Source organism: Coenobita brevimanus, chromosome 7 (assembly GCF_032717465.1).
Source record: "Coenobita brevimanus isolate Jiangsu-jjx chromosome 7, ASM3271746v2, whole genome shotgun sequence".
Classification (NCBI taxonomy): Eukaryota; Metazoa; Arthropoda; class Malacostraca; order Decapoda; family Coenobitidae; genus Coenobita; species Coenobita brevimanus.
Window position 1 is genome coordinate 11,195,752 of NC_136960.1, and position 72,089 is coordinate 11,267,840.

At 42.3% G+C, this 72,089-nt stretch overlaps 1 protein-coding gene across 1 annotated transcript; it reads left to right on the forward strand.

Annotated features, from left to right (window-relative positions):
* The first annotated feature begins 752 nt into the window (after window positions 1-752).
* On the forward strand, window positions 753-48,953 carry LOC145404945 (uncharacterized). The gene is made up of 5 exons (XM_080276451.1): window positions 753-842; window positions 42,942-43,066; window positions 44,293-44,349; window positions 47,863-47,866; window positions 48,393-48,953. Exons 1-5 carry the CDS (start codon window positions 753-755, stop codon window positions 48,951-48,953), a joined length of 837 nt encoding a protein of 278 aa, XP_080132577.1.
* The last annotated feature ends 23,136 nt before the right edge of the window (window positions 48,954-72,089 follow it).

The window sequence follows — 72,089 nt, forward strand, 5'->3', positions numbered from 1 at the left end:
ACGATTCCTCGAGCCTCACGAATTTTTAACGCGCACGTTAAAAAAATCATGGTCGCCTCACGACTTCCCAAAAGTTGGGTCACAGTTGCATCGTAGTCGGGAGTGTTGTAGGTCAGTCCTGAAGCAGTCTTAGCTCTATTGGATGCGTTGTGATGTGTTCGTTGCATGTCAGCATGCAGTTGCCGACAAGAAAAATGTTCTGACTGTGTAACGAGTCACCGTCCACGACCAGACCACAATCAGACCGCAACCAGACCCTGAGCCGACAATGCAACGCATTTTGACAGTCCAGTCGGCGATTCGGAATCATGGCTCACGACCACGTGACAACTGCAAGCAGACCACAAGCAGACCACACGACGACTGGGCTAGGGCCAATCGCAGACCGCGCAAAGAGTGCGCCAAGAGTCTTGGTGGGAAACCGGGTGCAGTCGGCGATCTGTCAACACCAGTCACACATGGCAACTGTGTGCCGGCGAGCGAGCAGCGTATAAAGTGTGAGAGGCCCGCGTTTGCCATCGTGAGGAGGTCGGTGGGGGGTTGGGGAGGCTCAGAGGGGTCGTCATGCATTCCCCGAATGCGTCACGCAGTTGTGTTGCATTCTTGGGCGGTCGTGGCTGACAAAAATCCGTTAAAATTTCAAACTTGAAGACTCGTTGCTCTGTCGCCTCGTGGTTGCCTTGCGGTCGCCTTGCGGTCGCCTTCTGATCTGGTCACGTTCTTGAGGACGTCAGGACCAGTCGTGAGGCGGCATGAGCAGTTTAGATTCGGAGCAAGTCAGGAGGCGTGGGAGCCAACTAGGACACGACCTTGAGTTCCGCCGCAGTCGGGCCTTGAGTCGTGTATGTGTGACGGGATTAAGCGTTATCCTCCGAATTTTATTATGTGGCCATTGTATTATGCTATGATATAGGCTAATAAATATTATGTGATTGGGATATTGGGCTGTGTACTGTACTATTTATAGTCTGAGTTATATGAAATAATTCTCTTGCCTTGTAGCATGAACCACGATAAAGGATGAGTTGTGGTTCAGAAACAGAGGGCAAGTTCATCCAGAAATGGCGCGATGTAGGGGTAAAGGGGGAGTATGGGAGTGAGCAGCCAACAGTTATATATTCTTAGTCATTACAGTATAGTTATTAAGGTGTCAATGATATCCTGTATCCTAAATAATGATTAACCTATTTATTTTTATTATCTTTATATAGACCCGATTACACACTAGGATACCCCCTTCCTCGTTAACGGAAGCCTGCTCCACCACCACAACTCTCTCTCAAAAACTACTCAGCTGGCTTTCAGTACACACACACACACACACACACACACACACACACACACACACACAATTATCAGTTTGTGGTAATGAGTAATGACGTTGCACTTAGTATGTTTACCTAAAATTTGATACTGTGTCAAAATACATGTGCAATACGTAACCACCTCACATTACGGATTACGTTAACCAGTAATCAATACTTATTTGCATAGTTTATGTTTCAGTAATAGTCATGGGGTAGCCATATCCACAGTGATATTTTCGTTAATGTTAAAGGTAATCATGTGTTCATTGGCTGATACCAGTTAGAGGGAAGGTGGCCGCTGACACCTCCAATCCTCATAGCTACGTTCTTGAGTTGTAGTGTCACTGCAGAGGTTCCTATTCCTCCAGTTATGTCAATATTTAAAGTTAACATACTGATGAACAGCCATTTCTTACGAAAAATACAAACAGCCAATATGGAACTCTGAAAATACATTTATGAAGCATATTGTGGGAGCTTTTCAGCTCTCACGCATCAGTCGCAGTCTTGGTCCTTTGTTTCAGTATTGCCAGCCTGACAGTGTGCAATGTCAATGAACATGCTGTTAATGTTAGTTCTACATGCTTATTTACATTTGGTACAACAGAATTCAAAGCAGGATTTCATTCAGTACATAGAATGCCAAATACAGCATGTGTGTGTGCATGTGGGTGTGGGACAATACGTGTGGTGGGGGTGGGGGGAGTATAGTGAGTATGAAATGTGTCATAATGGTAATATGGGTGTGAACATACGTGGCTAAGGACGTCCAAGACTGACATGTAATCTTTGCCGTTAACACTTGATGATACACACCTCAGTATTTATTTAGGTTCTATTTATAAGTTTGTAGTATGTTACATTATTATATCATTATGATTATGTTTTGGGAGTGAAACCTAAAACACCATATAAAGACAAACATTGAAGTATTATAATACTGTATTATGGAACCTATATTACACGAATAACTATTTCTTGCAAAGGACAATAATATTATTTTAATGTTCATTACAAAATAACACTGTAGGAGCATCTGTTTCTAATGGTAGCTTACCGGATTCCCAGCGATCAGTTTCTTAAGTTATATTATAGCATAGATTTATGCAATATATCCGCAATATATTGTATTAACAATGTCATGAAGGCTCACACAGTGGACGTTCACGTAAACTACTACGAAATGGCAGCAAGTTCAGTGTTTAATAGTTTGAGAAGTTCACATATTTTTTGGTGTGGTTGTAAATCCAGCTGTCCTTTACTGGCCGATGTAATTCCTTGTAAAATGAGAGTGGTCAAGTGTAAAACCAATATCCAATGTCGCATAGTAGTTTGAAGGTGATCACTGATAATTATGATTACTGCATGACCCTCCCGAATGACCACACCCAATATCTTTGTTTAATTTATTTTAATTTTTGGGTCACTTGGAACAGATATTAGTAAATGACACGATAGCCCACGTGGATTTACTGACTATAACCTAGCCAGTATGAAGTGTCTTGATTAATAAGATATGTGAGTGTATGGTTATCAGGTAAAAGTGAGAACCTCCACACACACAGTATATATATATATATATATATATATATATATATATATATATATATATATATATATATATATATATGGTGTTGAACTGTAAGAATTATGGTAAACAGACAGGTTCTGGAAAAACTGATTGGAAAGTGTGGAAGAGCAGTAGGTAGATAAAGACCAGAGTATAGTGATATGTTGATTGTATGCCTGACACTTCTCCATATGACTGTTACCAGGTATAATTTATTCATAAAATTTAATGATAGAGAAAAGATTTCTGAAGGCGAAAGTAATTTAATGCATATGTATAAATTTACTGACGATATGTATACCAAACATATTTTTATACTGTATCACTAAACAATTTTAATATTAAAAAACATATAGGGATCAATTGATAATCATAGTAATGATACCTCTAGCTGAACGCAAATTACCAACACTTGCACCACTGTTTATTAAGCTTTACAATCCCCATAAAATATACCAAACAAACAGTGGATTATGAACCATAACATGAAAAACGGTGGCTTTTCGCGAAGCGTCAAAGATATTAGAAATGAAACTATATGAGCGATGTGTAAATATTCTGACATGCAGTTACGACCGTAGGAACATCTACGCTAAGTCTACTAATACCAAGTCGGTTCACTTTCCATCAGAGCGCAGGAAGGCATGGCCTTGTGTGTGACGTCAGTTGGCTTAAGTAACAGAAAATGTATAAAACCGCCGATTCAAATTAAATATTTATAACAAGGGAAAACGAAGCAGGGGAAGAAGTGCTTCCCTCACACCCCTACGCCTTCCATTACACCCCCACATCCTCCCTCTCACATTTCAGCCCCTTCCCTCACTCCATCAAGGCAGGAGTCAACTGAGCTAGTGTTTCGTGCCAGCACCAGTCGACGTCACACTGATGCTCCGCCCCCTGCGCGAGCTTGGAGCCGTTTTAGAAGGAAGTGAACAGACTTGGTATTAGTAGACTTAACATCTACGAGGAGGCTATAAGTGGACACGTCACCGTCAGTGTAGGGGGTGGGTGTGCATCCACAGCATGGGTGACGTCACCAGGATAGAAGGGAGTTTCACTGCTAAAAAATACATTCAAACTTTGCAGGATTTTTTCCTCCCCTCAGTTCAGGAATGGAACTATCCGTTTCCTCCCGGCCTTAAAATTTTTATTCAAGACCGCTGCCCCATCCACACGGCGATAAGAGTTTCGGAATGGTTTGGAGGTCGAGAGGACTTGCAGCTGCTCGACTGGCTCAGTTAGGAAGCAGACATGAACCCCATTGAAAATGTATGGGAGAATATGGTTAACTGTTGGGAGCCCGAGAGTGAACGGACACCAGATGAACTACTGGCCCACATCCATGCCTAGTGGGAACAGTTCAGAAACCAGCATCAGCTCATATGGAACCATGTCGCCTCTATGCAAACAGACTGCGGGAGGTGATCGAGAAGGAGGGTGGGTTGACTTCCTACAAATGAATGATTTCCATACAAATCTTTATTTTTTAATTACCCTCCGATTATAATGGATATTATTCCATGCAGTATAACAATCTAGCAGTAAATTTAATAACTTACTTACCTGACAATATAACTGATACGACACTATTTTATCTATTTTGCTTACTGACATGATTTTTATTACGGGGCACTTACACAGGAAATAGTGACGTTCATGTGCTTTTCTTAACGCACGTTTTTTTTCCACTGAAATATGAGGCTTTTTTGACTGGCACAATCAAAACTCTCTAGACATTTTGCCAGCACGCTGGACATCTTGCCACCTGTTGACATGACAGGTGCTGTTTTCCAATTGTGATAAAGATATCAAAAATTACTCAGGAATAAGTTGGTCAGCGTGTGATCAATAACAAATACTGGTAAACTACTAACAATTGCTGTCTCTTCCATGTAGGTTTAAGTGAACGTCCACCATGACATCACATAATACAATACACAACATATTAACTCAAAGCTACAGTATAACGTAACATATTGATCAGAGGAAATCCGATAATCTAAGCTTAAAAAACGCTGCACCAACAACGTATGTAAATAATGTTATAATACGGTAATATTTCTTCTTGAAATACTGTTATTCGTGTATCTCGCCATACATAATGCATTTTTTTTATTTTGTTATTTTAGTGTTTGTCTTTCACAAAACAAAATCATATATAAAATAATAATGTAACATGCTACAATCTTGTGAAAAGAGCCTAAATAAATAATGATGTGTGTCATCAAGTGTTAAAGGCAAAGATTACATTTTAGTCTTGGACGTCCTTAGCCTCGTATGCACACCCATATTACCATTATGACACACATTTCATATTCACAATATTCCCCCCAACCCTACCACACGTATTGTCCCACACTCACATGCACACACACATGCTGTATTTGGCATTCTGTGTACTGAATGAAATCCTGCTTTGAATTCTGTTGTACCAAATGTAAATAAGCATATAGAACTAACATTAACAACATGTTCATTAACATTGCGCACTGTCAGGCTGGCAATACTGAAACAAAGGACCAAGACTGCGACTGATGCGTGAGAGCTGAAAAGCTCCCACAATATGCTTCATAAATGTATTTTCAGAGTTCCATATTGGCTGTTTGTATTTTTCGTAAGAAATGGCTGTTCATCAGTATGTTAACTTTAAATATTGACATAACTGGAGGAACAGGAACCTCTGCAGTGACACTACAACTCAAGACCGTAGCTATGAGGATTAGAGGTGTCAGCGGCCACCTTCCCTCTAACTGGTATCAGCCAATGAACACAAGATTGCCTTTAATATTAACGAAAATATCACTGTGGATATGGCTACCCCATGACTATTACTGAAACATAAACTATGCAAATAAGTATTGGTTACTGGTTAACGTAATCCGTAATGTGAGGTGGTTACGTATTGCACATGTATTTTGACACAGTATCAAATTTTAGGTAAACATACTAAATGCAACGTCATTACTCATTAGCACAAACTGATAATTGTGTGTGTGTGTGTGTGTGTGTGTGTGTGTGTGTGTGTGTGTACTGAAAGCCAGCTGAGGAGCTTTAGAGAGAGAGAGAGAGAGAGAGAGAGAGAGAGAGAGAGAGAGTCGTGGCGGTGGAGCAGGCTTCCGTTAACGAGGGAGGGGGTATCCTAGTGTGTAATCGGGTCTATATAAAGATAATAAAAATAAATAGGTTAATTATTACTTAGGATACAGGATATCATTGACACCTTAATAACTATACTGTAATGACTAAGAATATATAACTGTTGGCCGCTCACTCCCATACTCCCCCTTTACCCCTACATCGCGACATTTCTGGGTGAACTTGCCCTCTGTTTCTGAACCACAACTCATCCTGTATCGTGGTTCATGCTACAAGGCAAGAGAATTATTTTATATAACTCAGACTATAAATAGTACAGTACACAGCCCAATATCCCAATCACATAATATTTATTAGCCTATATCATAGCATAATACAACGGCCACATAATAAAATTCGGAGGATGACGCTTAGCGTTTCAAAAAATTGTCAGACACACACACACACACACACACACACGGGCGTGCGCTGTTGCCACGATAGCCAAATCCAGCAACCAGGTGGTCCAGTCGGAAATCTTGCCGAGTGTACTTGTGTGTAAGAATGTGTACCGTTTGTCCAACAGTTAAATTGTTACTACAACTGAAAAAAAAAGAGAATAAAATTGTATCATATTACGACTGACATAACTGAGTCGACATTACGGTGGGACTTGGTACTAATGTGTAATAGGTAACTATGAAACATTAATATGCACTCTACAAAGTACGGTATGTTCATTATGTCATGCTAGCTTCATCACCTTGATGTATATATGTAAATCTTAGGGTACATAACTTTGTGCATCATACACTGAAAATATTATGAACTATATCGAGTTATAAGCCAGGTGTCTTTAAGAGAGAATTCTCTCAAAAGGCTCAGCCATTTTACTCAGGCATATGTAAATAAGGATATGTTGTATATCTATGGCTAAATAAAATATTTCAATTTCAATTTCAATTCCCCTCCCCCCAAAACTTCTCCCTCCTTTCCTTCTTTCATTGACCCATTCTTTCCCTCCCTGCTTCTTTCCTCTTCCCTCCACTCAGCACCTTCCCTCTTCAACTTTCCAGCCATTTCTTTCTCTCCCTCTCTCGTTCGCAGTCCCCATTCTGACAATAAAGTCTACTCAGATTTCATGACAAAAGTTCTGTTCAGCTTAGGAAAAACTTTTAAGACTATAAGAAAATGAACAACACCTACTCTTCGGATGGAACCACATGGGCCTCATCCGTTTGGTGCGCCTTGACCCGTTATACCACCAGGCCTTATTTGGTTTTATGGTTACCATCGAATGTAGAAAAGCTTTCCTAAGTTAAAATATCCCATTGCAAGTCTTACGTCATCTTAAGGATGCACGACAGTGAGTGAATAGGTGGCGGACACCCCCATCTTCCATAATAATTATAATAATAATAACAATAATTATTATTATAATTATTATTATAATTATTATTATTATTATTATTTTAACCATCATCAACATAATAATAAATCCCAGTAGTAGCAGTTGTAGTAGCAGTGGTGGTAGTGGTATTAACTAACATAATTGCACATTTTAATCTAGCCTAAAAACAAAAACCCAACCAAATGAGGTGGTGGCTGAATCGGTAGAGAAGTAACCTGCAGTCCTAATGGACCTAGGTTCGAATCCTGGCTGAGGCAGGGAAGTTTAAAGACTTGAATTTCATTAAAGCACACTTTACTGATCTAACAGAAGACCCGCCAACATGCATAAATATCCCCGCTAATACCAGAATAGTCCTGTATGAAACAACCCTAGCATATATTCAATATGGATGGTGAATGTTAGCGTCAAACTGGTGGCATGTGGAGGTGTATGGTAAGAGGACTGCTGAGCCTTAGGAACAGGCTGTGAAGGCTATGCCCAGAGTCGGAAAAAAAAAATGGTTGCTGACAAAACGATGGCTATTCATAACTTATTTTCAAGCGTCCATTGCTCCCTTGTCCCAACCATTAAAATAAAACTAACCTGCACAGCCTCCAGCTTTCCACTCCATCACAGGTTTCGTCACATAATGTCTATCAGTACATCAGTATGGCATGATGCCAACCAAGATGCCTCACACAAACACGCAAAGAACAGCACAGGTCATTCGCTTTCTGTTCTAATAACACGCTGTCACCATAATTTCCACGTCAAGATTTCCACTGGGCGTTTGTGTTTTTATACTGCAGCGAGCACTGTGCAGTTCATCCCCCCAAATATGGTAACTGTGGAAGAGGGTATTAGAGAAACCAACCCCACCGAACAGACGTTTAACTGAAGTTGGTTGGTGAGCGTCTGTGCCGCTGTGCAACTAGGCTCCTAACGACGATACAAAAACCACACGTTTACCAACGATGTCAAAAGTGCCTGATACAACACTTACTAGCCCTCCAACAATTATAAAAATAAAAATTGCAATTACCCAAAGTACTTGATCAAAAATATGTATGGCAAAATTAGTATATACTACAAATTTATCACTTCATCATTCTTGCCTCGATTAGCAGCTCCGACGATGACTTGACCGACAAGTGAGACGCTGCTTCATTTTGTTACATGGTTTATATTTTATGTAGAGTACACTGTTATCTAGTATCATTATTATTTCAATATCAGGTAATAATAACTGATGATCGATCAAGGTCTAGCTCGGGGAATTCATCTCTCTCTCTCTCTCTCTCTCTCTCTCTCTCTCTAAGATCCTACAAAATTGTTCACATCGAATCGAAGTTTCTTGTATTTATTTGGATGTTACTTATGTGAAGTGCATCATTTTCTTGTGAATTCGACTTTTCGCAAAAGCGAATCATAGTTTAACGTGAAATGACCAGAGACTCACGAATGAAGATATCAGTATCATTTATGGAAGAATAAACCAGTCTGTTATGGTACAGCTGTTTACATACGAGTAATAGTGATGGCACGTGAGTTTAACTCAGTTTAAACTCTTCACTGCGATAATATATTTTACACTGTGATCAGGAGACAGCTAAATTATTATATTCAGTTTAAAGGTGGCAGGTGGGGTCTCCCATCATCCACTCACTTTCTGTACTGCTGCGTACTTCTACTTCACCTTTACCATTACCAGCCGCAATAGCAAAGCTGGTATTATTTCCAATTTGTCATTCTGTCAGTCTGTCCGTGTTTCTGTTAGCACGATACCTTCGCAACCGCGCAAGATACCATCAGAATATTATACAGGTGTGTAGTAAGGAAAAAATCGATCACGGGTTCGAAATTGGTGAAAGTAGGTCAAGGTCTGTGTCTGTTACCACGATAACTTTGCAACCACTCAAGATATCATCACAATATCTTATAGCTGTGTAGTAAAGATGGAAATCTACAGGTTCGAAACTGGTGAAAGTAGGTCAAGGTCCGTGTGTCTGTTACCACGATAACTTCGCAACCACTCCAGATATCATCACCAAATTTTGCAGATGTGCAGTAGGGATGGTAATATCCGAGTTCGAAATTGGTGGAAGTAGGTCAAGGTCAAGGTCATATTCCGAGCCGGGCTAGATATGTATCGACTAGCGGCTGGTGTGACTTTCCCTTGGAGGGGGTCTCTACTGTAGTTGTTTCTTTGTCTGCCCTCCTTTCATCGTGCTTCACAGTTTCCTTCCTGTTACTCTTAATTACTCCTCTTCACACTTCAAGTGCCTCTACAATGAGTGGCAAATCAAATGGTTTCCTGTAACCTAGCAAACCATTTACAATGCTGGGTGGTAACCATATAACCAAAAAACAGGATGAAGTGGAGCCAGCTATAGTGCCTCAACTGATTGGGGAAACGTAAATGCAGGATTCATCCAGGACCCAAACCTTCACATTTTGTCCGCGCCTCGCTGTTTCAAGGCGCTGTCAGCTGCAAGGAAACATTGATTCACTACACGGGTCACCCCTGCAGGGATAGCTGCTTGACTGCGGTTGATGGGTCTGCTTTGCCAGAGAGACGAGTTAAGCAACCATAACAACAACAACTCAGTTTAAAGGCCATCTGGCAGCAAACAGGTTTATGAAAACAAAGGCTCATAAGATCGTGTACCTGCAGTAATGGAAGCGATTGTGTGAGATTCGGTGGGAGTTATGGAGACTGCAACACTATAACAAGTTTTAGACCACCAACGTAAGGTACTGTACGATACGTGAAAGACCTTGATTCGAAATCACGACTTTGAGATTAGGGCTCACTTCAACAACAGTGGGCCGCGATTTATTTTTTTTTTTCCCCGGATGTCATCCAGTCATACTGACAACGTCGGATAGAGTGCCTGGAGAAAAGACATCCCCCTCAGACAAAATAAGATAACGGTATTATGGTAGGTTAACGTTAAGCCAAAGTTTGTTAGGTATAGGTTTGTTTAATGTCAAAACACCGATTTTCTGATTATTTTTTTGGTCTGATTAGCTTAACTGTTTCATTCATTCCCGAGCGAATATGCGACGTTGCCGAATCATTTCTCGCTGGACTCGCTCCGACGTGCCAAGATGACTGGATGATTAAAAGGAGACAGAAGGTGAATACAGATGTATCTCCAACATGTTAAATATTGTAACTTTCTTTTTATCTATTCATTTATTTATTTTATTTTTGAAAAGATCCTTATCAAGATTCTTCTAAATACTGGTAATGTCGAGGTGAAACGTGAAGGCCAACTTTTGAATAATTAATGAATTTCAGTATTTTGTATTTTACTGGAAGTAGGAAAGTATTATGAATATATGGAGTAGATGGCAAGTTGCTGAATGCCGTGAAGAGTTTGTATGAGGGTGCTAAGGCTGCAGTGTGTGTGGACAGTGAACTTAGTGAGTTTTTCTATTCGGAGGTTGGACTGAAACAGGGATCTGTCATATCTCCATTGTTGTTTAATATGTATAAGAGATGGGGTTATACAAGATATACTAGGTAGGGCATTGGATGTTGGAGCTGCCCTGATGAGAGAGGGTAGTGTTTGGCAGTGTACTGCTGTTTGCAGATGATACTCTGTTCTTAAGTGAAGACGAAGGGGAACTGCAAGGCTTGGTGAATGAGTCTGAGAGAGTGTGTAGGAAATGAAATCTAAAGGTGAATGTAGGGAAAAGGAAAGTTATTGTCTTTGAGAGAAATGAATTCACTGAATGTACAGTCTAAGACAAAAGTCGTGTCGCTGCTTTGTTCAATGATTTAATGTCAGTCGCGAAACAATCTGAAAGTCCTACCCCAGTAACGCATTCGAGACTGGCATGCCCTAAAGGTTAGCCTTTTATCAGATGTCTTCACCAAAAATCGCGACACGACTTTTGTCTTAGACTGTACAGTGAGGTTGAATGAGGAGTAAATGGAAAATGTGAGTCCGTTTCAGTACTTGGGTAGCGTGATGAGTAAAGATGGATGTTTAGTAGGGGAAGTAATTGAAAGGGTACAACAAAGAAAAAAGGTTGCTGGTTCGTTGAAAGCAGTGATAAGAAACAGAGAAGTGAGCACCGAAGTAAAAAGTCGCTGCATGACAGTATTGTGATACCAGCTATAACGTATGGAAGTGAAGCTTGGACCTTGTTGGAGGGACACAAGTAAAGAGTGAGAGCAGTTGAACTGAGCTATCTGAAAGGAGCATGTGGAGTCACATGGAAAGACAGACTGACAAATGAGGAAGTGAAGGAGCATTGTGGTGTGGATGTGGATGTGATAGAAAGAGTTACGAGCAATACATTTTAGGTGGTTTTGCAACATGAAGAGGATGGAGAGTGAGAGACTGACGAGGAGAATGTGTGTAAATGAGGTGAAGGGGGGGAGAGGAAAGGGGAAGCCAAGGATGAGATGGAGGGTTGGAGTGGAGACATGGAGGTAGGAAAGACTTCCTACCTCCATGAGTGGAGAGGTACCGGTATACGAAAGAGGAAGGTGTAAGCTGGGAGCAGGGCAATGAAATGGCGGGGAACAAGGCGACATGGAGGCGATTTGTTTGTGGCCACCCCTTACGCGATTAAGGCGTCTGGCAATAGATAGACAAAGATAGGAAGGATAAAATCAATCTATCAATAGATACTTGCTGTGTGTTGCCCCGTTCCAAACCAACCGAACACACTCCCTCTCATCATCAGTTCTCTTCATTGCTCACTTGCGAATTCAGCAACACCTGCGGCTTAAGTTCCTCTCTGGTGAAGAAAGAGGCCTTTGCTAAAATAAATCCTGGAGCTTCCACGGCCACTCAAACAATTAACACCGCCTTGTTTGCAGGTAAGATAAAGAGGAAGCTTCATAAAGCTGTCAGTTTCATTGCCTTTTCGTGCCGTCCCTGACAAAATACTAATTCGCTACTGTGTGGACTACATTTGTTTTAGTACCATGCGTGTAGGCGGTAATATGTGGTTATGTAAAAAGCAAGTATATGCATATATCAACTAAATTAATATCGTGTTCATGAATTTGTATATATGATAAATAATGCAAGGTGTTTATACATGCATGCAGTCAAGATCACTTACCCCGCCTCATTAAGCATATTGGGGAACTCAGTACTAAATTTTAACTTTCTAAATTCATAAGTAATTTGCATTTTTATATCATTAATGTAATACAATTAACAATCCCCAAGCTGTTTTGTGAACATGTGGTCTTACATACTCATGATTATTCATGACAAAAAAAAAAAAAAAGAAAATGCAGCAACAATTTAAATCTGTTGTGCAGTGTACCATAAAACACATGTCTATCATCACGTACTCTACGCACCCGCCCTCCAACATACTGGCATGACCACAACTCACACCCAACAACACCCGGACACCATTAAAAAAAAAAAAAAAAAAATGGTATAAATTGATGGTGAGGAAGGATAACACACAGTAAGGTTGTTGCAGTTATTAAACCAAATATATCATACACATCTTTCCTACACATTTATCACAGACCTATATGTCTCGTCTAGACAATATATCACATTAACAAATTCAGTTAGATGATGTCTTGTTTTTACTGTGTTAACTGCCATGCCTTGTTTTTACTGTGCTTACTGCCAAGCGATTTTACTCAGCTTAGAAGGGGTTAGGGCTCATGCAAGGAGGGTAACCGTCAGGAGGAAAGATGCGCCAGTAGTTCGTACACATCACCCCACATCCCATCAGACACAACACGTCACTGGTTATTCCCCACCTTAACCAAGGTGATGCGGTCCATGACCCCACTATACCCAATTTTTCTTTAACTTGGTTTAAAACTGCCATCTTTTCATCCTCAATGTTGAGCTGTAACAAGAGACTAACATTACAATCTGGTGGTAGGTACAAAGAAGCGTTATGAACAGGATGTTGAGCCGTAGAATTTTTGTTTTCATCCACTGAGCTACCAAAAAGAAGGTGTAAAAGGTAAGAACTTTGGAAAAGTTAGTGTGAAAGCACTAGAGCTAATTACACACTATACCGTCTCTATATCTGACTTGAATCTTACAGCCTTTGATATAGAGCGTACATGTAGATATTGCTAAATATATTATGCCTTTCAGTGGTGGGTGATCAATAGAAGACAACTTCTCGTTCCTCCGTCTTTACTGGGAGAATATTGAACATGTACATACAGTTCACAAGCGTCTTGAATATTTCACCTTCTCTCTCTCTCTCTCTCTCTCTCTCTCTCTCTTTTCTTTGACTGGTGCTAAGAGGGAAGAATGAGGGGGGATTTTCTGACCTCAGTGGATACCTTGGAAATAAAGTATAATGCATGGAACAAGGGCAATTAAGAACATAGAGTCAGGGATCATCATTATAGTCAAAACATACTCTCTTCCAGTTTTCATCTATCTATCTGTCTCTCACGGCTATGCAGGTTACTTCTCTTGTATCTATAATTCATAGTATATAGTGTAAACCTAATACTTAATAAAGGGAAATAGACGGGTGTAACAATGATCAGAGTACATATTCTGAATGCAAAATTGATACACTGACTGTTAATGAACTTAATACAATGTCAGAGCTTCAACAGGAGAGAGAGAGAGAGAGAGAGAGAGAGAGAGAGAGAGAGAGAGAGAGAGAGAGAGAGATCTTATTAATACCAAGGGCATATACAGTCAAAACACCCTCCTTCTGTCTGCATCTATCGGTCTGTTCAAATCAAGCCAAATTATGCCTCTTTAATAACTACTTGGGGATTTCCTAGCACTTTTTCCCTTCCAATTTATTCTGTATAGTATATTACGATCCCACTATCTTCTAAAATGTTACTGATGCAAATTATGTCGATATCAAAGGGATATAATTAAAGCTGGAGAGAATGGTAAAATATAGTAAGCAAAATAAATCGGAAAGTGAAGCTGCGAATCCACCATTGTCACCGAGAACATGGCAACAAGTCTGGCGGGAGGCGTCATAACAACATGCAGTTCTGTATAAGGCTGAATTAATAAGCGATGTTTAGACCGTCAGTTGCTGTGTTTGTTATGCAATATTGCTGTCGACTTGCATCCTGGAGAGTGCATGTGGATGCACACACACACACACACACACACACACACACACACACACACACACACACACACACGCTCGCGCTAGCGCTCATAAATAAATAACGAAATATGGATCCCCAGTCCCTTATTCGGCAACTGAAAACAAACTTTGATATGCATAACACACTCAACACCTCAATACAGCGAAGCATTATGGTGCAACGAACGATAATTTATGAGTAAATATTTCAGTCCCAAACACAAGTTCAACCGAAACAACCGAGTAGTAAGTGGTAATTATGGCATGCATCCATGACTGAGTTAAAGTAAATAAACAAATGAATAAATAAATGTATGTATGTATGTATGTACTGACGAGTGTACAATGTGTATGTATGGTTATGTTACATCAGGAGGTCCATTTCAAGTTCATTTTCTACGATAAAATATTATGTCCGTGTTCCTTATATTGCTATTAATATGAAAACCCAGACATAATAGCCTGTGAGGTTCATATATAATTTTTCACCCGCTAATCCCTCCAGTAACACCAGGGGAAAGGAAGGCGGTTACACAGACCCAACAGACTTCAATCCTTGATCAGGTCATACCAGTGTAAGATTAAGAAATGGATAGGACAGAAACTGAGGTGAGGAAAGGCTTTCTAAATTTGTTTCTGCTTGCTTTTTTTATCGGTTTCATTTTTCAATCAATGTCTATTTTGTGTATCTTTGTCTGACTGCCATCACTGTGTGTTCGTCTGTACCTATCAGAATTTGCTGATTTTTCACATTTTGCCTGTAGCTAAGGATTGTTGTGTCTGCTTCTGACATGTGTCTTTTTGTCGCCTTAAAAATTTGTGCCTTTAAAGATATTACTTCCCGTCACACTGTTATGTCTTTTGTCAGTCTATCTATCTGTCTCTGTTTCACTTTCCCTCTGCTCACTACTTGGCTAAATGTGCCTTGATGTTAGGATATAAGCGTCTACATGCTGTCAGTGTCTCTCTGTCTGCATTTCTTGACTTTTGTCTGTCCCTCATTCACTCACCCTCACTAACCCAGTTCACCCAGTCACACCACATCACCAGCCTTCCTCACCACCACATCCATCTCACACAAAAAAGAACCGTAAAAGACTACCCGGTAACGGAAAATCTGTCTCCCTCCAATCCTGGACTTCGATTCACAAACGTTTTCTTGTCCTAAGACTTATTTCTGCAGTATGGACGAGGAAGAGAAAGTGCAGTATCTATGTCTCAATCTTGCTAGAAAAACAAATCCTATTAACGAAATGAAAGTTATCGTGAGTAGTTTTATGAGTCTAAGCCCAGGGCCAGAATCATTTGTGCCGTGAGTAAGTGAGTGAGTAAGTGAGTGAATCAGGGTCAGCCGAAGCCAGTCAGGATCAATAGTGCTGTGAATGAATTAGTGAATGAGTGAGTAAATTAGTACCGGTAAGTAAGGGGCACTCCAGGGTCCCAGCAGTCCTTGTTTACTCCACCTCAGTCAGTACTAAAGAGTCCAGGCAGAATTCTAACAAGGTGGAGAAGAGTCAACAGGAGAGATACACTTTACAAACGTCTGTGAAGAAGTGGAAGGCAGCAGCAGAAAAGAAGTTCAGTTCAAAAGAAGATGAAAAGAGAGGAACAGAGCACCGGGGATCCATTTCTGTTTATATGTGATGGAGGAAGGGGAAGCATACACCAAACATGACTACACTTTGTTAGAAGCAGATGAGGAATTTAGCTGAAGATGAAGTTTAAGTGTAGGGTAAATTGAGGCAAAAAACACTAAATAATAATCCGGAATCGAATTATGGCATTAACCTCTTCGATAATGTTATGTCTTCTTGCATTTCATTCTTGCTACAGCCAGACATTTTACACAACTTAAGAGAGCGCTTGTGGAGGGATTAATGAAAGTATCTAACCCTGCAAGTTCAGACATTTCTCCTATGCTAAGTAGTAATCTCTCACAAGTAGTATGGGTTTAATATGACCAAAACCATTGGAGTGAAGTAGTTAAGATGTCCAGGGAAGGCAATAGCATGGATCCTAAAGAGAGAGAGAGAGAGAGAGAGAGAGAGAGAGAGAGAGAGAGAGAGAGGGAGAGAGAGGGAAGCGAAGCCAAACACTGATCGAATTTTATCCTTCAGCCAGGACGTCTTTTACACATTAAGATGCGGAAGCTTCTCTAGGAGTGGCCCTGTCCCCCCGTAACTTAATAATGTTTTTTTTAAGGAAATAAGATGCTTCAGTTCCGTCCTTAACAAAACTGCATAGTGGAGCCCTGAAGTTCCACATCTGTCAAATACTTTATAACTTGTTATTTTCACTACTGCCAAACGAATTTATTCAACTGAGTAACGACAAAAGTACATATAATTTAGTGAATGGTGCAAAATATACATTAGTCAAGGTTAAATATTCAGCAGTCAAACAATACTTCCCAGACTTCAGCCTGTATTGCAATTTTCTGTTACTTGGTTAACAGTAAATATATCATGACAATATTTTCTCTTCCCTTTATGTATTTTAAGTATTATGAAAGAAACAGTATTTTCTCTTCCCTTTATATAGTTTTCTTTTCATTCCAGGTTTCCTCGTCATCGCTTCTCCCCCCCCCCCCTCTCTTTCTCATCCCGTTGCTAGAGCGGGACGCCTTCACGTGGTGGCACCGATACGACTGGACGGAGGATCTACCCTGTTATACAAACGTCCCTCAAATCCCTGTTTCTCCCCGAAAAGAAAAATGATGGACTGCAGGAGAATGGCAGTTTCAGCCTGCAGTCCACTGGGTTCACGTTTCAGATGAGTATGAGGTTGGAACTACTACTACTACTACTATTTCTTATACCACTGCTGCTGCTGCTACTACTACTACCACTACTACTACTACGACCAACGATAGTAATAATAATAATAATAATAATAATGATAATAAAATTTTACCCATACCGCCATCACCACCCCGTTCAACACCTTAATGTAAACAATTCCTGTACCCTGCCTACTTTGACACCCATCTCATTCACTAAATCCCTGTCGCTCTCTGGCCTGTGTGGGTAGAGACTGGGTGTTGATAGTGGTGACGATAGAAATGGTGAGATGATGGTGATGATGGTGGTGCTCGTACAAGTGGTAGTGGTGGGGGAATGGCGGTAATGAGAGTGATAGTAGTGGCAGCTTTTGTCGATGATGATGGTGGTGACAATGTTGGAAGAAGGAAGAGAATGATGCTGATAGTGACAATGGCAGTGGTAGAGGCGAAGGATGAGAGTGAGAGTGATGATAATGGTGAGGGGCTGGAGATGATGATGCTGGTGATGGTGGTAGCAGTGTTAAAGGGACGGTGAAGACTATGATGGTGATAATGATTGCAGTGGTGATGATGGTGATGGTGATAATCGGTGAGGAGATGGTGATGATGATGACGATGACAGCGGTGAAAGTGGTGAGAGAATGTTGATGATGGTGATGATGGTGGCTGCGTTGAGGGGGTGGTGCTGATGATAGTACTGAGGCAGTGCTGGTGATAGTTGCAGTAGTGGTGAGGAATGGTGAGAATAATGATGACAGAGGTGGCACTGGTGAGGGGATGGTGATGACCAGCGAGGGACTGGTTATGGTGGTGATAACTGTGAAAGTGGTGAGGGATTGCGATGGTGATTGTGGTGACAGTAATGAGGGATGTTGATAAAAGCCGAAGTGAGACCACAGTGATGATTGTGATGTCACTGAGGATGAGGTAGTGATGATATTAGTTAGTGGATGCACAGGCCTGCATGCTCGTTCACGCCCCTTGCGAGTAATTTTGGCAGGGTATCTATGGCCGCGTTGATGGTAGTAGTCTGTTACAATAATATTCCCCCATACACAATCCCCATCCTGCCACACCACAACTACGTACTACGCACATAAGACGCACATAAGTATATGCACATAAGAACCACGCACAAACAGCCTCCCCACACACAAGCACGTAGGATCTCTGTATCTAATTTTTTAAAAATCATGCATCCGATCAAGCCCTTATGCTGGATATAAAACGACTGCAGTGAAGGACAACAACTGAAACTTTAAATGCTACAAATTAAAGCCAAGTGTCCTACAAACAACAGCAAAACTCTCACACATTCCTTGACTCTGCTCCGCATTCCCGCAAATCTGATGTTGGCAATTTATCCATCTCTAATTTATAGCAGTGACTGTGAAGGATGAAGATGTAAGCAAGGTGTGCGTTCTGGTTGTGGTGGTGGCGGCCCCTGACTTTATAAGGACTGACGGAACTGACTAAAGAAAACAGGTACCGGTTAGGCCATCAAGAAATCAATTTCGGACACAAACTTGGTGTATGTTGTGCTTATGTGGATGTTACGACAGAAGAAGCAGTCTTTACAGATTGTGCTAAGTCATCCATAAAATACCTGAAGCTGTTAACCGGTTCTTTTATTCTCTCCGACAAGGGGAATATTTTTTTCACCCCTGTTTGTTTTTATGTCAGCAAGATTACTCAAAAACTAAAAGAGAGATTTGGACCAAATTTAGTGGGTAGATAGCCCATGTCCCAGGGAACAATCGATTAACTTTTGGTACCAATCCGTATCGTATTACAGATTCTGGTCCGGAATTACGTTGCCCTTGTCGCAGAGATACGGTCCACTAAGTGCCCATCTAGTTCGCAGTTGAATCGAGCACACCCACACCCTCTGCATCTTTCTCCTAAACTTGTACACACACACACACACAAACACACACACACACACTCTCTCTCTCTCTCTCTCTCTCTCTCTCTCTCTCTCTCGTCAGCTTATTTTCCTACACCCACATCATCACATCATCATAACCAACCAGTAAACACAACGGCACAAATATCAGTCTGTATATATAACACGATAATGTGATAAGTTTTTCGACCATGCACGTTAGTTAAATGATAATAATTTGAAGGTCTGACTACAGTGTAATGTTGTTTATTAATAGCGATAAGGATAATCATAAAGCTCTGAACTCCCCATCTCCATCTTCATCAGCACACCTTCCTTGCTGCCTCTGTCCTCACAACACAGTTTCCTTGCTGCCTCAGCCCTCAAAACACAGTTTCCTTGCTGCCTCTGCCCTCACAACACACTTTCCTTGCTGCCTCAACCCTCACAACACACCTTCCTTGCTGCCTCTACCCTCACAACAGACCTTCCTTACTGCCTCTGCCCTCACAACACAACTTCCTTGCTGCCTCTGCCCTCACAACAGATCTTCATTGCTGCCTTTACCCTCACAACACACCTTCCTTTCTGCGTCTGCCTTCACAACACACATTCCTTGGTGCCTCTATCCTCACAACACACTTTCCTTCCTGCCTCTGCCCTCACAACACACTCTGCTTGTTGCCTTTGTCTTCACAACACACTTTCCTTGCTGCCTCTGCCCTCACAACACACCTTCCTTGCTGCCTCTGCCCTTACAACACTCTTTCCTTGCTGCCTCTGCCCTCACAACACACCTTCTTTGCTACCTCTGTTCATATTCACGGCTGTGTGTAGTTTTAGACCTCCTCCCACCCCTGCCCCTCTCATCACTGGTTCTTTGACGTGGGAGTTAGGCGATAATATTAGTCCTTACTTAGATTTACGACCAGCCAAAGGCAGTATAGCCAGGTACCTCAGGTTCAGTGCACTCCATGATGGCTTCCTGTCCACTTTTCCTATATATGGGATGTTTATACAGCACTCATGTTATTAGCCTTTCTCCCAGCACAATACAGATGAACAAACACACACCACATGTTCGAAAAAGAACAGATAACTAATACCAACATTTAGCTTAACCAGAACACTCTCCTGTTGATGATGAATTAAGCACTGAATACCCACGAGTGACACCTCCCATACCCATACGAGAAAACATAACATTATACTCGAACCAGGGAGGATGTGATACGTCTCTCGTAATACAAAGACAAAAGGCTTCTGGATAATAAATACAGAGGGAAGGGTATGAAAAAAATAAAACACACCCAGAAAACCACACAACTTACTGTAGACGCACATACAGGACTTGTCACTGATTAGCTGGTTTTATTATTATTATTATTATTGTTATTATTATTATTATTATTATTATTATTATTATTATTAAAGTTTCGCACATCCCTGTGGGAAGTTTTCTTGTTTTTGTCACAATTATTTTTTTCATTCTTATTTTAAAACTGCGTTATTTCAAAGACTATTTGGCCTACAGCCTTCAAACTTGGTGAACTTAGTGAGATAGCTGTCTGCTTCTTTAGGCCAAATCTGGTGGCAATCCATCGACCAGATCTCCGCGTATTATCCGGAACACAAAAAAGTGTGTCAGCCACGCTTCTCAAGAACCTCTTAAGCTAGGAAGTTGAACTTTTACTGCAATACAGCCTTAAAGCGGACGTAGTGCGAAGAAGAGTATATAGTGTTCCTCCTCGTAACATAGGGTTTGGGTGGAGTCACCCCCTCCCTACACTATTGCCATGTTTCCTAACCCTACGATGTATAACGCCTGTGGTTTGTGTAGTAGGAATGATACATAAACATAACTCATACTAATATAACTGTAATGAAAGTGCTGACATGTATCAAGGAAGAATAAAACTATTCTGCATACTATATTATACGATAATAGAGAAACGTGGCATAAAAATTTGGCAGTGTTGCTCTAAAAATATTCTAATTATTATTTACTTCCCCAACACTTCTAACATTGCTAATTAATTTAGCAAGTATAATTGCAAGAAAATTTGAAGGGATAAAAGTGGGAAGAGGCGATCCTTTCATAATTAAAATAAATATATCAAACAGCTCTGGGGTGGCAGCACTCACGCGACACGTGTTTGTGTGTACGCTGTGGGAGGTCACCAACCCCCTACAGGATTTAGGCCTATTGGGGAAACCTCTATAAAAAAAACGCGCCGTGACTTTTACCTCAAGGGTGGTGCGGAAATAAAGTCAAAATTATAATCCATACATAAAAATGGAAGTAAAAAACCATGGATGACACATAACAAAATCTAGAGAGAGAGAGAGAGAGAGAGAGAGAGAGAGAAATAATAATAATAATAATAATAATAATAAAACTTTATTTCCACTAAACAGTGGGTATTCTTATACATTATACAGTAGTACAGCATACAGTATGAAAGTTCTATACACAATATAATACAAGTTGATACATATGGTGGAGAATAGTGACAGAGAGGTAAATGGTTTAAAAGGTGTGGGGACACTTAGGTTAAAAATAGATCAATTAAGGGATTTAGGAACGAAGGCAGTGGGAAGGATTAAGACAGATGGGATTGTAAGATCAGGGAGTTTGAGCAATAGGGTAGAATGTATGCTCTCAATAAAAGTATAGCAATTATCAACGGCTAATTATTATACAGGTGTTGATGGTGGGGGTCTATATTTATAGGAGGTGTTGGTGGTGGAGGTATAGCGGGTGTTGTTGATGGGGGTGTTGTTGGGGGTAGGGGTATAGGGGGTGTTGGTGGCAGGGGTATAGGGGGTATTAGAAAAACGGAGATCACAAGAGGGAAACAGTGTCAAGGTCATCGCTGATGGAGAGGTCAGCTCGGAAACGTGGCAACAGTGCAGGGAGGGGGTGACTCCACCAAAACCCTACGTTTCGATCTGTCAGACTATAGTTCCAATCGGTTGATAATTCTCTAAGACTTCCTGGGGTCAAAAATTGGGACTTCTCCGGGTATTCAGGATATCACATAATTATCCACGAAATATTAAAGCTAGAGCCACCAAACTTGGTGGGCTTATAGAATGCGACGACCTAAGGTGATAGGCAGAAGATCAGTGACCTTGACCTCTAGGTCCCTTTTAGCCCGGCTTCTAGTACAAGGCTAGACAGTGACTGTGGCAAGTTTTACTTCAACAAAATTGGCCTTGAACAATTTTACGGTGTCCTAGCTACTAGTATTAAATTATGTTATTATTATTATAGTGGTAGGTGGTGGCGACCATCATCCACTCACTTGATGTAATGCTGCCTACTTCTTCCTTAGCCTTTATCATTCTTTTTCTGTGCCTGCCCTACTCTCTTCCTATTTCTCCCATCTTTCCTGTCACTACTTAATGCTTTTCTTTCCGTTACAGGTGGCTTTACATTGAGTGACAAGCCAAATGGTTTCCTGTAAGCCAAGAAACCATTTACAACGCTGGGTGGTAACCATACAACCAAACCATACGTGCTCCCTACGTGTCAAGTAGGTTGGTGGAGGGTTAGTGCCCCTCCCTGTAAAACAAATAACTCAGAGTCAAATGGCCACCCCATACGGGATTATGGCGTCTGGCAATAGATAGATAGATAGATTATTATTATTATTATTATTATTATTATTATTATTATTACCTGGTGATTTAGTGGGTAATTACAGCACTCCAATCGGATTGAGCCGGTGAAGGTTTATATCCAAGGGATGGTTGGGGTTATTGCTCATGTAATGCCACTCAGGGATGAGTGAGACTGGTCACTCTCATCTTAAATGTGAGGGCCAAATTGCCTAGCCCCGGGCTTCTACGCTTCTCATGGGGAAACGTAGAATCGGATGATAAATGGATGGATGGATTATTACTTCAGTCTTTCCTCTTCCCTCTGCCTGTGGGTGACTCTACACTAAGTGAAAAGACAAATGGGTTCCTGTACACCAGGAAACCATTTATTACGCTGGGTGGTAACCATATAATAAATTTTTGGCACCTTATGGTTTAGTGGGTAATTACGGCGCTCCAGTCGGATTGAGCCGGGGAAGGTTTATATCCAAAGGGTGGTTGGGTTTTATTGCTCACGTAGTGCCACTCAGGGATGAGTGAGGCTGGTCACTCTCATCTTAAATGTCAGGACCAACTTTCCTAGCCCCGGGCTCCTACGCTCCTCATGGGGCAACGTAGGATTGGATGATGAATGAATGAATGAATGAAAATATTATTACTCTCATCTTAAATGTCAGGACCAACTTGCCTAGCCACAGGCTCCTACGCTCCTCATGGAGAAACACTGGACTGGATGATGGATGGATTACTGTAGTAGTAGAAGTAGTAGTAGTAGTAGTAGTCGCAGTAGCAGTAGTAATAGTAGTAGTATGTTTACAGATTCGTTTATTACATATATCTAACTGTCGACAATCGTAAAGGAATCACATGTAACAGGATCTGCGACAGTGTGACTCCTAAGCCCATGTTGCTTGGCGCCTGTGTGAGATAATATACCAGCTTATTATCGTGTGGCCTCTGATCTTCCTGTAGATTATTTGGTCACTCAACTACCAGGAAGAGTTTTTGTGGTTACCTTACACACACACACACACACACACACACACACACACACACACACACACACACACACACACACACACACACACACACACACACACACACACACAAACGGCGCCCGTGTTAGATAATGTAGCAGCTTGCTGTCGTGTGGCCTTTGATTGTATTGATTATTCGGTCACTCGAATGCAAGCGACGTAATTGTGGTTACCTTACACACACACACACACACACACACACACACACACACACACACACACACACACACACATCTCGGGTGATTGCTAGGCTGATTAACGCCGATGATGATAAAAAAATAATATCTTCCACAATATCACTTGAGGCCACATTATGGCAGTGGCTGCATACAGCTATCACAGGTTGTACAGCAAGGATCTGCACTGACCTTACCATAGTTTAGACACCGGCATCTTTACAGATTCATCACTTACATTTTCGGAGGTGAATATGTAGGGCCAGACTCTCTGCTACAAAAGTCACATTCAATACATACCTTATTCAACAAAGGCATGTGAAACAACAAGAACTAGAGCAGCACTCAGAGAGCACATTCCTCCGCCAATTCCGGATTCGGATCCGCCCCCAAAGATAGTCAATTCTTTCTTTGCCCATGGACCACCCTTCCACAATATTTCATTGAAATTCATGGAGAACTTTTGGAGATAAGGTGCAGCAGGATCAGGATCCGCAAAATAATAATAATAATAACAACAACAACAATAATAATAATATAATAATAATAATAATAATAATAATAATAATAATAAATTCTTTCTTGGCGCATGGCCAACCCTTCCACTTAATTTCATTGAAATTAATCGAAAACTTTTGGAGATATGATGTGCACAAACAAATAATTCCGGATCACAACCAAAATCTAATCGATTGTTCACTGGGCCATATCTTACCCCTCCAAGAAATTTCATAAATATCTGTTCATAACTTTTTGAGTAATCCAGCTAATAGACTGACAGACAGACAGACAGACAGACAGACAGACAGACAGAGACAAACAAACAAACAAACAAACGCGAGGTAAAACATATACCTCCTGGCGGAAGTAAATAAAGTCCAATGGTCAAATTGATAATTTATGACGAACCATAAAATCTGTGGCTGCATGTACTGAGATTTAGTGATGTGAGTTATGAGTTTAGGAAGGGATATGATCAGGTAATGTAAGCGTGCGCACACACACACACACACACACACACACACACACACACACACACACACACACACTGTGTTTGGGCCCATTTGTGTGTGTGTGTGTGTGTGTGTGTGTGTGTGTGTGTGTGTGTGTGTTTTAGGATGTTCAAGAATGTGCCCTCCTACAGTTTGTGTACAAGGGGTGTGGCGTGGTGACAGATGGTGGTGGGGTGGCGAGCGGAGGCCGGGTGTAGCAAGGAAGGATAGGAAGATAATGCTGGCAAGGAGGAGAATAAGAATAATGCTGGCAGGGGAGGAGGATGTGATAACGCTGGCAGAGGAGAAAGAGACGATAATGCCGACGGGGGGAGGAAGAGGCGATAATGCTGGCGGGAGAGGGAAGAACAGAGAAGCGTATTTTTTTTTTTGTGTGTGTGTGGGGGGGGGTGGAGAAATGGTGATGGGGTTGTGAGAGAGAGGTGAGTAGAGTGAGGGAATACAAGGCGATAAAGCTGGCAGTGTACAGTAGAAGGATAAGACGATAATAATGACAGGGACCAAAGAAGAGAAGGTGGGTGCAACGTCATTTATGATGGTCGGAATGAAGGATGAGGTGGGAGGAAGGATTCATAATTATGAGGGCTTGGGCAATAGTGGTGAGGTGGTAAAAGGTTGGTAGGATTTAGTGAGGAAAAATGTGGCGAGAGTTTTGTGGAGGGTAGGGGGGGAAAAAGAGGATGGAAGGGTTCATTCTAGGGATAGAGGAAAGAATTGACAGGGGGATGAGGACTGTGTGAATTTTATGGGGAAGATTTGGTACGGGATAAGAAGGACAAGGAAAAGGTGAAAGAGGTAGGTGAAGGTAGAGTGGAGCGCAAAGAGCAAATACAAGTTGGTGATATGGCGACAGGTGTACAAATATTATACAGTTGTTTAGTGCCTTTTGCAGCTATGACATAGTAGTCTAGTATTTATAGAGTGGACTGTACAGAGCTGAGAATCTTAAAGCACATTCTCCAATGATTTCCACAAGATTCACCATTCCTACATTCACACATCTCCACTCATTAACATCTGTATCATCTTTCAGTCTTATTACCGACTCTTTCTAATCTTACTCCACTATAATAACCTTACTCCAAGTTAATTCTAATTGAATCAGGATCTCTCCTAATGTAATTTTACACTCAAAGCAGTCCTATCCAGTACTAAAACACTCTTACCAACCAGATGGACAAAGTAGCTAACGTCCAGAAGATGAAGTCTCGTTTGATCTCGTTATGTCTCAGGTTTTGCAGCCTCTGACTATGCGAACCTTTCACCGGGATGTGTTAAACTAAAATTATTCCTTCAGCATATATAGGATTAACTTACACTTCTTGTCGCTTTTCTTTACTCACCTACCTCCCCACCTACTACCTATCTACCTGCCGTACCTCGCTGCCTGCTTCTTCCCCTATCTCCTTACCTCTCTGCCTACCCACATTACCTAACTCCCTCCACACCTACTCCCTGCCTACTTCCCTATGAATTTGTCTACCTTCCTCACTTCCTATCTACATACCTATGTGCACACAACTCTACCTGCCTCCCGTCTTACCTATATCTCTACCTACCTCTCTGCCTACCTCCCTATCTACCTCCTTCCCTTCCGGCCTTCACCACCTAATGAGGTACCAACACAGGCACGTATTAAGAGATTTTTTATCCTTTTTTTTTTTTTTTTTTTTTTCGCAATTTTTTTTTTGCACTGTGACGAAATTGTGATGGTGTAAATTACTGCATTCTGAGCACCCTTTCCATTGACGCTTATACTCTTGCAAATAAAGACTTTTTTGGTTATTGTGACCTTCGGGCTGCTCTGGCCGTGTTGGTCGGTCGGACGAGGACGCCATGAGGTGGAAAGGATTCATTTAACAAATCAGCCATCAAATCGGCCCATAACTGAAGTAGCAGAGCAAGTCAAACAAACGAATGGACGAAAAACCCACGGCTCAAGCGCGCAAAGGCCCTCGTCGTCGTCGTCAGAAACAGTTATAATGCTTCGCTTTCTTTGGTTGGAAACTCCGAAGTGATTAAGTGAATTCATTTATCACCCTCCATCTCGTACCGTCTCTGTGTTCGGCTCAGGTTACTAAAGATTCCAGGCTGGGCAGCCATATCGAGAAAGAGGGAGAGGGAGGAATGATGGAAGAGGAAGGAAATACAAGAGTAGGAGGAAGAATGAAAGAAAATGGAGAGAGAAGAACGAGGATTGAAGGGATGGAAGAAAGAAAGGGGAAAGGTGAAGGATAGATGAAGAGGAGTGCAAGACGAAAGTGGGAAAAACAAAGAACATCTATGGAAGAGAGGGACGAAAGGCGGGATGGTAAACGAAAAAAAAAAAAAAGAAGGAAAAGTGGATGACGAGAAGAACGATGGATGGCAGATAAGGACGAGGAGGAAGAGACGGAGGGATAAATAAGGAGGAGGAAGAGGAAAGAGTGAAAAAATTTATACATCTGCTTTGCCCGTGCCCTTTTGACAGTTCTTATTTTCCTCTCTTTCTTGTCCTTTCCCAAGCAGGTCGTTTCTGGAGAAGGCGCTACAGAGGCCAGTGATAGATGATGCCAGGTTCAAATATTTACCCCACCACAATCACCTTTTGCCTTGTATTATAATGACATCTGTTCCCTGTGATGTCCCCCTTCCTTCTTCGCCTTCACCCAGAGTCAGCAGATTAGTTTGCTGCCTTTAAGAGGAGAAGCAAGTGGAAAAGTTGGCATATTTGAGAACATGTAAGACTGTCTCCACTACCCCCGCATGTATCACCATTAATGTCACCAGAAACTCAACACAATATACACATCATCATCATCGTCATTACTCGTATCATCACAACGCCACAGGACAGTACCATTGACCTCTATAGTATGGAAAGGCTATCTCCGCCGCGAGTGTGTGATTTTGGCCGCCATATTGAAACACCTACACTCGTCGCTTATAATACAAAAGCATATATGGATTGTGACTTTTTTTTTTTTTTTTTTTTTTTTGGCCTAGTTCAACGAATCATATGGGGCACATTTAGCCACTGAGTAAAAAACAACGCCATAGGTTGCTGCAGTACAGAATTTACCCTTTACGGCACTAAGGCAGAGAAAGGTAGTGGCAGAAAGGGAAAATATAGTGCGGTATTAACGTTGAAATAAAAGCGATGCTGAAGCTGTTTTACGTTGAAGTAATGGTGTTGAAACGATGTGGAAAGTCCTTAGACTATCCGTGTCATGAAACCGAATGTTCAGATTGAAAAAAGGCTGGAAGAAACATGGAAATATCTACAAGAGAGTGTGAACAGAAGAGAAGAGGACATGGAGAGAAAGGCTGGAGATAAATGGGCCCCTTTTAGTGGCCTCATTTATGCAGAGATACTGGGGAAGAATCTTCCCGCCCCACCCCAGGGGGCAGTAATGTCACAGAATTAGCAACAAGATTATTTCTTACTTGTGAAATGTTAAGTCATCTCTTTTCGATGAATTCCTGTGCCCATTTTTGTATCCGTAAGCTGCACAGTGGACCATGGCATTATATTTTCCGGAATCATCAGCTGCTTTCAAAACCTACAGAGCAGCTCAGTACACAAAGGCGGGCATCAGGCGTGAGTGTAACATGGCTGCCGCTACCCCAGCGCCGCCCTGGCGGCAGCTACATAAATTACACGGTCCTACCCATGAGAAAGCCTCTCCATACTATAGAGCTCAGTGGACAGCACCCACGTGCCTGATGAAAATACTGTACGACCTCCTAATGGAACTCCACCATTAATAATTATCAAACAAGGACATGGCAGAGGTTCAAAATGGGTCACAAGTTCTACGTGAGACCTTTTTATGCAAACAAGAAAGAGGTAAAGGCTTCAAGCCAGGAAAAAAAAAAAAAATGATTTCGTTCCTAGGGGAGCTACCTTACATACGCCGCACAAAGCTGTTGTCTCTCACCTTAGGAAACTTTCAGCAACATTGCAACGTCTTATCAACAAGATGACGCGAAGCAACAAATTCAGTAGCAGACTAATGTTTAGAGCAGCAACAACAACCACAGGAGAGAGCTGTGCAGCACTGCTCATATGACCAGCTAGAAAATGTGTGTGTGTGTGTGTGTGTGTGTGTGTGTGTGTGTGTGTGTGTGTGTGTGTGTGTGTGTGTGTGTGTGTGTGTGTGTGTGTGTGTGTGTGTGTGTGTGTGTGTGTTTCGTAACGCCTCTTCACAACTCCACAATTTGTGAGCCAAACAGTGGTAGTTCATGCACCCTCCAGCACTTATACATACGTCGGGTATCTTATTCACCGTTTACTGCTAAATAACTTGTAGTCCACTTCCCCTTAATACCAACGCACTCTACATGTGATGAAGACGCGTTCACTCGTTATTTTTATCGGCTGTAGCTTATGGCCATGTTTATCAATACTCCAGATGCCAGGACGAGAAAGACTTGTTTCCAAAGATTTGTTCAGTTGCTCTCCTGCCTCCCTCATTACCTCTAACAGGCCTGTTCTTTTGTCTAAGGCTGATTATAAGGCCATTTGCATTCATTCAGCCACCTACTTCATTACTTCATGTGTAATTATGTAACAACCCGTCTCACTGTCCCTGCCCACCTTCTGGGCCCCATGTGGTACCAACTAAAGTCAGGATGTCGATGCATGATTCACGCGGTTGGAGGTGGAGATGCTTGGAAGGCATGTTATATTCTTGTCTATTTTCTGGCATTGTAAAGATGTGCTCGTAGAGTGGCAGGTGTGAACGTGGTGAAGTATTAAGTCAAAATTTCCTCCAGGACTAACAACAATCATGTTAATGACCCTTATCTGTCACGCACAACCCAATACACTTTTATGCTGATGACTCTACCCTTCATAGTTCTTTCACATTTAGTACCTCCTTTACACAATTTGATATTATAAATTCCCAAATAAACACAGAAATTTCTCTGAACCAGGGCCTTTCTAAAATTAATCAATGGGGACAAAAAAATCTGGTCTCATTTAATGCTCAGAAAACTAAATACTTTAATTTCTCCAACAGAAAGAATCCCTCAGACTCTCACGTAATTTTAAATGATGTCAGTATTCCCATATTCACTACAATTGATATCCTAGGTGTTACTCTAAACCCCAACCTAAGCTGGAAAGCTTATGTTAAATCCCTTGCTAAAAATGCTTCTAAAAAATTGGGACTTATGTACAGAGTTCGTGAGTTCTTCACTGACGAGCAGATGGCCACAATATACAAAAGTTATGTGCGTTCTCCGATCGAATACTGTTCATCACTGTGGAGTGGATGTGGAGCGGTTGCATTGAGGCAGTTGGTCAAAATTCAAAATAAAGCCATTAGATTAATCAATAATCCTGCCATAACGCAGGACCTTCCTCCATTATCAGTACGTAGAGATGTTGCTTCTTTAGCATTATTTTATCGATATTTTTACCGTAAGTGCTCTGATGAACTGGCTTCAATTGTGCCTCCCCATCACATTTTCTCCCGAAATACTCGGGCAGCTGTGAGCGCCCATGAACTCACATTTTCTCCCCCGCAGTGCAGAACCTCTGCTTATCAAAATTCATTTATCCCCAGAACTACTACTCTCTGGAATTCACTTCCTGGGAGCTGCTTCCTACATACATTTAATCCACTCGAATTTAAATCCATTTGTTATAAGTATTTTATGAATGGAGGATGCCTTTAGGCTCATGGACTTATTCTTTTTTTCCTTTGTTTTTCCTTCCTCCATTCATTAAAAAAAAAAAAAAGCAGTATAGACACACGTCCCCCTCGTAAATCAAGCGTCCTGTGACTTAGGTAAAAACTAACTTTACCTCCAGCAGCCCCACCAGCATCCCTACCAAGGTCACATCCTCAGAAACCTGCACCTAACACAGTATAAAAACATAACACCAGCTTCCGCCAGTGATGTCCTGGAGCGGCGTTATAACAAGTGGAAATGGACAGCAGTCCAGCCCTTGCCACACCCACATCTTCACACTGCATAAACATTCTCACCTCCCTCATATAGATACAGTACTTCCCCATTTGTGTTTCAACTGCCAACTTCTTCCTATGCCTTTCTCATCAATACCGATCCATTCTTTTGTCTACCACACCACATACCTACACTGTCTAGCAACCACCTCCATTAACCTGCGTCCATTTCAAACACACTTCCGTGCTCCACACACACACACACACACACACACACACACACACACACACACACACACACACACACACACACACACACACACACACACACACACACACACACACACACACACACACACACACACACACACACACACACACACACACACACACTGCTTATCCCCCCCAAATCCCTCGCATACGTCCTACCCTCCATTCCACACCCACCCACCCATCCTCTTGGCAGTCGGCCAGAATCAAACCTGGCGCAAAAACTAAATATGGATAAGTACTGCACAAGCAGGCACCGACAAGCCAGACTGGTCCAGTGACGCTGGGTGAATCCCGTGTCCTCAGGCCTCTCTATTTATATGTCTCACTCCACCATCCCTTGTGGCCCCTCGATCACTGAGTAATTACGTGACACATAATGTGAGCTGCTCTGCCTTCGCTTTTACCTTTGTTCATCAGAAGCATACAAATTTTTAGAGCAGTACTTAACACTTGTGTAATCTACTGGGTGCTTGAAAGTTTTGAAACGAAAATAAGCATAAAATCTACAGTTCTCTCTACCAGAATCACCGTTTTCTGTAACTGATAATCTGCAAATGAATGCTGTACATCGATCAATTAAGTCAAATATGTATTGGTGCAACAAACATTAATCCTTTTACAATGCAAAGCAGATGTTTAAGTTGATTGAAACTGTCTGGCAGAAGCAGAAACACCACCATCTTGCAGTAACAAAAAGGAAATCGTATGGCGGCAGCAGAACATAAAAAGTCACGGTACTGTATAGGTTAATGGACATTCTTTCTTTCCCCTTTCAGCACAAAACGCTTCTCGCATGCCTAATAAATGATCAAACTGCAGCAAAAAATAAAAATAAATCGTAAAGGACATCATCGTGTAGGCGTGGATAAAAAAAAAGAAAAAAATGTGACTGGGCTGAGTTTAGATGCTGACCGTTTCCTCTGTGATCATATATTACTGTCTGCTCCTACCACACTTTTTTCTGGTAACACCGTGTGCCACGAGCATGAGGAAAGAGCTCGAGGACTCAGTGATCATTCTCTAGGCTATCCTAGTCTATCTATTTATCTATTGCCAGACTCCATAATCCCGTAAGGCGTGGCCGTTAATCTCTGAGGTAGTTGTTTTACGGGGAGGGGCACTAACCCTCTGCCAACCCACTTGCTGACACGTAGGGAACACGTATGGGTTGGTTATATGGTTACCACCCAGCGTTGTAAATGATTTCCTGGCTTACAGGAAACCATTAGGCTTGTCACTCAATGTCAAGCCACCTGAAATGGAAAGAGTAATAAAATGTGACAGGAATGATGGGAGAAATAGGAAGAGAAGAAGTCAGACACAGAAAGAGAGAAAATGGTGAAGGCAGAAGTAAGCAGCACAACATCAAGTGACTGGATGATGATGAGAAACAGGAAGAGAGGGGACAGACAAAAAAAAAAAAAAGTGATAAAGGTGAAGGAAGAAGTAGGCAGCACTACATCAAGTGAGTGGATGATGGTCGCCACCACCTACCACCAGTCTGACTCACAGTTTACATCTACTCCAACTTTCTGCATAGACTAATTACGCACCATAAATTAACCTAGCATAACGAAAATGGCAGATTCCGACCAAAGTTTAAACTAACCAGGAGTCATCTAATGACTCTCTCTCTCTCTCTCTCTCTCTCTCTCTCAAGATGTATTATCACAACTTCCATCTCAGTGGTGTCTGTGTAGGCAGAGGCCTTACAAGGTATGAGTTCGGCCTGGAATGAAGGTAAGAGAAATGGTAGAATTTAACTGGCACCCGCATCTCTCTCCCTCTGTCAGCCTGTCTATCTATCTGTCTGTCTACCTGTCTATCTATATATCTATTTTTCTATCTATCTAACTAAATCAGTTTGAGTGTGTGTGTGTGTGTGTGTGTGTGTGTGTGTGTGTGTGTGTGTGTGTGTGTGTGTGTGTGTGTGTGTGTGTGTGTGTGACCATTTTTACGGCATCTCTGACCTATCACTCTCATCATTCCTTAGTGTCTCTTTAATGCTCTTTTCCATATATGTATTCCTTATCGCTTCCTTACTAACCTCTTCTCTATATTCCATTACCTCTCTTCCTCTTCATCTACGTCTTCCTCATTTTCCCTCTCTATTTTCCTTTTATTTACTTCCCTTGCTCTTTGCGTCTACCTGTCTCTCGCACTTCTCCGCTTCCTCTGTCCCCTCTCTTCTCAATTCACGTCCCTCCCTCTCTACCCCTGCTTCCACCTACTGCCTTCCTCTAACCGCTAAACTGCCTCTCTCCCTGCCACTCTTCTCCTCCCTGTCTCCCCATTACTGCTAAACTGCTTCTTTCCCTGCCAGTCACTCTTCCTCCTTCCCCTCCCCCCCAACTGCTATACTCTCTCTCCCTGCCACTCTCTTTTCCTCCTTGCCCCCCCCCCCATAACTACTACGGTGATTCTCTCCCTGCCACTTCCTCCCTGCTTGTCCTTAACTTCTACACTACTACTCTCCCTGCCACTCTCTCTTCCCCCCTGTCTCTCTTGACCCCTCTCATTCTCCACCCACCACTCTTGATCTCCAGATATCTTCATTTGTTTCTGCTTCCCTCCCGGCCAACTGGTTTCCTGCCAGCCACTCCTATAACTCCTGCTGTCTCACTGCATCCCTGCCTTTCCTCATTCCCTGCTGTCACCCCTCTAATTTACCCAAATATTTCTCTGTGTTCCACCTTTTCATCCATTTTTTCAGCCGTTTCATTTCTACCTCCCGTCCTAACTCATATAACTTCTGCCTTGATTGCCCCCAACCTACGCACCCAAACACACCATCGTGTCATCAAAACCGATAGGCCAAAGTGAAGAAACAGGGGAGAGACAGGGTGATGAGGATGGGTGAAAAGCAAGGGCAAAGGACACAACAGGGATGGAGGGATGAGGCTGTGCAGGAAACTTAATGCAGGAAATGACTGAGCAGGATCAGTGAAATATTTCAGGAGGACGTCCGTGAGCAGATCGTTCTGTCAGTGAGGCAGGAAGGAAGGGTGTGGTAGGTAGGGTTTGGCAGTGTCAAGGTCGGCAGGGTAAGGGTTAGGGGGAGGGCTATGGTAGAGTTAGATAGTGGCAGGGTGAGTAGGGCAAGGGGGAAGGATGTGGCAGGAAGGTTTTGGTAGAGTCAAGGTGAATAGGGCAGGGGTGATGTGGTAAGAAGGGTTTGGCAGACCAGTGCATCAAATGGACCCTCTAAACATCCACATCTTCCACAGGAGAGTAGGTTGGGGTAGGGGTGAGATGAGGAAGAGGTGGTGTGTAGGCTTAGCCTATTTCAAAAGAGTAGGTGAGGAAAGGGGTGAGAAAGTGGTGGGGAGGGAAAGGGGCATACAGTATAGGTGAAACAATGAGGAGATGGGGGTGGGGAGGGAAAGAGATGCTTAAAATTACTACAGTGTAAGTAAGGGGAGGTAGGATCTGAGTGGACGGGGAAAAAGGTATATAAACTCATAAATTCTATTCAGGAATCCTCATTTATCTGAGGCATTTAGGCACTAAGCTTGACATAACTAAAAGCACATAAGAGGGCATTAAAATCAATCATTGGACGAGATAAGTATGTTCCGTTAAAGCAGAATCTCTCTCTCTCTCTCTCTCTCTCTCTCTCTCTCTCTCTCTCTCTCTCTCTCTCTCACACACACACACACACACACACACACACCGACGTTAGAAATTCCACACCCCTAGACTAACAAGCAACACACGAGAATATGTAAACTGCTTTTGATACTTCAGGCTTAGTTACAGACACATAATGAATTTAATACCTGGAGGCACAAATGCTTACACAGAACACGTAATGAATAACCCACACAAGCACATACTAAAGGAAAAGAAGGACGGAGACAGTGAAAAATTCGTGCCATACAATAGGTTTAAATGCCCGTCCACACTGTCCGGGGGGAAGTGCGGTTCGGCGATTTGGTATAAAAAAAGACCCATTTTTTTTTCTTTTTAAGTCCGACTTTGGGCATAGGTTTCACTGCCCGTTCTCTGAGGCCCAGGTCCTTTTACGTATCATACACCTCCGCATGTCATCACAATAATTGTAAAGAGAGAGAGAGAGAGAGAGAGAGAGAGAGAGAGAGAGAGAGAGAGAGAGAGAGAGAGAGAGAGAGAGAGAGAGAGTGTGCAGCTTAACGTGAGAGGTTGAATGGAGTCAGTGAGAAAAGAAGAACTGATAAGACGAATTGCCTTTGATTTCACCTTGTTTAGAAATGTATAAGCCCCAACACGTGAGAACTTTACTTCACACATGGCTAAAGGTGACAACTCAGCACACATAATATTTGCGAAGCCGAATTTTGTTAGAGCAGCGGTGTGATTCTTCCAAGACAGATCATACAAAAGATGGACATGTGCATAGGAGGATGAGAAGCGATTTGAAGGAAGGAAAGAGCAAGCAAAGAAGGTACGTTGGTAACTAGGCACTTAGAAAGGTAAGAAGTGTGTTTAGACAGGAATGTTGGCGGGATGTACAGGTGGGTGATTAGGGAGAAAACTAGGTGATTGGTAGGTATAAAAATAGATATATGGTATGCAGGTAGGAATTTACTTGTACGTGGGTAGCTACTTAGGTATGTAGGTATGTGGGAAAATAGGTGGATTGGTTCAATATGGACTTAAGTATGTGTGTGTGTGTGTGTGTGTGTGCGTGTGTGTGTGTTTATGCATGGACTCGCGCTTTCCTGCAGGTGCCGTTTGGTTGGTAGGTGGGAAGCCACCAGGTAGGCGGGTGGGTAAATATGGCATGGTTGAGGCCTTAACATTACCATACTATGCTCATCACTATCACCATAAACAAACTTCACATGCCTTTCATAACTGTTCTCCACACCCGGAATGGGTATGGCAATTATTTCTCTATTTGCCCACTGCCTCTCGCTACATCCTGTGAGGGGTGGCAGAGACAGGGACCTACAGCTATTTCTGGTTCGATCCAGTGACATTCTTTCCTTCCATAACACACCACCCCGCCTCATATACTTGTCCACCCTGTTGTTGGTTAATCCAGCATAGTACCTCTTCAGCATCTTCCCTACTTCCACCACATACAACCTTACCTTGTCCCTCCAACTAATTTTTTTCAGCCATATGTAGCCTGTCTCTTTTCTTTTTTTTTCTTTTTTTTTTTTTTACATCAGCCTCCTCCATGTACTTCCTCACTCTGGTCCACTCTCTATTCTCTAATCCAAAAATTATATTCATGAAACTAATCTCATCTAAATCTTACACAGCAAGTATGAAAGTTCTACTGAGGAAATCGCTGTTAATGTTCATCAGTCCTAGTTCTCGTAACAAAAATTTTGGATATGGGGGCTTTTCTTGGATAGGACATGGTTATATGTCTCTCACTAATGATTTTTGGGAATGAGGTGCCTTAGTCTAGTAGACCTCAGCGACATCAGCCAAGAAACACCACACCACACCACACAGAATCAACCTCCAACAACAAACCACACCAAGGGCATATACCGATGGCCCCCGAAGCTCCTGCATCTTGTACGTATTTTCATAGTTGTTGGTAATCTTTAAGTCTGTGTAATGCTTAGTAATGTGTAGTTCATGCATCTAGTACATTATGCACTTAACCCTTAACACCCGCAAGCTAGTGAGACTCTTCCCTCATATCTGCTTAATCTTTACTGTACAGGACGTTAGGCCACCGGTAAGCTAAGCAAAATCGCTAGGCAGTATAATGAAGAAAATAATTTAAGAATACTATTTCACTGAATATTTGGCAAATTAGTTTCTTTTTCATCGCTGTGGCAATGAAAGGGGACTGCCATACTCATGCCTGGCACTGGGTACACGGGGCTACATAACACACATATAAACCTTGCAAATGATACAGCAGGGATGTAAACAGCTGACGATCGTTCTTATAACTGACCAAAATAGGCACTAAAAATGTATGTTACGTGCAAAAGCACTTAACAGATGCATGGAAACGGCTTACAGACATAAGAAAACAGACAAAAACAGGAGGAAAGATTGGGGAGAGAAACGCCGATGTGGGACTTAGTGTGTATTGACGTTTCGCCTCATGGCTTCCTTTTGTATTCTGAGGAAGCCATGAGGCGAAACGTCAATACACACTAAGTCCCACATCGGTGTTTATTTCTCCAGTTTGTCAACGAACAGTGAATCAGGAGGAACGATAACAAGGATTCTCTTTGTTTCCTGGCAACATCGACTGGAAGGACTGGCGAGATAGTAACACCACCACTATTTTTTATAGCTGTTTACATTCAAAATACGTAGCTGGATCAGAGTTTTTGCTGTGTAACACAAGGTATAGCTTCGACATTGCAGTCTGAGCACTAGCCAGGAGAGGCTGTCTTATTACACATCAGTGTTTCATCTCTCATACACCACCTCACCACTTTCCTTGCATGTCTGTGAAGTCCACAGTAAAGTGTGATGTTTTGACGGCCACTGGGTGCTAAACCTGTATTTTTGCTCTAAAAATCTTAATGCCGACATCAACGCCACTGCTGCCCTACCTATATTTTCCCAGGTCATGTTTCTGGAGCTGATTTTCTCTTTATTTTGCACCTCATGCATAGGTGATTCATCCTCCATTTTCACCCAAATAATCGCGGCTTTGGAAAGTAAAGAACCCTAGAACTGCGGATGTCTTTCTTTCCAACATCTTCGGCTTCATCTCCATTATACACATCTCCTCCGTCTAGGTCAGAGTACCTCGAGAGTGTGGTGTGTTGACGGAGTGAGAGGAGGCGATGGTGTCAAATGGCGGAGCAGTGTCAGTTACTACAGCTACAACTAAGCACTCACAGAGGCTGGGGTATGGTCTCGTAAGAAGATTAAGAAACAGAGTATATAAAAAGGCCTGCGTGCGTGTGCGTGTGTGTTTGTGTGTGTGTGTGTGTATGAGGGAGAGAGAGAGAGAGAGAGAGAGAGAGAGAGAGAGAGAGAGAGAGAGAGAGACAATCATCACTATCAATTACCTTAATCCCCCCACTTAATCATTTTTCAGCCCAGGTCAAATGTTAAGTTAGTGTTGCTTAATCTGGAAAACTGAAGATAGGCTGGGTAGGCTTGAGCTAGGTTAGACAAGCTTGTAATAGGCTAGGTTATGCTAAATTAGGTTAGCTTCTGTTGAGCTGGACTGAGTTAGGATAGAGTATATTACATTAGCTTAAGTTTGGCTATGAAAAACTTTGGTTAGGATGGATGAGGATAAGTTAGAATGGGTTGTATTGGATCACGTGAGTTTAGGTTGGATTACGGTGCTTAGATTATCCTAAGCAAAGACGGGTTAAGTTAGGTCAGGTTAGTTGAGGAGGAGAGAATGCAAATTTATAAGTGGTGCTTTTCTGACCAAATATGCATAAAAATTATTTGATACAGCGGCCAAGCGTGGAAGGTCAGAATGGTTAAGTGATGGAGGTAAAAGAACGAGATAATAATACTGGTCTAACACACAGATAAACAGATGTGATTAATAGCGTCCACATATTTAATGCGCGCGCGCACGCACACACACACACACACACACACACACACACACACACACACACACACACACACACACACACACACACACACACACACACACACACACACAAAGGCTACAAGCATACAATGTATACACACGTACATGCTAGCATATATACATTAAAACATACTGTACTTACACACACGAGCACACAAGAACACAAACACAGGCTACACACCCACCCACCACGCATTAAGAACGAGATACTTCAACGCTTCACTCAAACCCTGATCATGACCCGTGACCTTGACCTTTGACTGATGGACTGATCTGCATCAAATCGAATAACTTCTTCCCATCCCCACACACAGTGTACAGTAGGTTATGTGGCAAGTTTGATTCAGACCGGATCTAGTTTTCAAGGAATACTTACCACACCATGAATTACTGAGCCTGACTCATGACTTTCTCTTTTGATCGATCTTCATCAAAGTACAATCTCTTATTCCCAAACCCACATACAATTCATCTTCCAATTTTGATCCAAATCAAATTAAGCATTCTTGAGACACCTTGTTAACAAAGATACATACATAGAAACAGCCTCGATCACAATGAATATCCCTTCGACGTCATTAACAAAGAGGCAGGAGGTAGTGGACGAAGGGTAGGGACAGGAAAGTAGGATAGAGAAGGACACGACAGAGACAGGCAGACCAGGAAATGGCAGAGCAAGGTATGGCACGGCAAAACAAGACGGGGTGAGCCAGATGGGACAGTCTGAGGCAGAACAGGGCAGAGTGAACCAGGACATGACAAAGAGAGGCAGGGCAGGTCAAGGTAACTTAGGTATGGCAGGGTGAAGCAGGTCAGAGAGAAGAAAGATGTGACAGAACAGGCTTCAGTAGGAGAGGATGAGGCAGACCAGAACAAAGGGAGGCGGATCCAGAAAGGAGAGGCAAGGGTGAGGCATGGTACGGGCGAGCAAGACAATGCATTGCAGGGCGAGGCAGGGCGGGGTACAGGAGGATCAACTGATAACAGAACAGGCGTGATACTGTCTTGCCCCAAGGTAAGTCTTCTTGTTCTTTAACAGCAATAGTACCAGGACTTTTTTTTTTTTTTTTTTCTGGCAGTGTCATGTGGTTTTGATCCAGCTAAAAAGAGACCACTAATAACGAACGATTTAAGAATCAAGCTGAACCAGCCTTCTGTAAGCTCCTCATTAATATCCTCCTCTTCCTTCGCCATATCCCTCACGTGTCATTCCCCAAGTCGTATTAACCTTCCTTCCCTTTGTACCCTTGTTAGCAGGTGGCCTCTCAATCCCTCACTCTGTCAACACCTCTAATTGGAAGATTGTAATCCATCCTTCACTGAGGGACAGAGGGTTCGGTTGCAGCACCTCTGAGGTGTTGCTGCGTCCGTGTGTTCAGTGTCAGACGATCTAAAACGAAATAAATTTTCATTTACTTCCCTTAACAAAAACACTTTGGTGCTCTGTGTGTGGAAATAGTGGGGTGAGCGTGGGCGAGTGAGCTCATGAGCTTTAGTGCCTCCCATTGGCAACTAAAATTAGAGAAAAGACAAGGGATGTGATGTCACAGGTACCGCCATACTCCACTGGTTGGTTAGGATAGTAAGCGGGAGCTTAAGGCAGTGATATTGTAAGTTCCAGCACCTCTCACTACCTAAGAGTTAAGTAGGTGGAGACTGTGCACGTCAGCTTGCTGTGTGCCTCCATCTGCCTGTGTGTGGAAACTTGCCATTGAATTTACGCTGACACGCTGACCCTTTTGTTAAGTACCTTGCTACCGTCACTGAAAGCAACCACAACCTTAGCGTCTATCTGCCAAAGACTGAAGGAGCTACAATTTTGCATTTTTCTGCCATAAAACAGGTGACAGGCTTTGCGTGTGTGTGTGTGTGTGTGTGTGTGTGTGTGTGTGTGTGTGTGTGTGTGTGTGTGTGTGTGTGTGTGTGTGTGTGTGTGTGTGTGTGTGTGTGTGTGTGTGTGTGTGTGTGTGTGTGTGTGTGTGCGTGCGTGCGTGCGTGCGTGCGTCCGTGCGTGCGTGCGTGCGTGCGTGCGTGTGTGTGTGTGTGTGTGTGTGTGTGTGTGTGTGTGTGTGTGTGTGTGTGTGCGCGCGCGCGATGTCCAGGGGAAGTTTTGACCTCAGTGGAGCTCACTTCCCCTAGGAAGGCTTACCGTATAGCGGTGTAAACGGAGAAGGACTTATACTGTTAGTATCGGTACCAGCAACATATCCTGTCTGTCCATACCGTACACGAGACAAGCGGGATCCAAAGCCACAGTAAAGAATTGTTAAGGAAAAAATGAAACTACCAACAGAACTCTAAGCAAAATGGGTCATACTCAACTGCCTCTTATTCAAGCACTCAAAACAGTCAGTATTCTACAGGTTATACCATTCAGATTAAAACGCATCAGAAGCACTTGAGGGGCAGAAACGTTCACTAGACTCTCAGTTTAAGAGAAATGCAACCTATTTTCTATGCGTCATTTTGCTAATTTCATCAGTTTAAATAGAACATTGGTAAACCACTTGTTTACTCATATTTCTTCCTCGTTCCTATCCACAGCTACGTACCAGTCTACCATCACTTCGGTCTGCTAGGACGTTCAGTCCCTTTAGATTATTGAAACAAATCTTTTTCTAAACCTTACCTACACACAAAATACCGATCCTTTCCCCATGCGTATACCATCTAAGAACACCATTCTTTTACATGCATGGAAGAAGAAACCAAAGGCTAGAAGTCGGGAAGATTGTTCTCTAAAAATATAAAATCAAATAAAATGCCAAATTCAAGATCCGTTCATTTCGAAACCCCTGCGCTCACTCTGTAATTTTCATATTAATGCCACAGAACGTCTCACACCAGTAGTCATCTGCGCATCGAAAACTCCCTCTTGCACGCCATCTTTAGCTGTCTATGCGTAATCAAATTCTCTTTGCCACTAACCACTTATTCACCCTGGTTTAACTATTTTTCAGCTATCAGTGAACATAGTTGTATTTCTTTTTCTTATCACCACTTAGAGGTAATTAGAATCTGTACTGCCTTCATAGTTCTGTTATTCACCTGCGTGATGTAAGCTAAATACCACCAGTCTCTAATATTGTTGTAACTTATATCTACGTTCACCATCCGACATCGCAATCCCAAAGTCAGAACTCGTAAAATAGATCCATATTCTTAACATCAAACAGCACCGCATCATTTGCATCAGTCAGATTTAGGACCAGTCGTCCATCTTTCCCCATTCATCATCATTTTCGTCACTTTTCCGTCACATCCACCCCATACAACTCACCATACACAGCTTCTATACACAGTGGAGTCAAAGGCTGATCATCTCATCAGTTCCCTTTCCATTACGGACTCCCTTTAACCTCTCTCATTTGCCGCAGTGTTGCATCTTTATCCCTCAAAAATCGACATTTCACTGGTCACTGCTCTTCTGAACTGTCTGCTTGTATTCCTCCTCCGGTAAGGCGGCCGAGCACCATCGGTCTGTCAAGGCATTCCCACTCTTTTCTGTCCAGCTCTCTAATGCAAGAGTAAACCGACAGGCCTACTCAATGTACATCATGTAGGCAAAAGGCAAAAGGTTAGCTCTGGAACTGTCCTTATCAGTCTATGTTTTCCTCTACCTATGACCTACGTTTTAATTTAATCCAGTGTGTCAAGGGAAATTTCCTTTAAGTTCTCCTGAAAAGAACAACTATTGTTTTGCTGGCTTTCAGCTCATGGCTCTTTCTTCCTTGTATTAAAAAAAAAAAAAAGAAAACTTCGCCTGTTCATACATGAGCAACGATGAACAGATAGCACAACTGTGTCTCATTTCCATAGTTTACTAATTACTCAAACCTCTAATTACACGTGCCTCATTAATATCATGGAAGCTCCCAAGTAACCAACAGCAGCAAAACAACACAAACTGTTGATACTGCCTTAAAGAACTGTGCACAGAAGCCCCTCTGGTGACCATGTGTAATGTAAAGACTTGCCTGGTGTTTTTGTCGTGTTGTCTTCACCTGTATTTACAACTCGCCACCTATGAATGAAAGCAGCACGTGTGGAAATACCTACCTTCTAATGCCAACATAGACAAACTGGTGGTCCTTTGTGATTCCCTGCTCGGCTCGACGTAATTTTGGCTACCCATTCACAGTTCATTGCTCAGTCCCTATCTTGTATGACATTAAGTGCTCCACCGGAGTTTGGGGCAGTAATAAACCTTTAATTCTAACCACTTCAAACAAAACTGAATATTATTGGTATCCTTACCAACCTATTATGTTCACCTTCTTACTTAATGCCTGATGTCTATTATTCCTAAGTGGAAGAAAAGTGTGGGTGAGCTAAAGGCGGTGTGGGAGACTTTCGTGCTCATGCAAGGGCATAAAGTGATACTGGCGGAGGGCAAGTCAATTACCAGGCACTTTAGCCTGTCACTGGCGGGCAGGTATAACCATCAGTCCCTCACCAGCATCATCCCTCCTCGAAGGCAGAGTGGGGGGTAGGGAGGGGAGACGAAAGGGACTTAAAAGAGAAAAATGTGATATGCTCCTACACAGCGCACGTGCCTCCTTGGTCTTCTCCTCCATCTTGCATCTACAGTAAATCTATCTATCTATCTATAGCCCGACGCCCTAATCCCGCAAAGGGTGGCCGCAGACAAAACGCCTCCAAGTCACTCTGTCACCCACCATTTGACTACCCTCCCCCCAACTCACCCCCCCCTCCCTCATATACCTCTCAACTCCACCCCTCCACCTCATCCTCGGTCTACCTCTCCCTCTCCCTCCCTCCACGTCAGTCTTTCATTCTCTTCACATGTCCAAACCACCTCAGTGTATTTCTCCTGATCTTCTCAACCACATCCACATCCACCCCACAGCGTTCCTTCACTTCTTCATTCGTCAACCTGTCCCTCCACGTCACTCCACATGCTCCTCTCAAGTAACTCATTTCCACTGCTCTCACTCTTGACTTGTTCCCCTGTTGCAAGGTCCACGCCTCGCTTCCATACGTCAGGGTAGGGATCACAATACTATCATGCAGTGACTTTTTAACTTCCATACTCACCTCCCTGTTTCTCATCACTGCTTTCTGTGTACCAACAACCTTCCTTCCCTGCTGTACCCTTTCACGCACTTCATCCCCCAAAGTTCCATCCTTACTCATCACACTACCCAAGTACTTGAATGCGCTCACATTCTCCATATCCTCACCATCCAACCTCACTGCACACTCTGTGACTTCATTCCTCTCAAACACCATATATATATATATATATATATATCTTTGCGTGTACCTTTATCTTTCCTTTATCTTTATCATCATCATACTTCTTTCTTTGTCTTTTCTTCTTCTTCTCCTCCTCCTCCTCCTCATCCTCATCATCATCATCATCATTATCATCACCATCATGATGATCATCATAATCATCGTCTTTCTTCTTCTTCTTCATGGACATCAGCCTCGTCTTTTCCTTTATTTATTTATTTATTTATTATTCAGTATCATCATCATCATCATCATCATCATCATCATCATCATCATCATCATCACCATCATCGTCCTTTATCTTTCATCTTTTTCTTCTTCAGTATCATCAATATCTTGATCATCATCATCATCGTCATCATCATCATCATCATCATCATCATCATCATCGTCATCATCATCATCATCATCATCATCATCATCGTCATCATCATCATCATCATCATCGTCATCGTCATCGTCATCGTCATCATCATCATCATCATCATCATCATCATCATCATCATCGTCATCATCATCATCATCATCATTGTCCTTTTCTTTCTTCTTCTTCTTCTTAAAGGTCATCATCCTCGGCATTACTTTCTTCTTGTTTTCTTCCTCTCCTTCTGATGCTTCTTTTTCTCCTCCTCCTCCTCCTCTTGTTGTTTTCTTTCGTAGCAGGAAGAGGATATACCCTTGAATCAATTAACGACTATATTTTTTTCATTTAGGCTACCTTGAACGATTTAATTAAGCTTAGGAAGGAGTCTTTGGAATGAATGAATCAAATGACAAATCCTTCAATAATTCCTTCAAAACAACAGGTCTTTCTTATACAACGTCGTCTATCATTTGGCAAAAAGAACAAAAATAAATCTATCACGGAACCGGAGTGGTTAATGAGAGAATTCTCTCCTTTTGATGGCTCAGATTTTCCTCAGATTAGTACAATCGTTTGGTGTCAGCCTCGACATTATTTCAGAAATAGGATTATACCCCTTTTACTCAAGTTTGGAATGTAATTGTCATCTCTCCTTCCTCAGGGCTGAGTTGTAACGATTGATTACCACTAGATTATGGTGGTGGTCACGAAAATGTGCAATGGAAAGGACGTAGAGTCGTAGAACTGTTTTTCTTCTGCCACTGAGCTACGTGAAATAAGATGCAAAAGGAAGAATATAAGTGCCAGGTTAAGGTGAAAAAAGTATAGTTGTGCTTTTCACCTCTTCAGTTCGACGACACGCTTCCATTCTATTTTTCTTGCTACAAGACGGTTCAGTTAAGCTTTTGAGTTGCCATTTGATAATTTCCCTCATCATCTTCACAACTTGACTTTTCTCCTAAGCTGAATAAAACTGTCTGGTGGTAGCAGGAACAGAATGAAAAATACGTGGCTGGACTGAACGGGTTAATCTTCTGACTGCAAATTACATGGGTGGATGGTTTACACTTGACGCCTGGTGGTCTGGTGGGTTAAGGTGCTCCAACTGGATGTGGCCCATAAGGAGTTCACATGTGAAGGGTGGTTGGGGCTTACTGCTCATCTAATGCCACTTAGGGAATTTAGACTGGCCACCATCGCCCAAAATGTCATAATTAAGCAGCCAAGCCCCAGGTCCCTACGTTCTCGTGGTGCAATTAAAGATTGGCTAAACAGGTAGAATAATTTTTACATGAAGATAGAGCTAAGTTGTCGGAGGCTTGGATGATGTTTAAGTGACTCTGTGGCACATCAGTGGTGCTTCATGGTTCTAGCACTGCTGTTTTTTATCTTTCTTAGCTCCTGGGTCCTGCCGCACCCTATCTCTTATAGGTGGTAAGTAGGGTTCGGATGATGATGAACTAATGATGATGATGATGATGATAAGGAGGAAGAGGAGGATAAGGAGGAGAATGGTCATGATGATGATCATGATGATAATGGTAATGATGATCATGATGATAATGATGGTAATGATTGCTAAGCTTTCCGTAGATAGTCTGGTATTAGCCTCAATATAACACTAAAATGCACCCAAAGCAGCGACAAGGAAAACAACTTGAAGACATTGGTAAACTGACAGTGACGCCATTTACTGAGACAGGTGGGAGTTGGAGTCTTATGTGTGAGTGTATGCAATGACAGTGTTAGTGTGTCTTCTGACGTACAGTACATATGTGTTCCAGAGCGTGTGGATTTACTGGAAGAAGTGAAGATGGGAGGAAAGAAGGCAGGCAGATAAAAGGAAAAAATGTAAAAGAAAGAGTGCTTAGAGTGAAGGGAGAGCGGAAGAGATGGGTGATGGTGATAGTAAGGCATGGAGACACTTTAAAATCTACCAGACAGGATGAACTCTGGGACTGGGTGTCTGGCAGTAGATTTAGGCACAGGAAGAGAACAAATTGGGACAGAACGAGAAAATTAAAACCCTGGAACTTTTTGGCTGGATGGCACGTGTGGAAGTCTGGAGGGGGCCAGGATCCCTCACACCAGGTCAGTCAGCCAGGCGACTAAAATAAGCCCAGTGTGCACAGTGACGTCATGTCCTCCACAGCCACTCACTACATTCAGCGTCCTGTGTTCTTGCCTTTATTACCAGCCGCGATAGAGAAGCTGGTATTGTTTTCAGTGTGTGTGTGTGTGTGTGTGTGTGTATGTGTGTGTTTTAGCTCGAAAACTTCGCAACCGCTGAAGATATCATCACAAAATTTTACAGGTGCGCTGTGGGAATGAAAATCTCCTACGAGTATTGTGTTTAGCAAGGTTGTGTGTCTGTTAGCATGATAACTTGCAACCGCTCAAGATGTCATCACAAAATCGCTCTGTAGTAGGGATGAAAGTCTCCTACGAGTTCGAAATTGGTGAAAGTAGGTCGTCATATTCCGAACCGCGCTAGATATGAATCGGCTCGCGGCTGATGTGATTCACCTCTTGGAGGGGTGGCCTCTAGTGTTTTTTTTTTTTTTTTTCAATTTCGTTTTATATCCCTACGAAAGTCAATTTTTCTGACGTGATATTTCTTTCATTCACTCTTTAATCTACTTACTTTACATATACTAATAAATCTTCTGGAGAATATTGGTCTATTGCAAAGAATTGTTAAAGTTTCCTTTAAAGGTGGGCAGCACCTCAACTTAATCATAACAAAAAGAAACACTATACACAAAGTTCAAAAACTATTGTGTTTCATCAATTGGTACATACCTAAGACAGACAGGCAAGATACAAGTACTTCCTTCTGAAAACAGGTGGGGGATTTTGTTTCAAAGTGATTTACTCGCATAGCGGACATCAAGATGACTATTCTATGTAGTATTTCTGCCTGTAGATCATAATAAATTCCAAATGCAAGGCATTGTTGCTTATCATCGTACATATGAGAAATCAATACATCGAACCAAGGATCAACAAGATATAAATTTTGCTGTGGCATCCCAGTTTTTGCTTTGCAACAGCCCTCTCTGGCCTAAATATTAAAATACACTTGCACAGCTCTTTGACAGCAGTTGTGCTGCATAAATAACTCGCTGCCTCTGTTGTCCTGACACGTTAGGACGCATATCAATAACTTGATAGACTAATACACATTCTGCTTTTGTCTTTGCTGACATTTCATGAATGTATTTCTCATACTGTACTAGCAAGCGTCTACAAGAGTGTTACTAGACTTTCTCTCTCTCTCTCTCTCTCTCTCTCTCTCTCTCTCACACACACACACACACACACACACACACACAAACAGTCATTGCCTGACTGGCTGATCTGGTATGAGTGGATCCTGCTCTGGGGCAACAGGTGAACAGGTCCTCAGTGTTGCTCGGGTGGCTAGCCAAAGAGGGTGTGCACCGCTCTGTCTCTTGGGTCGGAGTTCACGTGCCAGAGTTCCCCATCTCCTCCACCGCAGAAAGGTCCTGGCCAAACCTCACACCTGCTGTTGGATTGCCTATGTGGGGTTCAGGTACATGGAGGAAGTGATGTTTTTCCGAGAAGCTGTCACTGGTAGCCGCAAGAGAAGTGAATTTTCCTAGCTTGGTAACACATTTCCATCGAAGGAGGAGGAGGTAGTAGAGGCGGGGTGAGCCTGCCAGCAGCATCCAGGACACAAGAATTCCTCACCTCATCCTACCACTCTCCTCACCTAACTCCGGGACTCCGCGGGGTGAGGCACCAGCAAACAACTCCCTGGCTCTACTTATACCCACTTTCAAGCGTATGAATGACACGAGCATACATAGGCAAATATTTTCTTGAGAAATTTTTTTCCGATTAACTACACTAATACGGTTAGAAGTATATCCATGGGTAACGGTCCAGATTGCTTGGACAGTTCAATTAATGTAAGTAATGATCGGAGCAATTAACACTGGTGACTTCGACAGTGCAATAAGAAGTGATCTAGGCAGCAAGCCCCAAGTGCCTCCGATTTTATTTAGAGTGATCTGGTGGAGTAGTGAGGTGATTCCGATACTGGTGTAGGAAGTGACCTTGCTTGATGGTGCCGTGCGAGGGCACAGACGAAGGTGTGATGCGGGAGGGAAAGAAATACAGGTTAAGGCCTCGCAGGATAGTGAAGCGGCTGCAGCAGGTGTCCAAGACCTCAGGGGAAAGTATTGACAAATCACGACCAGCGCTTTTGTCAAAATACCGCAGAAAGACAGCCAATGCCAGGGAGAGACATCGTTTGAAGGAGATCAACCAGGCCTTCGATACACTGCGAAAGGTGCTTCCAGAGGCTGTGGAGGTGGAGGCGGCCAGCACTCCTTCCATCATGACCAAGATCACAACACTGCGCCTGGCTGTGGACTATATCAGGGCTCTTAGCGAGGTTCTCAGTGCTGACCCTCACCCTGCCTCACCATTCTTGACTCACTCAGCATCACCCTTCCTGCCTCAGCCTGCCACCCCCTTCCTGCCTCAGCCTGCAACCCCCTGCTTCCCGTCTGTATACTCCCCCACTGACTTGGACGACCTGCTCTCTGACGACTTCTATTTCCTAGATGACTCACTAGATGTATTCTACGATCTTCCTCCCTTACCTCTCCAAGACCCGCTCCACTTGTTAGTGGAGGAGGAGGGAGAGGGTATGTTGCTTCTTAGCTGAAACTCCACACTCCCTAACACCTCCACAACACCTACAGCATACTGCACTGCATTCTATTATGTGTCCAGCACACTTCACCATACTCTAGCATACCACAACATCCTACGATCCCATCACACCCTGCCATGTCTCCATCACTCCCTACTGCACCTCAAGCACACTCCACCACACCTCTAAGGATGACTTGCAGTGACATCATTGGAGAAGAGTTGACCGTGTTATTACGTGTGGGACTTCTATAATTTATCTCACCGTCATCACCAACAGAACTGAACTCCAAGTTATATCAAGTGCATAATATTGTTGTACTGTACTCCATGTTTACGGACTTGTATATATTCATCATCATCGTTTACTACAGCAGTGCCTGTCCATTCGCCGTGCCAAATATTGTGTAATTTCCGCCCCACCTAGCCTATGTATGAAGGAGCAGAATGATGATGATAATGATGATGATTCCTAGTGACGTTAATGAAACTTTTAAGGACCCGTACCGTCGACCAACACTTCAGCCTGTTAGCTGTACGTTATATTTTGCCAAGTACTGAAAACTCTTTGACATTAAGTGACAGTTAGATTCAAGGTGCATGTAGGTTATGTGGCTTCTTAAATAAAATGTGGTTCATCAGTGTGATATAATGAAAATAGTTCTGTATATGCCATATATTTCCTAATGTTACACTGCTAGTAACCAAAAACTGAAAACCAAAAACAATATTACATGTGAAGTTACTTATTCTGATTGTAGACCATCAATATCATTAGTAAAAACAACTATCCTTCTGGTTTAATAAATATTGAAGACTCATGACGGCCAGCAATAGCAGTAACATAAAATCTAAAAACTCTACGTGTTAAAAGAGTTAACCTGTACGTTATCGATAGTTTATCTACAAATGATAAACGAGCTTATGCAGTTTGTAGTACTTTTTATCTTTCTGACCGTATGACTGCCGGTAGCTAGTACGGTCGGGGAGGAAATTTAGCTGAACATTTCACTTCTTCAACTTCTTACCTGTCTCTTCTGGTTAATATTCCTAAGGAGAGAAAACTTAATATTCCTGAGGTGAGAGAAGCTTGGTATGTTTCTCTGTCTATAGATGAGTCTCACTGATGCGATGCATTGAAGAGGAAAATGACTGACATGCTGCAAGCATGCAGATGATTCGGCGCAACAATGGGCGAACTTCTGACCCCGATAGTACAACGGAAAGCAGACAAAAGCAGACCTACATGATCCTTTTGAGGCTGCGAGTTGTGGGTAGCAGGATAAGGAGTTGGTATCTATCTGGTAAGTTTTTATTTATTCTTTATTTTTTTTACTTATAATGACTGGAGGAAGGAAAAACAAAGGGGGAAAAAAATAAGTCCATGTGCTTAAAGGCATCCTTCATTCATAAAATATTTATAACAACTGGATTTAAATTGAAGGGGATTAAATGTTTGTGGGAAACAACTCCCAGGAAGTGAATTCAAGACAGCAGTAGTTCTGGGGATAAATGAATTTTGATAAGCATAGGTTCTGCATTGCAGGGGAGAGAGTGTGAGTTCATGGGCGCTCCCAGCTGCTCGAGTATTTCGGGAGAAAATGTGAAGGGATGGCACAATTGAAGCCAGTTCGTCGGGCACTAACGGTAAAAATATCGATAAAATAATGCTAAAGAAGCAACATCTCTACGTACTGATAATGGAGGAAGGTTCTGCGTAATGGCAGGATTATTGATTAATCTAATGGCTTTATTTTGAATTTTGTCCAACTGCCTCAGTGCAACCGCTCCACATCCACTCCACAGTGGTGAACAGTATTCGATCTGAGAATGCACATGACTTTTCTACATTGTGGCCATCTGCTCGTCAATGAAGAACTCACGAACTCCGTACATAAGTCCCAATTTTTTGGAAGCCTTTTTTAGCAAGGGATTTAACATAAGCTGTCCAGCTTAGGTTGGGGTTTAGAGTAACACTTAGGATATCATTTGTAGTGGATATGGGAATATTGACATCATTTAAAATTATGTGAGTCTGAGGGATTCTTTCTGTTGGAGAAATTAATGTATTTAGTTTTCTGAGCATTAAATGAGACCAGATTTGTTTGTCCTCATTGATTACGATAACGTACCTTTATCTCTACTATCTCCAAATAATTATATTCAGCTTAGGTTAGACTTTGCAAACAAAATAGGTTAAATGATGCCTTGAATAAGTTTTTCTGTACGAGTTCTTTCCTAAGCTGAATTTAACTGTGCGGATGTGGCAATACTGAAATAAAAACTTTTTCGCGATGAAGGAGTTAATAAAAAAAAGACCAGGAACATACTTTTCTTTATTATTTATGGATTTTCTAGGGTGCAATCTATCTATCTATTTATCTATAGCCAGACTCCTCAATCCCGTAAGAGGTGGCCACAAACAAATCGCCTCCATGTCCCCCTGTCCCCTACCATTTCACTGCCCTCCCCCTAGCTCATCCCCCCCCCCTTTCATAATACCTCTCCACTCCATTCCTACACCCCATCCTTGGTCTCCCCCTCCCTCTTCCCCCTTTCACCTCACTCACATACACTCTCCTCGTCAGTCTTTCGCTCTCCATCCTCTCCACGTGGCCAAACCACCTCAATGTATTTCTCTGAACGCTTTCTACCACATCCACACCCACATTACAACGCTCTTTCACTTCCTCATTTGTCAGTCTGTCACCCCATGTAACTCAACATGCTTCTCTCAAATAACTCATTTCCATTGCTCTCACTCTTGGCTCGTGTACTTCCAACACAGGGTGGAACAGATCTGTTATCTGCTTGTTAGTGAGGAAAGGTTAACAAACACCAACAAGTGTACTGATACGAGGTTGTGTGTTGGGTCGGTAATGACTAGGCTGCCTGTTGTCAGAGAAAGTGATAGTGAATGGAAAGAAAACAGAGACAGTCCTACTGCTTGCTATAGGGTAGGATCAAACAATGGTACCTATTCTTTCATACCCATAAAAGGAATGCAAAACATAACGCTCCTCCCCTGGTAATCAGTCACCTAATGCAGTCAGGAAAAAGTGAGGAAACCATGCAGAATAATAACTGTAATGAAAATTTCGTATTGAAAAGTGTATGTGCCATTCACTAGAAAGAGCTGGAAATGACTGAGCTTATGAATAACTAAACCCAAATTTTTTTTTTCGAGACATACGGTATCCAAAATTTTGCTGGTAGTGAGGCAATGAAAAGAAAATACTATTATATACAGGAATCTACTTTTTAGGGAAGTTGTAACATACATCGAAAAAAAATTAGAAATACTGACCATGCAAATATATAGATCCTAATTTCGTCAGCAATTTGGAAAATGTTTGAATGCTAGTGAGAAATGTGATATAAACATATATCATAGAAAGTTACAGGGAATGGAAGCTGGAAGAACAGGGGAAAAAAATTGTTAGACTTGTCCCACTAATTATTTGAATACTCAGTCCCTTCAGAACGAGAACGTCAATTTTCTGTGGTTGCTACAAGACGACGGTGTTCAGTATGGGAGATCAGTCTGTTAGTGATGGGGTTACTGAAGGTCTGGTGATAGCAACAACAGAATATGAAAAAAAAAAAAAAAAAAAGTGGCGGAACTGAAAGGGTTAAGATTCTGATTGCAAAGTATATGGCAGATGGGTTATACTTGACGCCTGGTGGTCTGATTGGCTAAGGCGCACCAACTGAATGTGCATCTTAAACCGGAACAAAATCATCAGGAGATACTGTATATTAGCATGACTGAAATAAATAAAATATGACCTCTTGCAGCTGAAGGTGTCAAGATTACTCATACTTTTATAATGCTTTTCATATTAGTGTGAAAAGTGGAGAAAAGACCTGCAATGTAAGCCTCAACATAAACCGAAAAAAAAGGACTTGCGAATAATTGGACTGAAGTTTTTTCGTAATTCTGGCAATATTCTGTAGGTAATTAAAAAAAAATGTAATAAAATGCTGTGGATTCTTTTTTTTTCTTTTTTCTTTTTTTTTTTTTTGAGGGCGGGGGGAAGGAAGAAGTTGAAACATTAGGGAAAAAATCAATATGAAGTGTTCTTGCGAGTATTTAGACTTTTTTTTTTTTTTTTTTTATGTGTCCGACTCTGGGCAAAGGCTTCGGGGCCTATATCTCCGGGGCAGTATAGCCTATCCCATGGCCCAGTAGTCCTCCTACACCTCCACATGTCACCACTTCGGTGCTAACACCTACTGTCCATACTGAATACATGCTAGGGCTGTCTCATACAGGACTGGTGTATTGGTATTAGCTAGGGTATTTTTACGACATGTCGGCGGGTCATCTAGTAGATCAGGAAAGTCTGCTCTTTATGAAATTCAAATCCTTAAACTGCTCCTGCCCCAGCGGGGTTTCGAACCTGTGTCTGTCAGGACTGCAGGCCGCCTTTCTACCGACTCAGCCACCGCCTCCCCCGAAATTAGAAATATGGGCAATATTTTGATGCTAGTCTCTGCGCCATGTTGCCGTGTTTAAGGCATATTGTTCTCCAGCTGTCATATGCAAATTACACTACTGATTAGAATTAGTTGATACAATAACTGACCTGTCACTTTTTATGTCTGTCCAACTTTCCATTTACCACTTATTGCAGTTGATATATCTATAATCCGTAAAAGTTATCATTATCGAAACCTCCGTGCATCACAACTCTCACTTTTTCAACAACCACACCACATACTAGTACTACTACTACTAGTCTCTCAAACGCGCGCGCGCGCACACGCACACACGCACACACACACACACACACACACACACACACACACACACACACACACACACACACACACACACACACACACAATCTCTCTCTCTCTCTCTCATCCTTCCTAATCTGCCCTCCCTCTCCCTTTCCATCCCTGTCTACATCACCCATCTTTCTCTTCTCTCTGCTCCTTCCTCACTCCCAACCTTCCTCTTCTGTCTCCTTTCTTGTATTCTTCCTTCACTTCCTCTGTTATTCCATTCCTCCCTTCTTCCTCCCTTTTCTTTTCCCTCTCCTCTTCCCCAATCCCTCCCTTCTCTATCTCACCTCCCTTCTCTTTCCTCCCCAATCCTTTCCTCCCTTACTTCTCTCACTTCCCTCCCTTCCGTCTTTCCTTCTCCTCTCCCTTCCTTCCTTGCCTCCTTAACTCTCTCGTTCTCCATCCTTTCCTCTCCTCTTTCTCTTTCCATTTTTCCCTCCTTCCCTCCTCGCTACCTTTGTCTTTCACTCCCTCCTTCTCTCTCTTCTTCCCTTCCTCTCCACTTCCCTTCCTCCCTATTTTCATCCTTCCCTTCCTGCCTTACCCAGATTTTAACACTGCGTGCCCTATCACCAGTGGATGGTTGAAGGTGAGCTTGAAGGACATACATTCATGGACGTGGGAGTGGAGGAGACAGGCTCACAGGGAAGGGAATGTTGGGTGACGGAAGTGGAGAGAGAGAGAGAGAGAGAGAGAGAGAGAGAGAGAGAGAGATAAAGGGATTAATCCCCTAGCTAGACCTCGTCAAGTCATATAGCCCTGCTAGGGTTACAGGAGAGCGCTACCCCTCCCAGCACAGCAGCCACCGGGCGGGGCGCGAACTCTTAGTCTCACGACTACGAGCCCGACACCCTACCACCGAGCTACCGCGCTCCCCAGAGAGAGAGAGAGAGAGAGAGAGAGTGTTTGTGTGTGTGTGTGTGTGTAAACCGAAATGATAAAGCACAGTAGAGAGCAGTACAAAGTAAGCCAAACAACAACATTCCTATTGGTTGTTTCGAGTCTGTGTTATAGGGTAAGGTAGCGTAACAATACTGGGTGGGCCAAAAGTTACTCTAAAATAATATTCTTTTATGAACAGTTATATTTCAACTAAATGAAGTGTACACCAATTATATTTCAACTAAATGAAGTGTACACCAATTATATATCAACTAAATGAACTGTACGTCAGTTATATTTCAACCAAATGAAGTGTACGTCAATTATATATCAACTAAATGAAGTGTACACCAATTATATATCAACTAAATGAAGTGTACACCAATTATATATCAACTAAATGAAGTGTACACCAATTATATATCAACTAAATGAAGTGTACACCAATTATATATCAACTAAATGAAGTGTACACCAATTATATATCAACTAAATGAAGTGTACGTCAATTATATATCAACTAAATGAAGTGTACACCAATTATATATCAACTAAATGAAGTGTACGTCAATTATATATCAACTAAATGAAGTGTACGTCAATTATATATCAACTAAATGAAGTGTACGTCAATTATATATCAACTAAATGAAGTGTACACCAATTATATATCAACTAAATGAAGTGTGCATTAAGTTAAATAAAAAACAAATTATATCAACGTTCATAATGACCTTCCCCTAAACAGAATTGGCACCTCAGACACTGAGTGGCAAATTCTTCTTCTCAACTCATGATCACTTTTCAGGTTGTAAAATTCTGCTGTTATTCTTTCGTTCAAGTTGTCAAATTCTTTTATTTTTATTTTTTTTCCTAGTTATCATATTCTTCTTTTATTCTTTCTTTCAAGTTGTCAAATTCTGCTGTTATTCTTTCTTTCAGTTCTTGAAGATTTCTACGCTTTGTCTTATAAAAGTTCTCTTTGATCATCCTCCAAACTGAGAAGTCACATGACGTTAGGTCAGGTGATCTTGGAGGCCACTCAACAGCAGCCCTTTTTCCAACCCATGTGTCCAAAGTGTTACCGGGAAATTCTCGCACATTCCTACCACAGTCAGGAGGTGCACCATCTTGCATCCAAATTAACTTGGAAGCTGAAATATAACTATGTTTTAGTTATAATATATCTTTGATAATGAAATTATATCATGGTATAGTAACTTTTGGCCCACTCTGTATTATGAGTTAGAGAAACAAGGAGAACAAAGTAGGAAGGCTGCCTCCTCCCCACCCACCAAGCATAATGCATCGGCCACTATTAAAGCCGATAATATACTTTAGTTGCTGATTGATACTGATGAAAAATAAAAGAGTTAAAATAAGAGTATAACATGCAAAGCGTAATGAGAGACAAGTAACACACAAAGTTACTGAACCATGAAGAACAGAAACCTGTACGGACACTTCATTTCTCTCTCTCTCTCTCTCTCAACCCGTATCGCGCACCCCATTACAAACTTATGAATTGGCCGGCCTCTTCCATTCAGTGTTTCGTCAGCTGAGCAGAGGAGTAATACAACTCTCCATTCATTATCATCATTTAAGAGTATTCCTTTATTTTTCTATTTGAATTGTGAGTAGCTGTTTTATAAGTGCATTCCTTCGGCGATGATATTCTTGCCTGCCTTTGTACTTAGATTATTTCACTTGTTGCAAGCTTTCTTCATCGTTTCTTTCCTTTTTTTTATATATGGCAACAAATCTCCCTCATTTCTCTTCATCTCTATCCACCTCTTTCTTCTACAACATCCTTAATCATCTCCCTCTTTCTCTCCCCTCTCCTTTCCTTCACCTTCTCTCCATCCCTCCATTATCTCTCCATTCCTCCTCCTCTCCACCTTCCAGCATTACTCCCTCAGGCCTTCTATCCACTCCTCCATCTCCTCTCCGTCCCCCCCCCCACCTTCACTCCACCCTTCCACCTTAGATTAACGCCTCCAATCTCCCTCTATCCTTCCACATTCTCTCAGCCCCTCCACCTTCTCTCCATCACTCCAGTTTCTCTCCATCCCTCCACCTTCCCTCCAATTTTCTCCATCTCTCAAGTATTCCCCGTCTCATACATTCTCCCTGACTTGCGCCGCAGGTGGTCCCATAATTGAAATATCTCCTTCCTCCTCCCTCTATCTCTCCCTCCCTCCTCTTGTCCCTCTTTCCTTCTCTCTCCCTTCCTCCTTCCACCCCTTCCTCTCTCCTCTTGTCTTTCTCTCCTTCTTCCCTTCTACTCTGCCTCCCTCCTACCGTCCTTCCACCCATCTCTTCATCCCTCCTCTTCTCCTTCTCTCCTTTTCTGCCTCCCTCCTCTCCTGAGTCCCTCATTCTCTCCCTTCCTCCTCCCTTTTTTCCCCTTCCCTTCTACCTCCCTTTTCTCGTTCTTTCCTCCTCCTCCTTCTCTCCTTCCTCTGCCTTTCTCCTTCTCCTGCCAGGCAACCTCTCCATCCTCCCTTTCTTCCTTCATTTTGTTCTCACCATCATCATCATCACCCACCTCTCTCTCTCTCTCTCTCTCTCTCTCTCTCTCTCTCCTGACTTGCTCTAATAATTAAATTACTAACAAGGGAAGCGACGTGCTGTGAATAAATTGACAGGTTGGTGAATTAGGTGATTAAGCTCTGAGGCGGAGTGTGTGTGTGTGTGTGTGTGTGTGTGTGTGTGTGTGTGTGTGTGTGTGTGTGTGTGTGTGTGTGTGTGTGTGTGTGTTAGCACGATAACTTCGCAACGGCTCAAGATATCATAAAATTTTCAGGTATGTAGTAGGGAAGAAAAGCGATCACGAGTTCGAAATTGGTGAATGTAGGTGAAGGTCTGTGTGTCTGTTACCACGATAACCTCGCAACCGCTCAAGATATCATCAAACATTTTTACGGATGTGTAGTAGGGATGAAAATCTACGAGTTCGAAATTGGCGAAAGTAGGTCAAAGTCAAGGTCATGGTCCGAGCCGCGCTAGTTCTGTATCGGCTCGCGGCTGATGTGATCCACCCCGAAGGGGGACCTCTAGTTATTATTATTTTTAATACATGGATAATGATCATGATGATAGTTATTTTAAGCAATTGCTATTACTACTACTACTACTACTACTACTTCTATTACTACTACTACTATTTTGTTATTACCGGTATTGTTAGTAATACTGGTGATGCTAGCAGCACCAGCAGCTGCAGTAGTAGTAGTAGTAGTAGTGGTAGTAGCAGAAGTTGTAGTAGTAATAGCAGTAGTTGTAGTATTATACTGATGATGATGAAAATGATGATGATGATGATGAGTTTTTAGTGACTACAGCTACTACTACTATAACTATCAATCTTTCTATTATTCTGCTGATCATGGCAACAGTGACGATTATGATGATGATGATAATGATGATGATAACAGTGGCGATGATGATGATGATAACAGTGATGATAATGATGATGATGATGATGACAGTGATGATGATGATGATGATGATGATAACAGTGAGAATGACGATATTGATGATGATAACAGTGGCGATGATTATGATGATGATGATGATATCAGTGACGAAAATGATGATGATGGTGATAATGATGACTGATGATGATGATGATGAACTGCACCCTTATTTAATCCTTGTAGTATTACGGAATCCATTATGCTCTACTCTGTTTACCTTTGCAGGACTTAACTCGAGAACGACTCTGTACTCCCTCTTACTTATTTTACCAGTGATGTTGCTCTCTCTCTCTCTCTCTCTCTCTCTCTCTCTCTCTCTTACACACACACACACGACACACACACACACACACACACGACACTCACTCTCTCTCTCTCTCTCTCTCTCTCTCTCTGTTACACACACACACACACACACACACACACACACACACACACACACACACACACACACACACACACACGACACTCACTCTCTCTTTCTGCCTGTCTGTCTGTCTGTCTGTCTCTCTCTCTCTCTCACCTTCGCCGTGTGTCTGATGCTCTTCCATGCTCTCCTTTCAGGTGCCAGTTTGTCCAGGTGTCTTGGAGCCGAGCCAGAAGTCACCCTTTCTCTCACTCTCTCGTCTCGTCTCGTCTCGTCGCTTCACCCGTGCCCCCAGCCAAGCCAGGACGACAAGACGACTCAGCTACACGGCCTCCTACGACCCCACAACCTACTAATACCAGCTTTACGACATCCCAAGTCTCCACGACCAGGTGTACCCATCGGCGAATTTGCTGCCTCTTCGTCTACCTTCCAGTCAAGGCAGCTGCATCTACCTCCTGCCACGGCAAAACGACTCAGCTGCACGACTTCTACGACAACCTTAGGCAACTATTTACGACCAGCTGTATCCATCAAAGACCTCATTTGTCTCACGCAACAACTGTAGCTACCACAACCAGCTGCACTTATATACCTCGCACGACAGGACGACAATAACGACTCAGTTGCATCTCACGTCGACTCAGCTGCACCCAAGACGACACCCCAAGTCATCACGACCACCAGCACCTAAAGCCTCTTCATACGACGACCACAACGACCTGGCTTCATCTCACACCACATCTCCAGCTACCTACCTTTTCTCATAACAACTCAGCTTCAACCAGCACGACCCCTGTCATCATGGCCACTTCATACGACGCATCAAGAACGACTACTAGACTGGAAAGGATAATAAAAGCAATTTGAAGCTTTAACCAATATTCTGTCGATATCATTCTTTTATATAAGTAAGACTGTGCTATCCAACTCGTGGGCACTAACAGATAAGCAATGATAAGCGCCTTTGATCTCTCTCTTCACATCATTTGATAACGAAGAACTTGTTCCAGTTAACAATGAGAAGTGTTTAATGTTCCACTCGATTTGATAACTATGCGCATTATCAAGGGGACTGTGATCAGTGAGTCTGGTTCTATTCAGATCTTCTAAACTAAAATAAAGTGTACGTTTAAGGATCCACTTGGTTTGATAACTAAGTGCATTATCATGTGAACGAAGTATTGTTAATATCTTTCTTTACACATACACTGAAAACAAGAGCCAATAATAGTTTAAATGTCCACTTAATTTGCTGGCTAAATGAGTTACCCTGAACAAGAACAAGTGGGTTTAATCCTGATCTACACATACTGCATTCTGAAAACTATAAGATATATTCAGTAAACGATAAATGAGGAGATAGATGAGTGCTTTATCAGACGAACTCTAAATCAATTTAATATTCCAATTTACCTGAAGACTGAGTGCTTGTCCGAGTAAAAAAGAAGTGTGATAAATGAGCGATAAGTGAGTAATAAATGAGTCAGCGTCCCACTCGATTTGATAACTGAATTTTTTATCTGTTGAGCTAGAAATGATCAGATAACTGAATGTCTTGGCCAGTAAATTATTAATGTGCACATTCTACTTCGTCTTGATTATTAACTGCTTTATCAAGTGAACAAGCTCTCTCTCTCTCTCTCTCTCAAGGTCTTACGGTGCTTCGTTGTTGTTATGCAGGTCAGTAAAGAGGGAGGCCATCACAATCAAACCCACGGGCAGGTCCAGGCACGATCACAGCCCCCTCCCCTCCTCCTCTCTCCTTCTTCAATCTCCCTACTCTCCTCTTCTCCCCTTCCTCAGGCCCTCTACCCTCTTTCCCCCTTCTCTCCCTTCGTCTGCCTCCTTCCTCCACCATTCCACTCCTTCCTAATCTGTGACGGTGGGGGCACTAATAAATACTTCTAGATATTTACATGCCTTCTCATGTCATACAGCCGCTGGGCATTTATGTGCCATCTCACACAGCTGCTAAGCATTTACATGCCTTCTCACACAGCTGCTAAACACTGACGTGCTTTCTCATAGAGCTGCAATACATTTACGTGCCTTCTCATAGAGCTGCAAGACATTTAGGTGGTTTCTCATACGACTGCTAAACATTTACGTGCCTCCTCATACAGCTGCAAGACATTTACGTGCCTTCTCATACAGTTGCTGAACATTTACATGCCTGCTCATACAGCTGCAAGACATTTACGTGCCTTCTCATACAACTGCTACACGTTTACCTGCCTTCTAATACAGCCGCTGGACATTTACGTGCCTCTTCATACACCTATTAGACATTTACATGCCTTTCCATGTTATACAGCTACTTGGCATTTACGTGCTTTTATCCTACGTCATACAGGCACTAGACACATTACAAGCAAACTAGATTGAGTGCTAACATAAATACAGACTCAAGCAAAAATGATCCACTGATATCAATGAACTAGATTCTCTGTTCGTTCCATCACTTTCAGTCATACAGCAACTGATCCTTTAACAAACAAGCTTTAGTCGAATAACAGTGGAAAATACAAGCCTAAAAGAATTCGTAAACCCATGTAAACTGAAAGGAAAGGAAAGGAAAGGAAGGGATGGGAAAGGACCTTCAACCACATTCCATACTCTTCATCGCCGCAGTTCCATCATAGCACAAGATCTAAGGAGACATCACAAAATCTGTACCTCCATCGCCAGCAACAGAGCCACCCACGTCCCTCTCCATCAAAGGACTAGTTTTACTGACCTCAGACATCCCATTTACTTCATACCATAATCCCTGCACCTATGACCTATATCTTACCACAAACAGACAGGTTTTAGAGGCTCACTACAAACTCTCTATGTCCTCTTTCCCTTTTTTTAACTCTCTCTCTCTCTCTCTCTCTCTCTCTCTCTCTCTCTCTCTCTCTCTCTCTCTCGACCTACTACAGGCTTTGTCGTGGCCTGGTCTGGCGGGGGTAACTCCTTTTCCGAAACGTGTTGCTACCGAGCCACTGATAAACCCTGATAAGTCCTTCATCCTACCCCGCTCAACCCTGTTAGTACCAACCTCGTACATCCTGTGAAAAAGAATAGCCCGGGGAAGCAGCAGGGTTGACGAAGAGGGAGAGTGAAGACTGTGATCAATGGGGCTCCATCATAATCGGATTTCACGGGGATGGGGAGGAAGAGAAAGAGACTCAGCTAAATGACATCAGTGTGGTAGGGCACGTAGATACAATACTTTGACATATTATGGTAAAAAGCTTTATGTAACTACCTTTTAAGACTGATTTTTTAAAGGTTACGTTCATGTACTGTGCTATGATGTAGTTTATATAGTAATTTCATGTACTGTGCTATGGTTATACTGGTGTACTGTAACTTCAAGTGGCTTTACGAACACCCACTCATCACGCACAAGTGTACTGTACTAGAGTTTATGTAATGTATTACAAGCAGCTATAAGAGAACCATTTATAGATGTACTGTGCTTATATTATCCTTATGCAATGTACTTTAAAGAGTTCAAAAGCACACCCATTCATTACAGGCCAGCAGGGAAGGGAGGTTCATGTTACGGGGAGGCTTGTAATCTCTCAGTCTCCAGGGGTTAACGAGAGGGAATAAATGCATGCCTAAAGAGTGTCATTACAAGTTATTTCAGGAGAGGTATCTCAAGTGTAGGGAGGTCTTGTCACAGGCTGGCTAGGCCCATAACACGGGTATTAGCGTTATTGCTCCTACATGCTAAACATCCACGTCTTAGAGGCTCTAACAGAAGCCTAAGGAGTTGAACACAGACACCTGGGAACACTATACCCAGCCACCCACTTACACACACCATCTCTCTCTCCCTCTTCACCTCAGACATAAATTCATCTGCTCACATCTTCCAATGCTCTTAACCTAACCTGACCTGACCTAACAACACAACACTGAGTCACCTATTAGGGCCACATGCCTACTCTTAACCACAGACATAAATCTATCTACAACAGAAATCCTAAACCCCACTGTGAAATAAGATCATCTCTAACTCTCTTAACCTAACCTAACCTAATATAATCTAACCTAACTTAATACAGAAACACGACAGAGTCACCTTTTGCGCACACACCCAACAAACTCTCTCCTAACCAGAGATAAAATCACTCTCACATAAATATTCACCTCCATTGTGAAAAACTCACTTCCAGCACAAGAACATCACACAACTTTCAAAATAAACTAGCCTCCAATAGAAATCCTGGAATCCACTTTCACAAACCCATTACTACACAAATCCTTTGACTTAAATCCACTTTCACCTGCAATCCAAGAATCAATATAAAAACCACACTATCACACATTATTCCTTTATAAACTAAGAACCTCAGGAATAGCCATCTGAAAGTCCATTTTTTTAACCCCTTAACTGCGGGGATGGCTGGACTGCGCCATGCCCCCCCCCCCACGGGGATAGTAGCGCTCTAAATACATGATAAATTAGCTACTTCTAAGTCAGTGGAAGTATCACTTATCCTTTTCCCCTTTTTATGTATATATTTTTTAGTATGAAAATAGTCATAATGGATATTTCAATAGGTAATGAACAGGGAAAATTAGCGACCAAGTGCACCTGGGGTGTTGCCAGGTGATAAATTAGCTACTTCATGGCCAATGGCAGTATTAATTAGCCATTTCCCTTTTCCATATATATTTTTTAGTATGAGAATAGGGCATAGGGCACATTTCAATGGCAAAAGTGAATGGAAAAAAACGGCCGGGAGTTGCATTGTGCGGCCTGGCTGTAGCTAAGGGAGGGGAGGTGGGGAGGCAAGGCAAAAACAGAAAAATGGCTAAATTGGTAACACTGGATGCGTGTACTAACGGTATTAGCAGCACTGCCTATAGCTACACCCTGGCAGTACTAATTGATGATACAAGACCGCACTTGAAAGCTCGGGCTTTTTTTACAAATCTCTGAATCACAAAAGTGACGCCCTGCGGGTTAGAGGTTAACGCTACTCCATATATCTATTTTGAGAAAGTAACAACATACACACAGCCTCTAGTCATTAACTTCCAAAGCAAGTCCAGCATCACAGAAATTATTTAAAAATCCACTTCTGCCACAACTCTTTAAACAGAGGTCCGTAAATCCCTCTGAGCATACGCCTGACAAATATACACACACCTTCAGTCACAAAGACGAATCCACTGTCATAGTTTTACTTACAAATCCAATTTAAATACAAATCTATAATTTCTAACAAGGCACAAACCAACATACATACAGACAGACAGACACCTCGAGGCCCTAGACTACTACGGTAATTTCACTGTATATTTCCTGGTTGTGTGTGTAATAAAATTATATTTTTGTGAGATGAGGGTTAAGCACCAACTAAAATTGAATGTGCTTTCATAAATTATCTCAAAATGGACATTCTTTGAGCCTTTATGTAAATCACCTTTGTCTCATACACTGGTGTGACTCACTTACTTGTACACATAAGTGTCATCCATATAAAAAAGTATGAAAAAACTTTAAGTGTTAGAAATACATTGCAAAGTGTTAAAAAGGGAAAATAGTATTCTTAAGTGTGATTACCTGGGAATGACCTGGAAGACGTATAGTGAAAAAAATGTCAAACACACACACACACACACACACACACACACACAGTAGGAGTATACATCATAGCTGTGATTTGTCGGTGCTCAAGGCTAGAAGTCTGTTCCAAAGGAGAGAAGAGAAGGAGAAGGAGGAAGAGAAAGGCTAAAAGTTTTTTCCCGAGGGAGAGAAGAGAAGGAGGAGGAGGAAGAGAAAGTGAAGAAGGAAGAGATGAGAGGGATGACCGAATCGGCAGCTTAGACAACCATTCAAGAGCAAACACCTCTACTTCATTAAGAGCCCACGCTACTCACTCCTCCCACCCTGACTTTTGCTCTATCTGCATTTTCGTGTGTAGCCACCGGGAAGGCAACAGGTCACATCCAGGATGTGATTTTTTTTTTTACTCATATTTATTTTTAGAGATCAAGAAAAAACAGTGTTGCCCATAGGTTGCCTGATTACAGTGTGACGCCATATTGTGTTTTTCTGAATCAGAAAAAATCACGTCGATGACTATGGACGCTAAGAACAGGGGCAAGTACACCTCAAGGACTTAATCGATCACAAAGAGAATAGAGTCGGAAAATAACAGAGCCAAAGCACACTACAGAGAGCCAAAGGAGAAGCAGAAACCCCCCTCCATTGAGCAAAAACTAGAGAACGACAGCCAGTGCCCAAGAGAGAAACAGAATGGAGATTAACAATGCTTTTATCATGCTGCAGAAAGCCATTCCAGACCTCTCTGGGGCTGATGCAGAAAAGATGACAAAGATCATGGTGCTGAGGCTGGCTGTTAATTATATAAATGCCCTCGCCAGAGTGCTGCGCTATGACTGCAGCTTTGGAGCCATGGACATTGAGGACATGAGGGACCTTTGGTGCCTGGAGAATGAGCACATGGCCAAACCAGAACACTGTGTCAGACATGTCATAAGAACTAACAAAGAGCAGGTCAGTAGTGCAAATAAAAACAGTAAGTGTTGTGTAAATCTCAAGGCACCCAGCAAGGTTGCTAAGCAGACAAAGTGTCCCTCAACCTCCATCACAAAAGCGATTGATATGAAAAATAAAAACACCGTAGGTGGGAAGCTGATGATGACTACCAAATGTCCCGGCAAGTCCAAAAGCAAGACGAAAGTGTGCAAGATGGTAAGCATAGCCACAAGTAATGGGGCGTACATCACTCTCAAAAATATGGCTCTACGGACTCCATTACATAGGCTTGGCAGACATGCAGACAACGAGCCGCTGATCATGTCTATGACAGTGAAGCGACCACGGATAGAGAGCAGCTACCTGGGGTCCCAGGAGGCCAAGCTACCCTGCCTGGAACCCGATTCTTTGCCCTTTAACACAGCACCACAGCCCCACCAGCCCCTCTTGACCCTCATCCCATGTGGCCCACCATCCGTTCCAGGTCACAACATACCCGAGCCTCTTATGGGTGCCACACCCTTCACGCCATGTCCGATACAAATCACATCCTGCACATTCCTCCCTCAAAGTACTCCCACCGACGTGCTTCACACTACTGTACAAGCATCCTACAGGACCTGGGCATTCCCCTGGTGAGAAGAGATGAGTTGTTGGAGTTTCCAGGAAGTATTTAACATTTCTGTGATTCCTCGAGCTGCAACTCAGCCTTTCTGAGTAAGGGGTCAGAGTCCCCCAGTCCCCTCTCTGGTGCCACCTCCACAATACCCACTTCAGGTCCTGTAGGTGACAGTTCTCCGGTCTTCTCAATGGTCTCTAGTAACTTTAATGTGGGTGGGTCGGTGTCAGATTGTGACAGCATTCTAACGATGGCTGTGGAATTACAAAGCCTGCTAGGGGATGAGCCTTTCAAGGAGGAACTTGGCCATCTTGCCTCAGCCGTTGCTGTAGAGGATGACACATTAAACCTCTTCCTTGGACATTCCACCACAAATTTCATATACAAGGATACTGATGACTGCTGGCACTTCATATACGCAAATACTGACGCCTGCTGGCACTTCATACACGTGGATACTGATGACTGCTGGCACTTTATATTCACGGATACTAATGACTGCTGGCACTTCAGATAAGTGGATACTGACGACGTTAGCAGTCCGTTCTATGTGCTGTAAGGGCTTGAGTTCACGAACAGCCTTTTGATCAGTTCCCTGTCATAAAGAACACTTGTTTTCGGAGGAAGGGCAGGGAAAGGAGAAAACAGATACTCCCCATGGTTTTTGTCCTTCCTGTAATACTAAATCTTAGTTATGATAAATTCCCTTTGGCCGGAAATCCTCTGTATTTACAGGACGGATGAGAAAAGGATCCAATTTTCTCATGTCCCGTTTTCTTCCTGAAGAAACGAATCGTAGGTACAAGGGGTAAATTATCGTAAGTAATTTTGTGAATCTCGGCCCTGGACTGTCTTACGCTTGTGTTGGCTTATGACGGAATAATGCTTGTATTTTTGTGGCTTTAAGAGACTGCCTAGCATTTTTCGGTGGTGTACAGGATCGTCCACAAATACCTGTCCAACTTGAAACTCATCTGGTGTATCTTCTGTGCTGTGGGGATGGCTCAGTCCGCTGGTCTGGGCGTGGGTGAGACTAAGAGTGGGAGATGCAAAGTAGACATTGATAACCTTGACAGCCGTCCCTACAACACAAGGAATCGCGTAGAAGAGTGAATGTGACGTGTTATTATTGGATCATCCTCTACTTTGTACATCACACCATGATATCTGTACCTCTTTAGGCATCGATATAGTTTTTCATGAACAATATAAGAGAAAATGAGCGTGCCATATAGTGTATAAAATAATAATAGCGTGCCAATATGAAGAAAATATATATGTTCAGAAATTTGTACTTGCGGCCTCATTAGTCCACAAAGTATCGAGCCTTCTGTGGAAATGTGTGTATGAGTATGCATGAGAGAATAACGGGCATGATTCCATTGATATAATACACGCGTATGTAAGGACTATGATGCAGGTCTGTTGTAGGAATGATGGATGATGATGATAACGATGATATGAAAGAATTATATTTGAACCGTCTTGGTCTATGGTTTGTTTATATGAATGTATAAGATGGAAAACAGGCATAACACGATTTTTAATGCGTGCGTTTGTATCGTCTATATGGTCTTTGTATTAGTACTGCGTGTTGGAGTGATGGTGATGATAATTATTGTGATGGAAAACGATTTAGCACAATTTACAGAATGTGTATGCATAGGGCTAACAGTAACTGACATGGACAGATACAGTATATGCCGATATATATATATATATATATATATATATATATATATATATATATATATATATATATATGTATATATGTTGTTACATAGCCTATGATTTCATCATCCTTTGTGTAATTCTAACGTACAGTGTGCTGCCTGTTTGATCACGAGCGTGTTCTGCCTTAGTCCCCCCCCTTCTACCGTTATAGTAGAGTAAGTCGTCCTTTCTGTTGTTCAGAGCGGGATTGTCAACTCTTTGTCCCCATGGCTTCATTTGCGCTTCCTTCTTACAAGTTGTATCAAGCTCGGCTGGCCCCTATATAATGAGCTCAGTCTCCGCATCATTGCCACTTAGATCTGCTCCTCATTTTGTTCACATCTCTGTCCTCCCCTGTACCGTTATTACTGTTGTGAGTGCTCCGGAGGTCTCCAACCATCTAGCAGCTGTGTAATTTGAGTATGACTGTTGTTGCATTATTTCCTTGTACTGTATAGCATAAGGTGTTGATTTGTGGGCCTAGTGAGGTTTTTTGTAATTTGTGTGGGATTCATTTTGTCAGCCAGTTTTAATATTATTTTGTATCTGTATTAATTTATCTTGCATTAACTGAGCATTACCCAGTGTATTTTCATTTTATCAGGGCTGACTTAGATAAATTTACTCTTGCTAATTTCGTGTTAATAGAGGCTATTGCAGTTAACCATATATTTAACCTGTTTTTTGCCATTGCATTATCCTTATGAGTCCTGAATGTTTTGTTGTTAGTTTGAGCATTAAACTTTAACTAGTAATTTTACCTAACTCTTTTGTTTTGAACCTGGAACTTTACGGGACAGTAGTGATTTTTTAGTATTCTCGCTTGGAGTGTACATTATCTTTCTCTGTTCCGTAACATAAATTTGGCGACCTCTTATCAGGATATTCAGGATATTATCATAAGGATATTGCTTGATATTTTGTGACTGTGATTTATTCATGATGTCTACTATTACTACGCTTGATGAAGCCAAAGATTTTTTGTCAAATGTGCAAACAGTGTGTGATGTAGAAAACAGAACAAAGAATGAACTTAAGCTTGTTGCTTGTTGCGGTGGCTCAATCGGTAGAGAGGTGGCTTGCAGTCCTACCGGACCCAGGTTCAAATCCCCACTGGTGCTGGGAACAGTTTAAGGATTTTAATTTCATTACGGCAGAGTTTACCAATCTACCAGAAGACCCGCCGTCATGTCGTAAAAATACCCCCGCTAATACCAATACACCAGTCCTGTATGAGACAGCCCTAGCATGTATTCAATATGGACGGTGGGTGTTAGCGCCGAAGTGGTGACATGTAGAGGTGTACGATATGTAGGAGGACTACTGGGCCTTGGGAGCAGGCTGAGAAGCCTATGCCCAGAGTCGAGCACATAAAAAAAAAAAAAAAAAAAAATTGGGAATTGCTGTTCGCTCTCATCATTCTAAAGATCAAATTGTTGACATGATTAATGAAAGCTTGTTTAATGTAACTCCTCCAAATGAGCAAACGCAGATTGAATTAGCTAAGTTACAGCTAGCCCTGCAGGAGCCTCGTGTGAAGGAAGCTGAATTTCAAGCACGTGCTAAGGAGGCTGAGTCTCAGGCTAAGGAGGCATGTGTTAAGGAGGCTGAATTTCAGGCAAATGCTCGTATTCAAGAGGCAAAGGTACAGACTCAGGCACAAACTGAACTTGCTAGGATTCAGGCAGACCATGAGTATCGCATGAAACAAGGTGGAACTGGATCATCTAGCTCTGATGATTTTGATGTGGCTAAAAATGTTAAACTTGTCCCTCCTTTTAATGAATCTGATTTAACAAAGTATTTTCAGTTGTTTGAGAGAGTAGCTACAGGTTTTAATTGGCCCAAAAAGTATTGGCCAGTACTCCTTCAGAGTGTTCTCACCGGTAAAGCTCAAGTAACTTATGCATCTTTGCCTCAGGATCAATCTGATAATTATGATGTAGGTAAGAGCTTGATTCTTAAGGCCTATGAGCTTGTTCCTGAAGCCTATAGAGTAAAATTTAGGACAACTTACAAGCAAGATAAGCAATCCCATGTTGAGTATGCAAAAATCAAAGAAGATCTGTTAGAGCAGTGGTTAAATTCTAAGAATGTGGATTCTGATTTTGATAAATTTAAGCAGATGATTTTGCTGGAGGACTTCAAGAGGTGTATTTATAAAGATGTAAGCCTATATCTTGATGAGAGAAGAATAGATAATTTGTCTGATGCTGCAGTTTTAGCTGATGAATATGTTCTCACTCACAAGAGATATTCTAGAGAAAAAAGGAAAGCTGAGAGTTATGTACGTTGCCTCTACTCAGAGTACAGGTAACAGGAAAGAGAATAAAGATGATGTTTCTCAGGAAGTAAATACCAGCTTCACCTCTAGATTTCAGAAAAGTAAATGTACTTATTGTAGTAAGCTTGGTCATACTACGGAGAAATGTTTCAGGAGACAGCGTGATGTGAACAAAAAGGAGTCTTTAAATATTCAGTCAATTGGTCTAGTGTCCACCCTTGAGAGTTCCCAGAATTCTTTAACTGAGTTAATTGAACCTGCTTTGAGGGGTAACTTAAATTCTCATGATGGAGCTCCTCTTTTGAGCAGTAACGTGGGTGACACTCTCAAGAGTTCATGTGCTAATTTCCTGTCTGATGGTTTTGTCAGTCCTCTGGACAGTAATGACAGGAAATCAGTTAAAATATATCGTGATACAGGTGCTTGCCAATCCCTTATGCTGACCAGTGTTCTAGGCTCTAAAGTTAATTCCTCTGATGAAACTGTAATCTTACAAGGTGTAGGGAATAATTACTTCTCTGTCCCTCTGTGCAGAGTGAATTTAGAGTCTGGTTTTGTTAATGGTTCCGTTATGGTTGGGTTGGTTGAGACACTCCCAATGTCAGGTGTAACTTTCTTTACTTGGAAATGATATTGGTGGAAGTCAAGTGTGTCCAGCTCCTCAGTTGTCTAGTGAGCTAGTGGCTGCGTCCCAGGATTGTGATGTCCCTGATGTGTTCCCTGCATGTGCTGTCACTAGGGCTAAGTCTAAAGTTACTGGTGATTTAGAGGATAATGATGATGATGATGTTATCCTAGCTGACACTTTTCTTGCTAATTTGGACCACTCACCAGATGAGGCAGTACCCCGTAGTGTTGATAATTTGTCTCGTCAAGAGTTGGTTGAGTTGCAGGTTGCTGACCCTGAGTTGAAAGGTCTAGCTAACTCTGCTTGCAGTGAGGAAGAGTCAGCCGGTGCTTCTACTTGTTATTATATAAAGTCAGGAGTACTTATGAGGAAGTGGAGACCCCCAACAGCATCAGCCGACTGTGAATGGGAGGTTGTACATCAAGTTGTCATCCCTCGTGTTTGTAGGCAGGATATCGTTAGAGTGGCTCATGATTCCAGTTTGGCAGGACACCTTGGAGTGAGGAAGACTGTGGGACGCATTTTGAAACACTTCTACTGGCCAGGTATCTTCAGGGATGTTTCCTGGTATTGTAAGTCTTGTCACACCTGTCAAGTTGCGGGGAAGTGTAATCAGACCGAAAGGGTTGCACCTCTAGTTCCCATTCCTCCTTTTGAGGCGCCTTTCGCCCGTGTGTGACTTCTTCAGGATTTTCTTATGTGTTGACCCTGATTGATATGGCTACTCGTTATCCTGAAGCCATTCCACTTAGAAATACCTCAGCAAAGAACGTGGTTAAGGAAATGCTAGGGTTCTTCACCAAGTTTGGTCTGCCCAAGGAGGTACAGTCAGACCGGGGAAGTAATTTCATGTCAAATGTTTTCAAGCAGTCTCTGAAAGAGTTGGGCATCACCCAGATCACGTCTTCAGCTTACCATCCCCAGACCCAAGGAGCGTTGGAGAGATATCATCAAACACTCAAATCGATGCTCAAGAAATACTGTTTGGAACATCAGAAAGACTGGGATAAAGGTCTTCCATTCGTTGTGTTTGCCGCAAGAGAATCTCCAAATGAATCATTGGGCTTCTCACCTTTTGAACTACTGTTTGGCCATGAAGTAAGAGGACCCCTTAAGTTACTCAAGGAATGCTGGCTGTAGGAGAAAGATGACGTCAACCTGCTGGAGTATGTGATGAAGTTCAAAGAACGGCTGTTCACTGCTTTACAGCTGGCGAGAGAGAATTTAGGAGCTGCTCAGGAGAAGATGAAAACTTGGTATGATAAGAAGTCCAGGTTACGCCACTTTCAGCCAGATCAGGTTTTGATTCTGCTACCAGTGCATGGGCAACCTCTTCAAGCCAAGTTTAGTGGTCCTTATTTCGTGGAGAAGAAACTCAGTGATGTCAACTATGTCATCACCACACCAGATCGTAGAAAGAGCAAGCAACTATGTCATATCAACATGCTAAAGTTATATCACAGGCGGGATGAAAATAATCCAGTCTGCACTGTAGCTGTTCCACCCGAGTCTGCAAGTGAAGCTCTCCCATGCAGTATGAGCCTGAGTGATAGTTTGGGGAAGAATCCTGATATCATGAATGATCTCCAGACTAAGCTTTCTCATCTAGCTCCCGAGGAAAGGCAGGAGTTTTCGGCATTACTGCAGGAGTACCCGCAAGTGTTCCGTGCCACTCCAGGAAGAACCACTGTGTTGATGCATCATGTCCATGTTGGAGACGCAAAGCCGATTAAATTGCCTCCTTACTGTGTGAACCCAGTGAAAGTTCCACTCATCCAAAAAGAGCTTGGCTACCTGTTGGACTACAAGATGATTGAGCCCTGTCAGAGCGAGTGGAGTTCTCCTGTCACTCTAGTCCCTAAGCCTGGTGGGTCA

What these genes read in the sequence shown, in the direction of transcription:
- LOC145404945 (XM_080276451.1), top strand. Translation starts at nt 753, where the DNA reads ATGAGCAGTTTAGATTCGGAGCAAGTCAGGAGGCGTGGGAGCCAACTA. An exon ending in GCAGTCGGGCCTTGAGTCGT is followed by an intron (nt 843 to 42,941) that starts GTATGTGTGACG and finishes ATTATTCCTAAG; the next exon opens with TGGAAGAAAAGTGTGGGTGA. An exon ending in AGCCTGTCACTGGCGGGCAG is followed by an intron (nt 43,067 to 44,292) that starts GTATAACCATCA and finishes GTCATCATCATC; the next exon opens with ATCATCATCATCATCATCAT.